Below are 72089 nucleotides of genomic sequence, written 5' to 3'. Positions count from 1 at the left end.
GTGTTAGACTAGAATATTTTGGGGGCTTTCTTTGTGGCCAGGTAAGGGGATAAACTAAACTAATCCTTTTTGAGGAAATGTATGTATATATATAGCATTTGATTTCTGGAAAGTAAACATGTTTATATATATGATTTATATTTAGGAAAACACTTTTAAAATGATGATACGTTGAATATGTGAAAAACCTATTAGTGTGGCATAAGTATAAATGCTATGAAATACTGTTTTCTAAAAATGTGTTTATGATACGGATTTTTATAATGGAAAATTGGCGTACGGGCCGAGATTTTTATATATTTGTCGGCGTACGGGCCGTGCTATGTGTATAATCTGCTAGCGTTCGGGTTGTGCTATGATTTGCCGGCGTACGGGCCGAGCTATGTGTATGTTTTGCCAGCGTATGGGCTAAGCTATGGATAGGTTTACCGGCATACAGGCCGTGCTATGATGTGATTTGCTAGCGTACGGGTTGTGCTATGATTTGTCGGCGTACAGGCCGATGATTTTCATGATATACATATATATGCAAAATGATATGATTAATGTGAAAATTAATGATATGTAATATCCATGTTTCACAGTTTCCATATATGTTATATGATATCAGAACCTAGTTGGCTTGGTCTAGGCTAGCACTTGCACGGTACCGTTGCTATGTGTCCATGGTCTTCGTGATCATGATATTTGTGTTAACGCCATTGTATGGAGTGGTGTGATACTGGATGGTCGATGTGGTTTTTAAGAAGTGTGTGATCGTCCCTGGTGTACTGACCAGGTCAGGCAGACCCATCGGACTTACAAACTATACTTTTGACTTGGTAGTGATCTGCCAACCATTGTCAGGTCTCGCCTTCGGGCCACACAACCCAGTCATGTGGGGGTAATACATGACAACAGTCAGCTAACCTACCAGGGATGTTTTTATGTTATTATTATTATATGAGATGAGATATATTTATGAAAATGCAGTATGCTCTGCCATGATTTGATATATATATGTTTTCCCAGATTTAACAAACAGTTACAACATATGTTATGTATAATATATTTAGAACACGAAGAACTCATGTTGCCACACACTGGTATTAGTTTATTTCCCTTACTGAAAGGTGTCTCATCCCAAAATTTTATAAACTTTTCAGGAGCCCCAGATAGGAGAGCAGGAAAAGCTCCGCTGAATTAGAGCTGTTGTTTGCCCCTTTTGAAGGGTAAGCTTTGGTAGGGACAATTGGATTTTTAGGGAAAATGTCCTTAGTTTTTGTTTGAGATGTGTATGTACTGAAATACAGTGGTATAGTGACTCTGGTATTTGTAGTAATGTAATGAATGTTTTGCATTTACAATATTGTGATTATATGTTTTATGCTGCTTAGGCTTCCGTGTTGTGTTCTGATTTATCCCTAGTACCCACGGGTCCAGGTGGATTATGATCTGCTGAACTGGGATTTTTGATATTGATTTTATAAAAAAAAATATAGAAATTAAGCAGGTCGTCACAAAAAGAACTACCCTACCCATGATCTTGAATTGGCTGCAGTGGTACACGCATTGAAAATTTGGAAGCATTACTTGTATGGCGAGCAGTGCGAGATTTTCTCTGACCACAAGAGCTTAAAGTATTTCTTCACCCAGAAGAAATTGAATATAAGACAGAGAAGGTGGTTAGAGTTGATTAAATATTTTAACTGTACTATTAGTTACCACCCAGGGAAAGCAAACGTGGTAGCTGATGCACTAAGTAGGAAGTCTGGAGTATCAGCGTTGACAGTTATGGAGATCCAGCGTCTGATCATGATAGACTTAGAGAGACTTGGCATTGAATTGATAGAGAGTAATACTCCAGTATGTATCGCCAGCCTAGTGGTACAGCCTACTCTGCAGGAAAGAATTAAAGCCGCCCAGAAAGAAGATCCAGAATTAGTAGAGGTGATGGACAGAGTACAAGTGGTCAAGGAGAGGAATTCTACATTTCAGATGATCGAGCTTTGCGGTTCCGTTCCAGACTGTGTGTTCTTACTAATGCTGACATTAGGAGGACTATTTTAGATCAGGCTCATAGATACTTGTATACAGTTCATCCTGGCAGTACGAAAATGTACAGGGATCTGCGAGAGTTTTACTGGTGGAGTGGAATGAAGAGAAAGATTGCTGAGTATGTAGCCCAGTGCTTCACATGCCAGTAGGTAAAAGCTGAGCGTACTTATGGGGTGCCTGTATCTATTGTGTCAGATCGAGACCCACGATTCATGTCACGATTTTGAAAGAGTTTGTAGGAGGCTCTGGGGCCTCAGTTATCGTTTAGTACGACATTCCATCATCAGTCAGATAGACAGACTGAGAGGACGATACAGATACTAGAAGATATGATTTGAGCGTGTGTATTAGATTTTGGAGGTAGCTGGGCTCAGTTCACGCCGTTGGTAGAGTTCGCGTATAATAACAGTTACCAGTCCAATATTGGCATGGCACCGTTTGAGGCAATATACGGTAGAAGATGTCGATCTCCTTTGTATTGGGATGAGATAGGTGAGCGGCGAGTTGTGGGTCCAGAGCTGGTACAACAAGCGTACGATAAGGTTCGGCTTATTAGGGAAAGAATCAGTGCAGCTCAGAGTCGACAAAAGAGTTATGTCGACCATCGCCGCAGGAATTTAGAGTTTGACGTGTGTGATCACGTATTTTTGAAGATAGCTTCGTTAAAAGGAGTTATGAGGTTTTGTAGGAAGTATAAACTTAGCCCTAAGTTTAATAATCCATTTGAGATTTTAGAGAAAGTGGGGCCGGTGACCTATGGGTTAGCTTTACCACCTTCATTATCCAGAATACACGACATATTCCATGTATCTATGTTGAGGAAATACGTCCTAGATCCTTCTCATATTATCAGCTATGGTGAGTTAGGGCTTAGTGACTCGCTAGTCTATGAGGAGATACCAGTGCAGATTCTGGACAGAAAGGAACATAAACTACGTAGTTAGAAAATTCCTTTGGTAAAAGTTCTATGGAGGAATCATGCGATAGAATAAGCTTCTTGGGAGCTCGAGGAACATATCAGACAGAAATATCCGCAATTATTTCAGGAAGTTTAAATGTAATTAGAAAATGTGAGTAAATAGGTAGTTTTATTTTACAGGTACATGTAATGATTTAGTAGTAAGAGATATTTAGTTTTGGAAGAATTTCTTTTGGTATATGTAATCTCCCAGAAGTTGAGTTGTAATCACGGTATTCCTCCGCCATAAGTGAGGGTAAGTAATAGAGTAAGTAGACCATTTTGCCTAAGGGATGATAAATTATGTGAATAGTAAATTCGAGGACAAAATTTTATAAGGAGGGGAGAATGTGACAACCCGAATAAAAAAGAAATTAAATAATAAAGAGGACTCGTCGACGAAGGCAGGATTCGTCAACGAGGTCATAAGAGAATTCATCGATGAAGACTGAATTTCGTCGACGAAGAAATACCGAGAGAGTTTTGAGCCGACTGAATTTTGTTGACGAAATTATTGAAGAATTCGTCGACGAATGATGTGGCTCGTTGACGAATCCAGTTCTATAAATATAAAAATCCAGATTTTTGTTACTTCACAACTAAGCAAGCTTATTCTCTCTCTCTTCCCTTCGGTCCTCTCTCTCTCTCTCTCTCTCTTTCTCTCTCTCTCTCTCTCTCTCACACATTGATTTTGGGCCAGATTTACGCCGGATCGACAATCCGTAGTCACCACGATGCTCCTAGGGAAGTTCTCTCCAAATCTGTCGAAGCAGATCGTTGGTGAAAGCAAGTTGGAAATCATCCATAAGTTGAGGTAATGTTTTTTAAGTCAAATTTAATCTTATGGTAGTTATAGGAAATGATGTACACGTAGAAATACTGAAGTTTAATATTGGAAGTTTTCAGTTTCAGGGTATTGATTAGGAAATCCTACGGGTGTGAGACCAGAGTTTATAGGGGCTTTCTCAGTAGTTAGGTAAGGGAATAAACTAAAGCAATTACTTTTCACGCAAATTATTATTATTTATGAGTAACTTGATTTTCTGAAAGTATTTACAATATTTGAATATTATGGAATAAATGTACGTTTGAGAAAAATACTGCTAATGTGATGAAACGTATATATATATATATATATATATATATATATATATATATATATATATGTATGAGATACCAGAAATTATGATTTTTAGAATATAATGTATGGTTTTATGCAGCAAATGTGTGGCATGAATGTTATTTTCCATGGAAGAATATCATGATACGATGATGATATGAATGAAATATGTTTTGTGAAGTTATGAAAGAGTACAATATATTATAATGATTTTAAATGCATGGTAATTGATTTAATTTCAGAATGATATGTAAAATTATGATATGTTCGGCGCAAGGCCGTAATTATGATATGTTCGACACGAGGCCGTAATTATGATATGTTCGGCATGAGGTCATAATTATGATATGCTTGGCACGAGGCCGTAATTATGAAAGATGCTATATAATCATGTACTATATGTTATCAGAACCCGGATGTTAGTTTATTTCAGTTCAGGAGCTCGGTACCGTAGCTATATAGATCAGATATCTATTTTAACGACCCAGAAAATATCTATATTCAAATATTAAAAAGAGAGGAAAATAGATACAGAAACAGAAGGAGGCCGTAGACTTCGTCGACGCCATTGCATTTTGGAAATAATATTAACTAAAAATAATTTTAGAAAGCTGCCAAGCTTCGTCGACGAACACAGGGTTTCGTCGACGAAGGATTCAAGGATTTCGTTGACGAACACAGGACTTCGTCGACGAGAAAATACCGAGAGGGGTTCTTAGGTAGCCTGAATTTCGTCGACAAATACAGGGTCTCGTCGACGAAATTTGTGAAGGACTCGTCGACAAACACAGGGTCTCGTCAACGAAATCCCCTGGTTTATAAATAGTAGAAATCCGGGGTGTTTTTCACTTTTCACCGAGCTCTCTCTCTCTTCTCTCTCTCTCTACGACTCTCTCTCTCCCTTCTCTCTTCATTTTCGAGCCCACCGGTCGCCGGATCGACGATCCGAAGCTACCATGACGCTCCTGGCGGAGTTCTCCACAAACTTGCTGGAGCAGATCGTCGAGAAAACGAAGTTGGATTTCATCCCAAATTCTGGGTAGGGTCTTTTATTGAGTTTTTGACTTCCTGACAATTATAGAAAATGATGTAAACTAGGAAATACTGATGTTTTGTTCTGGGGGATTACGTTTTCAGGATGTCGGGTTAGGAATCCTGCGAGTATACAGCTAGATTTTTATAGGGGCTTTTCAAAGTTGAGGTAAGGGAAATATGCTATGCTAGGAATTTTTATAAAGTATTCAGAGATTTTATAGACATAGATTCATACCAGATTATTATTTAGTTTATACAGAATATGAATTTAATGCTTGTGTGGCCTGAGTAGATTTTCATGAGATAAAGAATTTATATAGTTTTGTGATGTATCATACTATACTGAGTACATAGTTAATAATAGTATATGCAATTTATAAAGCTTTTTCAGTATGTGGACTTACACAGAATATACAGATATAGATTTATGTTTACAAAGAAATATACATACATATACATGTATACAGTGTTATTCAAAACAGTATTTGTATCACAGCTTATACAGAACAATAAATACAGAGTTTAACATGCCATGTTTTTCCTATTACCATAACATACATAACACAGACAGAGTATATATACAGTATACACAGATAGATATATGGAGGTAGCATCAAGATGCTATAGATATAGTGTTTACAGTACAGAAAGACAGAGTTATGGTAATTGTGGAAACACGATGAAAACAGTAAAAGAGTATATATATATATATATATATATATATATATATATATATATATATATGTATATATGTATATAGTATCAGATCCCTGAGAAAAGTTACACAGACAGATACAGATTACAGAGCATGGTACCGTTGCTAGATACAGATAGAGTGCAACCACATATCTCAGATAGTATGTGGGTACCGTCATGCCGTGCTCGGAGAGTATGCAGCTCCCTAGTACACTGGGTTGAGGGGGCCAGTATTAACGAGGTAGTAGCCAGTCCCGAGCTTAGGAGAGGATGCAGTTTGGCCGGGCTGAGGCAGTGTAGAGTATGATGACCTATCTGGAGGGCCGACCAGATAGAGTCCCACCTACGGGGCGCACAACCCTGTCATGAGGGTTCAAATCATGACGTACAGAGTTCCAAGGATACAGAATAGTTATATATATGAAAACAGTTTTCAAGCATATGATGAAAATAATATGATATTACCAATATGAAAAGTAGAAAACAGATGATAAAATATGTTTTAAATAAAGAAAAAAAGATATGCTTGAAAGATATGATTTATAGATGATTTATTGCATTACAATTCAGTCTTTATTTTAAAAGTATCTTTAACTTAGTTGCCACACACTAGTAATAGCATATTTCCACTTACTGAGCGTCGACTCACCCCATTATCTTAACATTTTTCGGGTGAGCCAGATAGGCGAGCAGATCAGGCTCGCGGATAGAGAGAGTGATTGGTCACCTTGATTATAGGGTGAGTTTTTGGTAGAGATGTGTATGTTTTTGGGATAGATAATATTGGAATGACATTTTTGTGTATGGTCTGTATATTCAAGAATCTGGTATTGTACAGTTTATGTATAAATGGTTTCATGATATATGTTTCTGCTGTGTAGGAATGTTTGCTGTATATATATATATAAATTATAAGAAATTTGAGGTCGTTACATCTATGTTCAAACATGTGCTAACCACCTCACGAGGGGGTGAGAGATGGATAGTCGATGTGGCTTTCAATGTAAAGTTGTAGACGTCCACCTGGCAGTCCAGACCTAGGTGTGGCAGACCCATCGTACTTACAGACATATTTGACTCGTCAGTGGTCGGCTAGCCATTGTCGGGTCCCGCCTTCGGGCTGCACAACCCGTCATGAGTGGTAATACATGACATTAGCTAGCTATTCATCCTGGGTATATTTTCACTATTATCAGTATAACAGATGTTTTACGTACGATATGATTTACTAGCAAGTATGAAAGTATATGATTATTCAGTATGTTATGATAAATGCTTACAGATATATGAACTCTACTGTATATGTATAATTGCATTAAATGTAAATGTTGTCACACAGCTGTATTTAGTTTATTTTCCCTAACCGAGAAGTGTCTCACCCCCGAACTAAATATATTTTTCAGGAGACACTGAGTGATCGGTGGGTCATAGCCGCCATGGAGTCAGTGGTATTACCCCGCTAGGAGGGTGAGATTTTGTATTAGGGTCAGAATTATTTTGTGTTTGATCCTAGAGTTATTTTGATGTTTATGACAATGTATATAAATCCAGTATTATAATGTTGCAGTAAACTCTGGTATTATGCTTTATGGATGGATGATTTAGATTTTATACTTGCTGCTGCTTAGGTTTCTGCTGTGATTGACAGGTGTTCCCGTTACCCACAGGTTCGGGTTGACTTTTCTATTTATTATGTTACATTTTATGTTAAGAAATTCGAGGATGTTACAATAGGTCTGTAATAATTTCATTTCAAATGAGTATGTAATATTCTGCATATCATGCATATAGGACTATAAGCTCAAGACCTTAGAAAGACCTTAGGGATCACCTTTCGGTCGACCGATGCCGGATTTTTTTCTGTAAGCAAAACGACCTTCAAAAGACCCTAGGTCCCAGCACTTACACGTAAAATAGTCCCCAAGATCATATATAATATTAGGGGATCAATTGGCTTAAAACATGACTTAAAAGGCTAATTCGGGTGACTGAACCTTCATGTTCAAAAACATGTCGGGCGAGCAAACTGTTGAAAGGTCAAAGTATTTACCAGACTTCAGGCGACCGAACCGAAAAGGGTACCACCGTCCTCAGTTAACCGAACGTCCATTCCCACCTTTTTCACCAACTCGGTAGCCCCAACCCTCACGTTCAATTCTGTTGCAGGCTATCGAATATTCAAGTTCGGTAAACTGAACTTGTCACTGGGTGACCGAACCGCGGTATTTGGAAATCGTATTCGACCTAGCAAACCGAACCAAAATTCAAGCACCTGGATGTTCAAAAATAACTTTTTCTATTGTTTATATTCGGGCGACCGAACTTCAAGTTAGACACCCGAAACTCTCGGGTTAATAAATTTTTCACCGCGGTTAAGAAGGGTTAAATGAGGTTAATTTTCTTAAATAGTTTTAAAACAAATTTAATATTCCCCATTGTGTCCTAACAATTATATTTTTGCTAATGCCTATATATACTAGTTCATTTGCACAATTAAAACAAGATTAGCACCTAGATTATCTTGAAAAACCCTCTAAAATTTGAGTGTTCATATTTCATATGCCAAGCCAAATACACTATTTCTTTGTGATGACCTTGACAAACCTAGTTTCCAAAAGAGTATTAGTGTGTGATCTAGATTAGCTACTCTTGCTCAAAACTCTCTTTGATATATATTGATTGTTTGATTTTATTGCAAGACTCACTTGACTTGTGTTTTTTTAATTGTGCGAATATTTTCACAAGTATTCTTTTCAAATATCTCTTGAGCTACATTTTGAGAAAATCATTTAAGAGATTTTTGTACACCCTTATTGCAACTCTTTGAAACACTTGCTGTGATTGATTAACATTAACTGTTAGTTTCAAAGATAGATTGTTTGCACACTCTTTGAGGTTATTGCACATTGACATTTGTAAAAGTGTAGTTGAACATATTGCACAGAGCTTATAGTTTCTATATTATTGATGTGCATTGATTGATTGTAATGGGTACATATCTGTTTGATTGAGAAACACAATCACTGTACCCCGTTTAGTTTGTACTATATTGGTTGTATTCCAGGCGTGGGCTTGAAGAAGGAGACTAACCCTGTTGAATAGTCCCGGATTGGCTTAAACTCGATTAGGAAAGGTAGGTGCACCATCTTAGTAAGATGCGGTTGTAGGTTGAGGTTTGCCCCATGAATTGACTTGGTTGTATTAGGTGTTGCTCCACCCGTAAAGTGAGTTTTATAGTGGAATCCTTATGCTGGTAAGCCAAGGCGGAGATGTAGGCAGTATTGGCCGAACCTCGATAACATATCGTGTGTGCACTTTACATTTTCGTAATTTATTTATTACACATGTATGTTATATTATGAATGTTGCGCATAATTTAATTTCCGCATCTTACATTTATCTACACATTTGGGTTTACGAGTATAGACAGACCCTATGATGTGTATTACTGCTGCTAATTCTGACATACTTAGGAATAAATTTTAAATATCCAATTCATCTCCCCTCTTAGGAATACACCAAAGCTAACAAATTTTATACTATAAATTATAAGTTCTAATTTTGAAGTGGGTAGGGAAGAATATAAGATAAAAAATTCAAGTTGTGCTATCAAGCTAAGTAGCATCTAGTGGACTATTAAGGAAAAAAGGAAAAATCTTAAAATATAAGGGCTAAGGTGCAAAAAACTAAAATCTTAAGATATTTTATTTTGAAGAAAATAATTTCATTTTTTATTTTTCAACTTTAAAAAATTATTATAAAACGCCACCTTGTTATTTTATGTTTTAAAATTTTAAAAATGAAATAAATTTTTTTCCCAAATGTATCTCAAGTTTTTCTTAATACTTACTGTCGTATATATTAGACAAATTAGTTTGTATTTAGGGTAAATGATATAGATACGTGTAAGTAACATTTATTAATACATTAGGGGTTGTTTTGTAATTGATATTATTATAAAAATTTATGAAAATGAAACCGAATAAAAAAATTAAGGCCTAAAAATAAATATTATAAATTAGAAATTAGCAACCCAATTAATATTTTTAAAAGTAAAAACCATTAAAAACCCTATGTTCATTGTTATTCCTAAATGAAGTAAAAATTTTAAAATTACAACTAAAATAATAAAATGCAAATGGATATAAATTTGAAAACATAATAATTAAAGAATATAATTATTATATTTTAAATTTACTTTTGAGTGCTTCGAGAACAACAGTGCGTGATAATTGAGAATTAGTAAAGTAATTTTCAAGTGATACATAATTTAAAATATTTGCAAATTTAATGACATTTTTTTATTTTGATTATATTTCAAAATTATATGATCATTTTCTTTCAATTTTAATTAATAAAACTACCATTTAAATACCCATTTAATGGTAGAAACTATTAATTGTATGCTGACTTTTGATTCTTTAATTAATAACTTTAAAAATCTAAAAAAATTTATAAAATATTCTAATAAAAAATAATATCAATATTTATTTTTAGGAGTATAGGATTAAAATTCTAAAATTTTATCTAAATTCCAATAAATATATAATTACAAAATAACGTTAATTTTTTTAATTATTTTAAAAATAAAAATAATAATAAAGTTAATTTCATAAACAAGTAATACCAAAAAATTATTATTAATTTGTTTTATAAAAATATTATAAAAATTAAAATAATAATAATTTTTTTTAAAAAATAAAATAAAAAAATTGTTTCCGCAATGAAAGTAGCCTAAAATTTTTTGCAATAATGAGAATTTGATTATAATTTTGGAAAAAATGCGAGAAAGTCAACGTGAGTTTTTTCCCGTTTTATTATTAAATTAAAATAAAATATTAAATAATACTTTATTTGGGAAAATATATTTTGTTTCTTTAATTGGGTTTGATGCATTTTACCTTCTAAAAAAAAGACAAGTATTTTTAGAAATAAACTCTATTTAATAAAAAATAAACTCTATTTAATAAAAAAATGTAAACAAAAATATTATTACCTTCTAACAGAAAGATAAGTATTTTTATAAATAATAATTTTAATAAAATTAGATAAATAAACTTTTAAAAAATTTATTAGAATTCAGCAAGACTAGACCTAAAAAAATCCATTTTATTCAAAAAAATAAGTGCAAAAAATTTATAAATGTTAAATAAAATTCAAGCTACCCAATGAATGCTTAGTTTAGAATCTCATATATATATATATATATATATATATATATATATATATATATATATCTAGTTAAGATTTAATTTGTACCTTTTTTCACTTTTTTTTTTTAAATTTTAGTCATATTTTTTAATAGCTATTTGATTAAAAAAAACATCAATTTAATTAGATTTTTAATTTATTTTAGAAGATATTGATAGATATTTAATTAAATAATATATATAAGAACGAATATTGTGCACAACTATCTACGCAACTACGCGTATAGTAAAAAAAATATTTTTTATTATTTTTAAAATTTTTAAAAATTTTGTAAATATGTTTATTTGAATTATATTTTAAATTCACATGGTCATTTTATTTTAATTTCCATTAAAATTTCTATATAAAAAATTATATTGTTTGTATTTGTGCCTTTTAATATTTGTAATTTTTTTTGTATTTTTGGTTTGATTTGAGAGGATTTGACATTTCTTTTTAGATGTATACTTTCACATCATACAAACCTTTTACATGTTTATTTGATATTGTAGATGGTCATGATGAAGCATTCTCTCTTCTGTAGAGGATTGGAGGAAACTTTATACTACATTTATTTTATGATTTTTTAAAAATATTTTGAGCATAAAATCTCCTTTTTTTTTTTGTTAAGTTTTAAATGATAACTAATTATGGAGAGCACATGGTAGCCTTGTGCTTGACTTTTGACTTTAATCCTTTACCCTAGATGTGTTCAATTTTATTTTGTTTTCCTTTTTTGTTTGTTTGCAATAATTAATTCAAATTTATCAATCATAATCACATAGCTCATCTTCCATGAAATTTTTTAAGAAAGGATGATTAAATGCCAACAATATGCGAGGCTAATTTTTAGTAGTTAGAATGACGGTTCTTGTTATAAAATAATTCAAAAAAAAACAACTTAGCATTCAAAAAAACAATTTGAAGGAGACTCAAATGTCAAATTTTAAAAAAATTAGGTTTAACATTATCAATTTGTATCCATGATTCAATGAAGACAATCATAACTCCAAGTGTTTTGAGAAAACATAACACAATTTATGAGGTAATTTAGAATTGAATTAGAAGTTAAAATAATTCGAGTAACATTTATTATAACTTTTAGTCCTCTACAATTGGATTTTTTTTCGTAATGAAATTCAAACTGGAAATCAATGACAATGAAATTAACATATTAATAATTGAAATGTACAAATCCTAAATAGAAAATCAAAAATAGTTAAGACAAAAAATTGATTATTAAATGAAAGTAAGTTCTTTTATTAGAAGGTAATAATATTTATGTTTATATTTTTTTTTATTAAATAGAGTTTATTTCTAAAAATATTTATTTTTATTTTAGAAGGTAAAAAATATTTTATTTTTTTAATTGAGTTTAATGTATTTTTAATTATTTATATCCTGCAAGATTTAATTGGATAAGAAAGTGAATGAGTAAACATTGAAGTCCGGAGCATTAATTTTGGATGTTTTTTCCCAAATAAAATATTTTTTAATATTTTATTTTAATTTAATAATAAAACCGGAAAAAACTCAGGTCAACGTATGAAAATTTAAATTTGTAAAAACTCTTTGACCGGTTCTCAGGTTTCAACTGCAGCTGTACTTTTCTTACCCAAGAAAGAAAATAGCTTCAGCTACTCTTACAAATTTCAAACAGCTACTCCTCTCCTTCTCAATTCCAGTTTCTCACGGCGTCGCCACTTCCGTTTCCCTTTCACTTTCACACACCAACCCAATCTGTACACAGACGCATAACCCAGAATCAGAACTCAGAAGAGAGAGAGAGAGAGAGAGTGAGGGGTCATCCTCTTTACAGAACCAGAAAACCGGGAAGGAGAAAGAACTTCTGAAGCATAGGGAGAGGGAGAGGGAGAGGGAGAGGGAGAGAGGGGTCATCTTCTGCACAGAACTAGAAAACCCAGACGGAGAGAGAACTTCTGAAGTCCAGAGAGAGAGAGAGAGAGAGAGAGAGAGAGAGGTGAAATGGAAGTGAAGCGCCGGACGGCGAAGACGCTGGTGTCGAAGCTAAGCTCCGTGTCGGAGCAGACCAGAACGGAAGCCCTCTGCGAGGTCCGCCTCATCTCCAAACACGACCCCGATAGCAGACCCTTAATTGCCGATGCCGGAGCCATTCCTTACCTCTCCGAAATCCTTTACTCTCCGTCCCCAATTCTCCGCGAAAACGCCGCCGCCACCCTCCTCAATCTCTCCATCTCCAACCGCGAAACCCTTATGTCTACGCGCGGCCTCCTCGACGCCCTTTCCCACGCGCTTCGCGACCCCTCCTCTCCACATCTTGCCGTCCAATCCGCCGCCGCCGCCATCCACAGCCTCCTCGTCGTCGATGAGTACCGACCCATTATCGGGTCCAAGCGCGACATCTTGTATGCCCTAATTGACGTAATAAAAAGCCCTAAATCGCCCGCGAGATCGATTAAGGACGTCCTTAAGGCCCTCTTTGGGATTGCGCTGTACCCTCTAAATCGTGCCACGGTGATCGAGTTAGGGGCGGTGCCGGCATTGTTTTCGTTGGTGGTGAAGGATGGGCGGTTAGGGTTGGTGGAGGACGCGACGGCCGTGATTGCCCAAATTGCCGGGTGCGAGGAGAGCGAAGGTGCGTTTCGTAGGGTTTCAGGCATTGGGGTTTTGGTGGATTTGTTGGACCCTGCCACTGGATCGAGTGGTCGGACGAAGGAGAATGCCGTCTCAGCCTTGCTCAATTTGATACGGTGCGGAGGGGAGAGAGTCGCTACCGATGTGAAGGAGACGGGTTTTGAGATGTTTGATGGGATTGCAGATGTTGCAGAGAATGGGAGCTCAAAGGGGAAGACCAAAGCTATTTCTTTGTTGAAGATACTTGATGGAGTGGGTAATGGCTTGAGCGATTTCCGGTTTGATGATTATCTAAGTCATTCTTCATGAATACCTTGATTGTCATTGTAATGAGTGCTCAGTAGCTCTTTATTCCTTTAATTTTATTACACTGTTTGATCTATGAACTTTGAGGGGTGTGTTGTACAAATCTGGATGTTGAAATTTATTGATCTTAGGAGAGTGACACTATGAAATTGTTGGCATTTGAAAGTTCCGTTGTAATGTAAATTATGTACACTTGACGCAACTCATGTCTGATACATCAATGAATATATTTCAAAGATGTTTTTTGTCTTCATCTTGAATTTCCTTCTTGATGTCAGTTTCAATGAACATTTCATATTCTCTTGTTTATTCAAATTTCTAGATTGAGGAATTAATATTTGGGCACCTGATTAGTCCTCTGAATTTTTATTTTGCCATATATGACATGGAACATCTCTAAAGTGATACTTACATATAAGTATCTGCATGTGTGTTGGTTTTGTTTGTCTTTTGATTGATGACGTGTCTTCTTTCACCTAAAGCTTCAGAAACAGTACCTGAGTACCTGAGCAGCACATGCTTCAATTTGTTGCATCAAAAGTGTAAAACTCCCTTAGTCTCTGTGAGTCTTATAAGTTTGATATTCATAATGGAGGAAAGGAATTTTTAGGAGTTGACATATTTTCTGTAAGAGAGAGAAGTTGTGAAATACTAAAAAGTGTTGCCAAGGTCCAAAGGAATGGAAGGGGGAATAATATTATTAAGCTGTTGCTAGGAGAAGGCAATTAATGTTGTTTCTGACTATGCTCCCCAAGTAGGATTCAACGAAGTAATGAACAATATACACAAAATAAAATTTTTGGGGAGAGATTTTGATGCAGGAGCATTATCAGGTGCGGGCCCCTCCAATCAGCCAAAGAGGGAGATCCGGAACTGAGGAAAGCAACACATTTTTAGGATTTTGTTTAGACTATGATATGAGATCTTATTTAGTTTCCCATCCTTAGTAAGCAATAGTTGCTTATTTTGGGTAGGACTTGCCTCGTAATCTTTATTTGAACTTTCTAGAATACTCTTTCAAGTTTTTAGTTGCGGTGGTATTTATTTTTTAGCATTAATGCATGAATACAAAGTTGCTTTTAAACCTCTTCTTTCCTTTGAGATCATGGTTTGATTGTTCACCTAGGACTGAGAGCTATCTGAATTGTTCTCATGGTTTGTCTTTCATCCTGTAGGCTAGCTGCTTGCGGAATCAGCTTATGAGATAGAGTCAAGATACTTTGTGATTTCTTAGATTATTGTAATGTTAACCATACTTGTCATACATCTAATTCGAATTAGTTGAATAAATAGAATTAATCATAGAAATTCTAATATTCTACAAATTCGATTGATTACAATAACACTACAGGACATAGGACACTATTGGTAATAGATCGAACTAAAAAAACATTTTTTTTTTATCTTATACACGAACAATCTTCACATAGAATTGGAGGGAATAGATGTGATAATACAACCTTCACATAGATGCCAACAAAGATGGGGAATTTTTTGGAGTTAGGGTTGGATGGAAAGGTTAAAGATTTTCTTTTGTTCTTGGTGTGGTGATGTAGGGCAAGAAGCAGGTATTTGGATGGATCATTTTGACCCAGTTTGGAGGCCTATGTCGAAGAATAGGGTCAATGAATTATTGGGTTCTAAATCCATGTGCTTAGTAGTTGTTTAACTATGTGCGTTTAGTTTGCTTGTATTAGGACTATACTTTGGGGGCTTGTTAATATTTGTGTATTTGAGGGGTATGTTTGTAGTTTCATTTAGATTTAGGGATAAATGTATAATTTCACGCATTAGAGGCTTTCTTATAAATAGTGTATTAAAGCCATGTAGAAGTTAGTTGTTGAATTTGAATTGAGAAAGTGAACATGTGTTTCCCATTTTATCTCCTGATGGGGATCAACATGCACCTTGAGTATCTTTCACGGATATTGTGACATGTAGATGACCACCCAAGTCCACCATTAGATGTGAACTTTAGTTGTAGCAATTGCGTACTTTATGCAATTGAAGACTTTAGCTACAACAATTGCAAAATTTATACAATTAAAGACTTTAGTTGTAGCAATTATAGACTTTGTGCAATTGAAGACTTTAGTTGCAACAACTGTAGACTTTATGCAATTGAAGACTTTAGTTGCAGCAATTGAAGCTTCTTTGGGAAGCTAATAGGATGACAACTTGCAAGTCAAAGTGTCTTGCCATCTTTATTTTACTTTTGAAAATCTCTAAGAAGCCACGTGCATGCTCATATAAGGCTTGAAATATGCCTTCACTTATATTGTAAAGATCATTGAATTATCAATTAAAAAGAAGCCTTTGCTTAGACTTGTGAACCTTGTTCCTCTCCTTTTGAGTGAGTAGTGTGCGACTACATTCCGTCTCCCGGGAGATTGAGTGGTGAGAGACCACAACAACATTAACGTCATCATCAACACGACATGCCCACTTCTCTTTCATAGCCTACAGCCACAACTTTCCTCAAGATTTATTCTTGTCTCAAGATTTCGAAGGATCAACAAGCTTGTTCGTGGTGTGAATCGAGTACTCGTGTGTCTTGGTGTTTGTCATTCCGAATCTTTGGTAAGCTTGTTTCAATTCCTTATTTGTGACCATCTAAGACAACCCCCAAAGGTACCTTGTAAGCCTTGAAACTCTACCCAAATACTTGATTGAAAAACCTTATTCATTCTCTTTGAATCTTCCTAGATTTTCAGCATGAACATGCTTGCTAGTACTGTGCTTAGGGATATTTGATTTGTATGTTAGGGCTTGTGATCTAAGACTTTTAATATAACATCTTTTAAGTGAACTTGATTACTTGAATGAAATGATCAACTAAGGGTTTCTAACAAGAGGGTCAACCTTAGGACTAGGGCTACTTAGAACCGTCCTACATCATCTCCCCTCCCTTCTCTCGCCTCTTCCTTCTTTCCCTTTCCTCTTTTCTGTCCCTTGTGGCTGCAGATCATTAATGGTGCCTCCGCATCATCGAGCTAAAGAAAATGGATGGTGAGGGTTTGTGCAGGAATTTCGTGTAATGGGTAAGGAAACTTGTATGATGGCTAATGATTCCGTTATAGAGCCTGCTAGGGTTTCCGAGAAAGGCTATGAGAAGAAGATGGAGTGGAAGGGGCTGAGCCTTATGAAAAGTGGGTTTGCTGAGTTAAGTGAAAATGGTGTCGGCTTAGAATGGTTTTAGCTGACATTATAATTGTTGTAATATGTGGCTCATATGTTGAGTGGAATACATGTACAAAGAGAAAACATGGTAGAAAATAATAGATGCTGGTTTGTAGGAGCAAACCAAAACATGGTAGAAAATAATAGATGCTGGTTTGTAGGAGCAAACCGTTGACGGTTTGCATGAAATCATCGATGGTTTTATTAGGATAAGAAAGAAACAGTCGACTGTTATGCAGTGTTTTATCGACTATTTGGTCTCGGTTTTAAGCCGTTGATGGTTTGACTTGGTTACTCAGTGCTGGTTTTCAAATTTTGAATTGGGAAGTTGTATATGTTGAGTTTCGTGGGAAAAAACCTCTGGGAGGGTTATATATACATTTTGTATGATATAACTTATTATCTTTGGACACAAGATAGTAAAAATTTACTGCCGTTTGCTCCCGTGGATGTGGGCGTTGCCGAACCACGTAATTATTCGTGTCATTGTTTTATTGCTTTCATTAAAATATGTGTGATTGTATTTTCTGTATATTTCACTGTTAAGTGCTGCATTGTGAGATTGTTTGTTTCCACTGCGTATTAATTTGCACAACATATTGGTATCAGAACATAATGGCTTCTGGAATCTCTTCCGCAAAGTTTGATGTTGTTAAGTTTGATGGAATAAGAAACTTTGGACTATGGCAGAGAAGGGTTACAGATTTGTTAGTGCAGTAAGGTATGGTGAAGACATTATACGAAGGTCAATTGGAAGGCATGAACAAAACAAGTTGGAAGGAGTTGGAAGCAAAGGCTGACTATTAGGTTTTGTTTGGCCGATGACGTGTTGTATGACGTCATGGATGAGGAATCTTCTGGGGTTGTTTGGCAGAAACTTGAAAGTCGGTATGTGTCTAGTCTTTAATGAACAAATTGTATCTTAAGCAGAAGTTGTATTGGCTTAAGATGGTGGAGGGTTCGGGTTTGAACCAACACATCAATGTATTCAATTAGATTGTAAGTGATCTGATGCGGGTTGATGTGAAGTTTGAGGAGGAAGACGAGGCGTTGATGCTATTGAATTCCTTACCTGCGTCTCACATGTATGAAAATCTAGTTACTAGCATAGTAGTTAAAAGCGCGCCTAAGCGCAAGGCGCAGTGACGCGACAAGTGCAGTGGGCCACCCCTTGTAAATTTTTAGTCTTTTAAATGAGAGAAATAGCCACAGCTAGAGCCATAGCCCTCATTCGACTCGAACGAATAGGAGCCTTAGCCCATTTCGGCCCTTTGAAGCCCCATGACCCTTTGCGACTTCGCTTCGAACTAGCAAGAGCCTTCGCGATCCTTCGAACCAGCAGCATGAGTTCGTATGTGAGCCTTCGAACCAGCCAGAAGCCTTAGCGACCTCGTTTTCGAGCTTTGAACCAGGACCGTGAGTTCGTCATGACATTTTGAAGCCCTATGACCCTTCGCGACTTCATTTCTAACTAACAGGAGCCCTCGCGTGTTCGTATGCCAGCCTTCGAACTAGCCGTGAGTTTGTCACATCATCTTTGACATTTCGAACTATTAGCGAGCTCGTCTTTGAGCCTTCAAACCTTCGCAAGTCTTCTTCTTCTTCTTTTTCTTTTTCTTCATTTTGTTACCTGTGTGCTACGTCCTATTGCCTGCTGCTTTTCTTCTTTCTCTTTTTCAGTTCTTCTTCTTCTTCTTCTTTCCCCTGCCCACTTGTTATAATATTATATGTAATTACTAATTAAATATTTAGTTTAATGTAAGTTTATAACTAATACATAATATTTGTCCTGACAATTTTATTAAATTTCCAATTTTGTTATTGAATGTTTTGGCATTTTAAATTCTAATATTACTAGGTATTCATATGTTCATATATCAATTACCCCAAATAGACATTTTACACCATTTTAATAATTATGCGCCTCACCTTTGTGAGGCGCACGCCTTAGCCTTGCTCCTTGGCTTCAAAGACCCTTTGCGTCTCGGCTCGCCTCGCGCCTCTGACTACTATGGTTACTATTCGAACATGGGGAAAATAAACCCTGAATTTGGAAGAGATAACAAGCACTCTGCTGGGTTTTCATCAAAGAAAGAAGGCCACCAATGAGATTTCACAAGGTGAAGGGCATGGTTTTAAATAAAGGCCGCGAACGTTACGTAATGGTTTTTTGGATTATCGATACCGTTACACACCGCGAAATCGGTGGGAATAAAAATCATGGCCGTAGCGGCCGTTATGGACCACGACTGTTATAAAAAGGCCGCTACAACCGTTACGTAACCGCTACAGGACTGTTACACCAAAAAAAAAAATTTATTTTTTACTTGTTCTTCTCACTTTTTCTCTCTTTTTCTCTCTTTCATATATCATTCTCAATATACCAAGTGGCAAGAGGGGGAAAAGATTATAATGAGGATGGCAATGATACAAAATTTACTATTTCTTTAAATACTCACAATAAATGCATTAATTAACAATTTCAAGATACTAACTTGTTAGGCAAATATATATATTTTTTGATAATCTTAGTAATGTGATATTTATGTTCTTTATTTTTCAACTTCTTCTTTCTTTTCTAGCTATTTCATGTTCATATTATTCGTATGTCTTATGTGTCTAATAGATTAATGGAGTGTATAATGAATTTTGTTTTATTAATTAATTTAGCACACATAATAATTTATCACAGATAAGAACAATGAGAAGTATAAATATGCATACACATGTAATTTTCTATCAATGGCAGTTTAAAACAAATGTAAACTTGTTGCCCTTACTAAATAACTTAGTTACTTGAACTAAAGGATTCAAAATACACGAAAACTCTTTCTAAGGATGGCTAAAAGTTTAGAACATGTAAGTACGCTAATATGCACAAGGTTGTGCGTGCTTCAAGAAAATTCATGGCTATTATTCCCTCTTCCCGTTATGTAACATCCGCTACTCGCTTCCCGTTACACCCGTTACCGTTACGTTACGCTAATTGCTACCGTGATTTAAAATCATGGTGAAGGGTAACCAAGAACGTGGGAGAAGCAAGTTTCGGAGTAGATTAAGTAGTAATAAGTCTCGGTCGCAGTCTAAGAAGAAGAAGGACATAAAGTGTTTTAAGTGTAGGAAAAAGGGGCACATAGAATCGGAGTGTTCGAAAAGGAAGGCAGGGAATGCAGAAAATCAATAGGGTTTTTCAAAATCGGCGATTGTAGTTAAAGAAGGAGACTCAGAGAGCGGTGATGGTGACATGCTTTCTGTTTTATCGGGGTCAGATCGCCTCACGGATTCTTGGATCCTAGATTCGGCGTGCTCTTATCACATGACACCAAACAAAGAATGGTTCAGCACCTACAGGTCAGTTAATTCTGGTTCTGTTCTGATGGGAAATGATGCTTCATGCAAAATTGTTGGAATAGGAAACATAAAAATTAAAATGTTTGATGGTGTTGTGAGAACATTATGTGAGGTAAGGCACATACCGGATCTACGGAAGAATTTAATTTTATTGGGTACTTTGGATTGTAACGGGTTTAGTTGCGAGCCTGAAAGTAGGGTAATGAAGGTGTGTAAATGCATTCTAACGGTGATGAAGGGGCAGAAGTTAGCAAGAAATATCTATGCATTGCTGGGTATTGCAGTTGTAGGTGAAACTATAGCTGCAGATTCTGAGTTAAATAATACTATTTTGTGGCATATGCCATTAGGGCATATGAGTGGCCATGGGATGAAGGAACTTTATAAGAGGAATCTTTTGAAGGGTGTCAAAACATGTAGGCTGAATTTTTGAAAATATTGTGTTCTTGGGAAACAGAACAAGTTGCAGCTCAAAATAGCCACTCACAAGACGAAGGTTTTCTTGGCTGAATTCATTCGGATGTTTGGGGGCCGGTGAGAGTAGCATCACGGGGTGGACATATGTACTTAGTGAGTTTTATCAATGATTACTCACGAAAGGTCTGGGTGTACTTCATGCGGCACAAGTTAGTGATGTTTGCTAGGTTTAAATTGTGGAAAGCTGAGGTGGAAAAACAAACTGAGAGGAAAATTAATTGCCTCATGTCAGACAATGGAAATGAGTACGCTGATTCAAGATTCATGGAGTTTTGCAAGCAGCATGACATAAGGAGACATTTCACAATTCGCTGGACACCATAATAGAATGGTGTGGCAGAAAGGATAAATCGAACTCTAGCTGAAAGAGTTCGGTGTTTCAGGTTGAATGTAGGGCTTGCAAAGAATTTCTGGGCCGAGGCAGTGAGTATGACATGTTTATTGGTTAACCGTTTGCCAGTGGCATCACTAGATGAGAAAGTTGCAGAGGAGTTATGGACAGGTAATGCGGTAGACTACTCCAGTTTGAGAGTGTTTGGTTGTCCAGCCTATGTGCACATTTCTAGTGAGGAGAGATCTAAGTTTGATGTGAAGTCTAGACGTTGCATTTTTCTGGGATATCAGAAATGTGTGAAAGAGTTCAAGTTGTGGGATCCATTGGCAAACAAGGTGGTGATCAGTAGAGACGTGGTTTTCGATGAGAAAGCCATGGTGAAGCATACTTAGGAGGAAGATGAAGAGAGTCAGGTGCCTGAAAACTGGAACAGAGATGAGCATGTGGTGCAGGTGGAGCTAGAGACTTAGAGCAATGATGACAGTGTTCATAATGCAGGGAGTTCGAGCTCGCAAAACCAGCAGGATGACAATATCGCTATACTAAGACCCAGATGCACTATCAGGCTACCAAGTATGAAATTGATGATCTGGTGTCTTATGCTTTCATTACCAGTTTCAAGGATCTAAATACTTTTCAAAGAGGCGGTGCACAGTCAGGAGAAAAGTAGATGGATGGGTGTTATGGTGGAGGAAATTGAGTCATTGCAGAAGAACCAGACGTGGGATTTAGTGGAGCTTTCAGAAGGGAAGAGGGCGATAGGTTGCAAGCGGGTGTATAGGAAGAAGGAAATAGTATTAGAATAGGAAGGAGAGAAGTTCAAGGCACTGTTAGTAGTAAAGGGATACTTACAAAAGAAAGGGGTTGATTATGATGAAATCTTCTTCCCTGTGGTCAGGTACATTTCGATCAGGGTAATGTTGGGATTGGTGGCATATTATGATATGCAATTGGAGCAAATGGACGTAAAAATAACGTTTCTCTATGGTGATTTGGAGGAACAGATTTACATGATACAACCAGAAGGGTTTAGTCAACCTAGACAGGAGTATTTGGTTTGTAAACTGAAAAAGTCACTTAATGGGTTGAAGCAGTCTTTGAGGCAGTAGTACAAACGTTTTGACTCCTACATGATTCAGATAGGGTACATGAGGTGTGAGTATGATTGCTGCATGAATGTTAAGAATCTTGATGATGGTTCTCTCGTTTTTATGTTGCTCTATGTTGATGACATGTTGATTGCTGCGAAGGATATGATTGAGGTAAATCAGTTGAAGACTTTGTTGAGTAAAGAGTTTGATATGAAAGATTTGGGTGCAGCCAAGAAGATTCTTGGAATGGAGATTTGCAGGGACACAGCTGCAGGTAGATTGTGTTTATCTCAGGGCAGCTATGTGGAGAAGGTGTTGGAGAGGTTTAGCATGGTTAATGCAAAACCGGTAAGTACACCGTTGGCGAATCATTTTAAATTGTTTACCGCTTAGTGCCCAAAGACGGACGATGATATCCATGACATGTCAAAGGTCTTCTATGCTAGTGCAGTGGGGTGTTTAATGTGTGCTATAGTATGTACAAGACCGGACCTGACATAAGCTGTTAGTGTGGTAAGTTTATTTCAAATCCGGGTAAACAACATTGGAATGCCATCAAGTGGATTTTCAGATACTTACGGCTTGATACTATGGCATCATGTTCTGCAGACAATAGAGTGGTTCGTCAGTTATGGGATATGTTGATGCAGATTATGCAGGGGATCTAGATGATAGGAGGTCTATAACAGGGTATGTGTTCACCCTTGTGGGAGGCCTATTTGTTAAAGGTCCATGATACAATCTTTGGTGCCTTTAACAACTGAGTTGGAGTATATGACAGTCGTCGAAGGTGCCAAGGAAGCATTGTTACTTACAGATTTAGTCAAGGAGTTGGGTATACAGTAAGAAGGAGTTTAGTTGCGTTGTGATAGTCAGAGTGCCATCTATTTGGTAAAGAACCAAGTGTATCATGTAAGAATCAAACATATGGATGTGAGGTTCCACAGGATCCAGGGGTTGGTTTCTTCAAGTGAACTTGTGCTTGAGAAAGTTTTTCACTTCTGAGAATGCAGCAGATGTATTGACAAAGCATGTTATCACGGATAAGTTCAAGCATTGCTTGGACTTACTGAATGTCTCCAGCTGCTAGACGGGAGACGGTCCCAACCTATTGTCTCAAGGTGGAGCAGCGGGTTATGTTTTCGGTTTTTTCATAAGGGACGTATATTCGCCAAGGTGGAGATTGTTGTAATATGTGGCTCATATGTTGAGTGTAATGCATGTACAAAGAGAAAACATGGTAAAAAACAACATATGTTGGTTTGCATGAGACCGTCGACGGTTTTGTCAAGATGAGAAGGAAACAGTCGACTGTTATGTAGTGTTTTATCGACTGTTTGATCTCGGCTTTATACCGTCAACGGTATGATTGAAACCATCCATGGTTTTGCTTGGTTACTCAGCGCTGGTTTTCAAATTTTGAATTAGGAAGTTGTATAGGTTGGGTTTTGGGGGGAAAACCTCCGGTAGGGTTATATACACATGTTGTATGATGTAACTCATTATCTTTGGACACAAGATAGTAAAAATTTACTGCCGTTTGCTCTTGTAGATGTAGGCATTGCCGAACCACATAATTCTTCGTGTCATTGTTTTATTGCTTTCATTATAATCTGTGTGATTGTGTTTTTTGTATATTTGACTGTGGAGTGTTGCATTGTGAGATTGTTTGTTTCCGCTGCGTATTAATTTGCACAACAGTTATATATTTTGCACTTGTGCCACATTTTGGGCATTCAAAAAGGGCATTCTTCAGCTAGCGTAGAACATGAAGGCTCAAAATATGCACTAAGAAGAAGAGGCACAAGTTGATGCTTTCTCACGATCTTTCACTAAAAAAGCTGAAAAGCTCCTCTGATTCTTTCCTTATGAAGTGAGATAACTACTTTCATGGTGATGGAGTCTTTGGTGCTTTCCCCATCTTGAAGGAGTTCTTTTTAGAAGAAGGGAATTAATGTAGGGTGGGAAGCCAACCATTGGATGGATTGCTTGACCTCATTTGGAGGCCTTAGGCTCAAGGGATTGTTGTGTTGAGCCCAAATTTGTTAGTTATAATTAATTAGCAGGCTTATGTTTACAGGGGCTTATTCATAAATAGGTGTGTCTTAGAGTTAAGAGGGGCACATCTTTAATTCCTCTGTTTTAGTGTTGCCTACAAATTAGAACATGGTTGTACTGTAACATTAAAAAAAAATGCTGGAGCATTTGAATTGAAGTGTAATCGTGTTTCCACCGTCTCTACATTCTTTTTCCTTTCTTCCTTGTCTTATCCCTCCCTCCCTCCTTGATGCTATATCACATTAGTTGGAAAGTTGGGATGCCGGTTTTGTTGTAAGCTCAACAATTTCTGGAAATTGTCACAATAAAGAGTACAAGACTTAAAAGCTCTTGCATAAAACTTATTAGACACAGCGCGTTTAAACATTTGATGAAAGGATATAAACAGTGCACAACTAATTCCACTATATATGGAATCATAAAATTCAAATATTTGCTGTCAGACATTATATATGAGCAGAATCAGTCTCATGTGTCACCTTAGACAAAGGATTAGACCTGCTCTTAATGCATTCTCACATCTCACCTTAAACAATTATACCTGCTCTTATTTCTTTTGACTCATTTCTGTAATTCTGAAGGTCTTCAATGAAATTTGACTGGTATGCATATGAAAATTGAATTTTGAGGTGTAGATCTAGTATCTTACATTTTCTAAATATCTTATCTTCCTTGGTGTCTTAACTTTTTTCATCAAAAAACATTCATCTGCAAGGCTGTCGGTTCTGAAATTGCAGTCTCTTCTTGCATCTTGTTACTGGAGCATTTTTGTCTAAATTAGAAATGTTGATCCTGATTTATGTGTTCTTGTCTATTTAACATCAAGTTTTGATAAATTTCACTTTTTTTAAACTGTTAAATTTAATTAGAAATCAATCATGAAATTAATTTTCTGTATTTAACTTGAATGATGAGAAAGCAATACTCCGAATCTAGATGATCCGTAAGGTTCTGTTATAAACAAGATTATCTGGGCATTTTATACAGTCATTTTTTTTCTTAGCATTACGCGAGTTGCTCTGCTTGTTCCTTGCTTCGCTTATGCTTAATGTTATGGAGCATTTAAGTCCCATGATTAAATTTATGTAGAAGTCACTGACGGATTTTGTTATGTTCTCTATGAGAAAGTTATCTTTCCCGTTCTAAAGATGATCCATAAGGTTCTGCAATAACAATATGATGTGTTATTTGTTTTCTCACTGTCACCAGAGTATTTTGCCTATTTCTTCCTTTGCTTATGCTTAATTTTAATGAGTATTTTAGTCCATGGCTAAATATGTGCCAAAATGTTGCATGGTTGAATATGTGCAATGCCCAAGTACTGCATACTGGCAACATAGGATTCCAAGTTTCATAGATCCAGGTTGAGATTAGTGCTGCTGACATGTCAACTCTTCATGGTTAAAGAGTTTTCTGGAATTAAATTTCTACTCATGCTGTGGAATTTTTGTAGCATAAGTTGATTGTCCCAAATGTGCATTGTGCAATGGAATTTGCTTTGCTTTAACAGAAGCACTATTCTTTGTTTAATGATTTAATATGCACTTCTAATTATTTCAAAGAAAGTAGTTTCCTAGTCTTGTGTCCTCTGTAAGCCATGAACTAGAATCTCCTGCACAGATCTTGAGCTCGAGCACATCTTTTATTGACTTGAACACATGAAGAGGTAGCTTGACATTGCAACTTGTCGACTTAGATAAGTTCCACAAGTTGGTTTTTTATTGTGGCCATCTTTTCTGTGTTGAAAATTGAAATGGCTTGAGGAAATTATTGAAAATTTGAAATTTATGTTTTAACTGTAGGAATTTTAGGTATCGAACAGCCTCTTGCAAAAATTCTAGGTAAGGCTGCATACTATAGATCTATCATGGTCTGCCCCTTCTCTAGATCCTGCATACGCGGAAACTTTTTGCACCAGGATCCCCCCCCCCACGAACCCCTTCTCTTTTAATGTTAGGCATTGAGCTGTAATATGAACTTGGTTGAATTGAGTTCCATATAGTTTATGAGGCTGTTCCTATTTTGTCAAAATGTTACATCAGGAAATTTCTGTTGGATAAATACTGTGGCTTATAATGATACAGGTTGTGTGTTGTAATTGAAAGTAGAATCGCCAGATTCCTTAAGGCACGATGTGGAGCATACACAATGAGCCCTTGCAGTTTGTTTTTCAATCCTTTAAAGACAGCCGTGTTTACCTTCCTGAGTATTCCATGCTGCTTACGTGGTGAATTGAGTAATATGCTTTATTTTCTTCCATTTTCAGGCATTTGTATATGCCACAATTGTGTGATTGCTCATTGCTTCAAGTCTGTCCTTTTGACAAATATAGTGAATAGAAAGAGTGTTTAACATGGTAGAGGCTGCAACAAGAGAAGGGGCTTGTTTTCTTCATTATTAGATATTTTCCTGCAAGAATCTATATATATAAATATATACTGAATGTGTTGGCATTGTTGGTACATGCTTTAGGCTAAATGCGTGCCTTTATACTAGCACATACTAGTAAATAGATTCAACTTTGGCTACAAAGAAAAAGGTCATTCGTCAATTGATGTGTATTCTACTTTTTTCTTGATTATCTTGCTGAATTTAAACATGGGTTTGTGGAATATCCAGTCTTTTTTTTTGGTCTAGAATTTGAAGCGGCATCAAGGTTTTCCATTCCCTGCCATTCAACTTGATCTTAGTACATTGTCCAAATTCAAAGCAGGCTGACGAGCTCAAGCTTTCTTAAGCTCCTGCTAAAGGCAAGGTTGGACATAGTCTGTAAGTTAAATCTGCAATGATTTCATGTTGGTCCTTTGCAAACTAGGATTTCTTGTTACTTGATTTCATTGTCTATAAGGTTTTTAAACAAGCGTACCTTTCATTTCTGTTTTTGGTGGGTGCTGGATAATTTATTTAGACAACAGTTTACATGAAAAACTTGGGAATAGTTAGAAAAGCGGCAAATTTTTTCTTTTGGATATTGGCTCTCCCCGCATCAAGCTTTTGAGAACATGGAATTGGTGCTACGGATTTACAGACGTGCTAATGGAATTGTGGAAGTCCAATCAACTCTAAATCCAAGGCTCTTATTCCATGTTTTGAGTAGCAATGATTAATATTTTTCAAAATGCATTATATATATATATATAGTTAAATTATTATTAGTATTATTATTAAGGACAAAGGCATCATTAAGTAATTGCTTGATTTGTAGAATAATAAAAGTCCTCGTAGAATAGCCTTCTTGGGGATCTCTTTTCTTGGAATTCCTGTCTTATGAGAATATTTTTATTTGGTCCGTCTTTCTGATAATGTATAAAGGATGTCCATGTAAGTGTTTGATTTAGCACAGAAATCTGTTGTGTAGTTGGAGCCAGGAGACGCAAGCTAGAGACTCGGTAGCTGGAGCTAGGAGATGCAAGCTTTAGACACGTCCGTAGCTGTAATTTGCGGTCATTAATTGTAGATGAATGTAATTCTTCAATTTTTATTTATTGTGCTATCTATAAATAGAGGAGCTGTTGAGAGGTAGATATAGAGAGGAAGAAGAGAGTGTAGAGGAGTGAGGAAGAGAGAAGAGAGGCCTGAGAGATTGTTTTCTTTCCCGATGGTTTAGTGGATTGTGGTGTGTTTTGTGGACGTAGGTCGATTTAGACCTAACCATGTAAATTTTTGGTGTCTCTCAATTTTATGACGGTTGTTTATTGCTCACAGGGTCCTAACAAGTGGTATCAGAGCTTGGTTTGGAGCAGAAACGCCAAATTGAAGATTTACACCGAAAATAGGGCTCTGTCCAGTGGCTCGAAATTGAATTTTGAGGCCACCATCACATTCATCTTGTCGAGATGAAGCCAAGAGTGCAAATTGGAGCTCGAAAGGAGTCCAGATGGCACCACACGCGCCAATATGCGCTGCGTTGGAGTTGTCCATGTCCTCACGTGCCAGTGATTGGCTGGCCACGCTCCTGCATGCGCTCCACGCGTCTTCCTCACTCGGCCACCTCGACCCGGCCTGGTAACCCGCTCCAGACAACCCAACCTGGATCTGTATCCGGTTCTGATCTGACTCGACTAGCCATCCATGTCAACGGCGTCTTGTTAGCCGCCACGTCACCCTGCCATGTCAGTAGTGGGACCCACAAAATTTTCCAGCAGGTGGGCCCCACAATGGCATGTCAGCGCCACGTCAGTAGTGGACTCCACACCTTGCCACGTCAACAGATAGCGTCAGTAACGGCAAGTATATTCCGTTGACCAGATTTGACCATACTTTGACCGGGCTTTTCAAAGTCATTTTGGGTCCGTTTTTCGAACGAATTGAACCATTTCTAAGGTTTTCGACCGTTCCGGATCCAATCGTGCTATCCATTTGAGCTAATTTCATCTTTAGATCAGCGAATCGAGATGTCGAACGAAAAGAGCTTAAAGATCGAGATGTTCAATGGCAACAATTTCAGTTTCTGGAAGATGCAGATTGAAGATTACTTATTTGGGAAGGAGTTGCATTTACCATTGAAGGGTAAGCCAGCATCTATGAACGAGGACGAGTAGGAGTTGCTTGACTGTAAAGCTCTCGGAGCTATCAGAATGACGTTGTCAAAGTCTGTGGCATTTAATATCAAGCATATATCATTCACCAAGTCTCTGATGGATGCGCTTTCTAATATGTATGAGCAACCGTCAGCCGCTAATAAGGTACATCTTAGGAAAAGGTTATTTACTATGTCCATGTCTACGGATGAAAGTTTTAGCAGACATTTGAATAGTTTCAATGAGTTGTCGGATCAACTCGCTTAAGTCGGGATTACATTTGATAGTGAGATTCGTGCCCTACTGATTCTCAGTCAGTTGCGCGAAAGTTGGAATGGTGTTGTTACTGCAATCAATAGCTCCGCAGGGAAATCAAAACTAGTATACGATGAGGTCGTTAGCATGATTTTGACGGAAGAAATCAGAATGTAGTCAAACCATGGTTCCACTTCGAGTTCAACCTTGAACATGGAAAGTTGAGGCAGAGGAAACAGGCATGGACGATCAAACAACCGCGGTGGATCTAGGCTCAAGCGGTCTAAATCCAGAAATCCCAGAGGTTCTTAGGACATAGGTTCCTAGGGCACAAAAATTATTGAGTGCTGGAACTATGGAAAAATTGGTCATTACAAGAACCAGTGCAAAAGTCTGAAGAAAGAATATGAGACGAAGGCGAAGACAGAAGCAAATGTTGCTTCAGAAAATGATGATATGTTGATTTGCTCTTTGGAGAGCAAAAAGGAGTCTTGGGTGTTAGACTCTAGAGTTTCATTCCATGCCACTTGTAGTAGAAATTGCCTAGAGGAGTATACACCAGGTTATTTCAGTAAAGTATACCTTGGCAATGATCAATCTTACGACATTGCCGACAAGGGGTGAACATCAAGATGAATGAGTCAGTATAAAAGTTGAGAGATGTTAGATATATTCCAGACCTAAGGGAGAACTTGATCTCAGTTGGTCAACTGGCAGATGAAGGATATAACACAAATTTCATTGGTGATGAATGGAAGATTTCGAAGGGTGCATTGACGATTGCACGAGGTAAGAAAAGTGATACTCTTTATGTAACTCCTAATGTATGCATGTCTATTACAGTTGCTATAAGAAATGATGATAGCAATATTTGGCATCAACGACTTGGACACCTGAGTGAGAAGAGACTCAGGGTGATGCACTCAAAGGGAAAGTTGAGTGATTTACAGTCGGTGAAGATTGACACATGTGAGGATTGCATATTTGGGAAACAGAAGAGGGTCAGTTTTCAGACGAACACTAGTACCCCAAAGAAGGAGAGACTTGAGCTAATCCATTTAGATGTGTGGGGACTAACGACCATTTGATCCACAAGTGGGAAGCATTACTTCGTAACATTTATTGACGATCATTCTTGGAAGGTATGAGTTTAAATCTGATGTTTTTGATACTTTTAAGATTTGGAAAGCAATGGTAGAAAATGAAATTGGTTGAAAATCAAGAAGCTGAAAACTGATAACGGTGGTGAGTATGATGACATCGAGTTCTAGAAATTCTGCTATGAGCATGGTATCAGAATGGAAAGAACTGTGCCAGGTATGCCTCAGTACAATGGCGTAGCTGAGCGGATGAATAGAACGTTGACAGAAAAAGCCAGAAGCATGCGTATGCAGTCAGGCTTACCAAAGATGTTTTGGGCAAAAGCAGTCAACACAGCAGCTTACTTAATTAACAGAAGTCCATTAGTACCATTTGACTATAGTCTACCAGAAGAAGTATGGAGTGGTAAAGAGTAGGCCTGACAAAACGGGTCATAACCCGTTAGGTCACCCGGACGTGTCCATTTTAAACGGGTTCGGGTTTAAGAAAGTTAACCCATTTAATAATTTTTGGGGGGGGGGGGGGGTCACGGGTCAACCCGTTTATAAACGAGTTAAGTGGGTTTGAGCGGGTCACCCGCCGGGTGACCCGTTAATTTCAGTTCAGTGCTTCTTCCTTCTTCCCACACGCCTCACTAGTCACCCTCACGGTTCACACTTCACAATCACACACTTAAAAAAAAAAAAAAAAAAAAACTATAAGGCTATGTAAAGTTCCTCTTCCTGACTCCCTAACCCAGTAACCCCAAGTCCCTAACCTGCGTGAGCACTACTGTGAGCAAAAGCCTACACACGTTTGTACAATGCTGATGCCAGCACTGCTGTGAGCAAAAGCCATCAACAAAAATGACTTGAAGGTCTGGACACAGCATAAGCTCGAACCACTCCTACACACATCTGTACAATGTTGATGCCAGCACTACTGTGAGCAAATCATATGCAGCAGCAATAACAGCAGCAGAAGGGGGATTTAGCTGAAAATTTTTTGTTTAATCTCTACCATTTATTCACAAAATTGGCATTCTTTACAGTACAATAATAGCTATTAAAAGTATGAGTAATAGCATTAAATTGGAGAAAACTCCCAATCTTGGTAAGGTTTTACAGCATTCTCATATAGCTAAGTGGGTAAGGACCTTGAAAGGGCTTTACACTCATAGTTGATTTGTTATCGTCATCTCTTGCGAACGATCCACTTGGACCACTCCACACCTTGAGCAGATCGAGTCGTCGTCTCCTCCAGGCGCCACGGACCACTGCCACAAGCATCAATCCCCCCCTCCCCCAGCCTTGTAGAGGACCAGCTGGCAGCCGACATGAGGTGGAGCTGTGGAGTTTTTTTTAAAATAAAATGCAGTTTTTTTTTATAAAAAAATATGTCATTTTATATGAAATTTTAAAATAAAAAAATTATATATTTTTAAACAGGTGACCCGTTACCCGCCCATTTATTAAACGGGCGGGTTAGGGTTGGCATGTGTGTGATCCGTTTAACATTGACCCGTTTATGACTCGGCCCGTTTATGACCCGACCCATTAGTGACCGTCCAAACTCGGCCCGCCCGCCTGTTTTGCCAGGCCTAGTAAAGAGATAAGACTTTCACATTTGAGAGTTTTTGGTTGTGTTGCATATGTACATATCAATGATCATGTCAGGAATCAGCTTGATCCAAAATCCCAGAAATGTACCTTCGTCGGTTATGGTGGAAATGAATATGAGTATTGCATTTGGGATGATGAAAACAAAAAGGTAATCAGAAGCAGAGATGTGATTTTTGATGAAAAGGTAATGAACAAAGATAGACACACAACAAAAACTATAGAGTTTGAAACAACCTTTGTAGATGTGGATGATGTCTTAAAAGGTGTAAGGACACGTCAGCGAAACATCGAGAATCCTCAGGCAGAGGAACCTGTGGAGCAAATTGTTGCACACCACATCCTACTTCAACTCCAGAGCTTAGGAGATCTTCTCAGTAGCATGTACCAAATAGGAGGTATGTGAATCATTTACTTCTTACAGATGGAGGAGAACCTGAATGCTATGTTGAAGCATGTCAGGCAAGAGATTCGAGCAAGTGAGAGCTTGCAATGAAAGACGAGATGAAGTCTCTTACCTCCAACAAAACATGGGAACTAGTTAAGTTGCCCAAAGGTAAGAAGACTCTTCACAACAAATGGGTGTACAGAATCAAAGAAGAGCATGATGGACCCAAAAGATATAAAATCCAGTTAGTAGTCAAAGGTTTCGAATAGAAGGAAGGAATTGACTACACTGATATTTTTGCACCAGTTGTGAAGTTGATAACTATCAGATCTGTCTTGAGTATTGTTGCCTCTGAGGGTTTACATCTTGAGCAGTTGGACGTGAAGACGACATTTCTTCACGGTGATCTTGATGAGGAAATTTATATGCAACAACCAGAAGGTTTCTCAGTTATGGTAAAAATAATCTTGTATGCAAATTGAAGAAGAGCTTGTATGGTCTCAAACAAGCTCCTAGGCAGTGGTACGAGAAATTTGACAGTTGTATGCAGAGAAACAATTTTCAGAAGTGTAATGCCGATCACTGTTGCTACTTCAAAAGGTATCGTACTAGCTATATTATCCTATTGTTATATGTTGATAATATGCTAGTTGCAGGATCTTATATATAGAAGAGATCAGAAAATTGAAGCAGCAATTGTCAGAGGAGTTTGATGTGAAAGACTTGGGTCGTGCAAAGTAGATTCTTGGGATGCGGATCTCTAGAGATAAGCAATAAGGAACGTTGCGGTTATCTCAGTCAGAATACATCAGCCGTGTTTTATAGAGGTTTAACATGAGTAGTGCCAAGACAGTAAATACACCATTGGCAGGTCACTTCCGTCTCTCTAAGGATTAGTCTCCCTAGAGAGATGAAGAAAAAGATTTTATGGCTAAGGTACCATACGCCCTAGTCGTTGGAAGTCTCATGTATGTTATGGTTGGTACCAGACCAGATATTGGCCAAGCAGTGGGAGCTGTCAGCAAGTATATGTCAAATTTAGGGAAGACACACTAGCAAGCAGTGAAGTGGATTTTGAGATATCTATGTGGCACTATTTGATAAGTGCCTATGTTTCGGCAAAAGCGATTTGAAAATCCAAGGGTTTGTAGATGCTGATTTTGCAAGTGAAATTGATCATTGCAGAAGCACCACCGGATATATATTCACTGTTGGCACAACAACTATTAGTTGGATGTCACAGATACAGAAGATTGTTGTTCTATCGACTACAGAAGCTGAGTATGTAGCAGTGACAGAAGCTAGTAAAGAGATTATTTGGCTTTAGGGTTTGTTAATAGAGTTTGGATTAAAGCAGGAGAGAAATGTTTTGTACAATGACGGTCAGAGTGCGATACATCTGGCAAAGAACTTTGCATTTCATTCCAAAACTAAACATATTGGACTAGTTTATCACTTCGTCAGATCTTTGATAGAGGACGGCGTGTTGACACTTGAAAAAATCCAAGGTAGCAGAAATCCGATAGATATGTTAACAAAGGTGGTGACTGCAGAGAAACTAAAGTTGTGTTCAACTTCAGTTGGTCTTCATGCCTAAAGACATATTTGAGCACATCATTTATTCATATACTGATATTGGTTGAGGAGGCATCTCTGTCTCCAAGTGGGAGATTGTTGTGTAGCTAGAGCCAGGAGACTCAAGCTGGAGACGCGGTAGCTGGAGCCAGGAGATGCAAGCTGTAGACGCGTCCGCAGCTGTAATCCGTGGCCATTAATTATAGATGAATGTAATTCCTCAATTTTTATTTATTGTGATTTACTCTAACTATCTATAAATAGAGGAGTTGTTGAGAGGTCGATACAGAGAGGAAGAAGATAGTGTAGAGGAGTAAGGAAGAGAGAAGAGAGGCTTGAGAGATTGTATTCTTTCCCGGTGGTTTAGTGGATTGTGGTGTCCTTCGTGGACGTAGGTCGATCTAGACCGAACCACATAAATTTTTGGTGTCTCTCAATTTTTTGGTACTTGTTTATTGCTTACAGGGTCCTAACAAGATCTTGCAGCCAATTCAATAAATGATCATTATACTTTGACATATTTATAAATAATATATGAAGAATAAGTATATTTTTAATACAAAAGGCTACTAAGAATATCTACCTAAATAAATTTATGTCCTTAAACTTTCAAAACTTGTAAATTTTAAAAAATATAACACTTACTCATCCAATTTATTGAATTAATTAGGGCCAATATGATTTCCAAATTTTAACAATTATATTATATCATTATAATATAATAACATTAGTTTCAATTTTATTCATAATTTATCATTTTTAATTTAATTATAGCATGTAACAATGCTATATTATGGGGACATTAATGTGCCACTAGTCGAAATAGTTAGGGCTTTAGTCTTAAAAGTAGGATTCTTATGAGAATGAGATTCTCATGAAACTTACTCATAGATAAGGGAAGGGTGGAAATGAAAGACTTGTATTTTGTGTGAATTCTTTGTTTCAATAGTGTTAAGATTCTCAGCATGTAAAATCCATTGCTCTTACAAGTGTAAAAATGAGATGCCGAGCATCACATTTCAAAAGGAAATGTTAAAAGCTGCCCTAAACCAAATGTTCCCTAAAAGGCACCAAAGGGGTGCTAACTTCAAAGTGAAGTAAGAAACTCCACCTAGAGTGAAAATTTGGACAAAAAGACCCAAATTTCCTAGCAAAATGGGTAGTCGAGAAAACCCTCTTTTAACATTCTTCACAAAACACCTCTCTCTCTCTCTCTCTCTCTCTCGGGCCATCGTGGCTAATGTAAAGGGTGTAGCGCTTCGACTCGCCACATAGGCCCGGAGTGCTTGTAGAACATACATACATACATATATATATCAATATATATATATATATATCTGATACCACCTGTAGCATATATAAATGCAACCTATCCTAACCAGGGAATCCCAGGTGCACCTACCAATACTAAAATTAAAACCTTACAACGGAAAATACTAAAAACATCCAAACCACTTTACCAAAGTTCTAGCTATTTCCCAAATATATACACATCACTATCTGTCTACATATTACAATCCCAAAATAACAAAATAAGATATCTGGTATCTCACCAGTTCTGACAACCACTCCCAGAAGTCTAATCCTATCCCCAAGGTAAGTTAGGTACAGTTCCCTGGAGGGCCTAAAAAATAATTTGTATAATGGGGTGAGACACTTTTCAGTAAGACAGACTATATTATTATCAATGTGTGGCTAACATGAGTTCCCGTGTGAATATAAAATTCTATTATTTAACTGTATATGAAAATGATATTTAAACTATACTAATCAGTATATCTGAAAATGCATAATTTCTGAATAATAAATTGTCGGCTCAATATAGCCCATTTATAGTAAATTTGCTCATATATGCATAAAAGACACAACCTGGACTGTTGAAGTAGCATCGTCACGCTATCACATACTCATACGACATGCTTCCCCCTATGACGGGTTGTGCGGCTTGAAGGCTGGACTCAATTCGCAGCCGGCGGTTCCGTAGCTGAGTCAAACTAACATCACAAGTACGATTGTGCCTACTTATGGTTACCCGGTATACCACGGATGGGGCCCGTTAGCAAAAACCTTGAAGTAGTACTGCGGCCCAGGTCTCCAATCGACTTATCACACTTCCATGCTCGTGTGATTGCACTCACTACCCACATATAGCTATGGTACCGTGCTCACAATATCACAATATCACATATTGCAAATCCACAGGGTTCTAGAATCATATATGGCAATTTATACAATGAAAACTATATTATAATTCATTTAATATAAAATTTAATATTCAGTAAACCTGACCCCCAGCCGTCATATCAAAACTCGGCCCCCGACCGTTATATCAAAACTCGGCCCCCAACCGTCATATCAAATATTGTATAAAAATCAGTTTAAACATTCTGTTCACATATGCCATTTAAAAGTTGTTCCCATGCCACACAATTTCATTTGTTAACCTTAAATAAAATAACCTGACTGGGAAAAACGTAAATTGCTGAAAGCGGGATCTGAACATCTCCAGGGTTTTATTTAACTTAAACTACCTATTTTATAGAAAATAGGAGATGATCAAATCATCCACATTAATTTTCCCAAAGACATATACTGCATTTTAATCAGTCCATATTTCACAAAATAACTGACATTATAGAAGTCCCTTACTTGTTTAGTGAGAAAGTTCCTAGAACGCTCCTAAAATCCACCTTATGGCGATATGGACCTCAAAATCCTGAAACCACATTTCCCCTAGTTTAAACAACTCAAAACCCAGATCAGCAACCATTAAACATCCCTAGACCCATATACCCCATTTAACCAATTACATGCTAAACAGATAGCCTATTTCTACCCTTACCTCAATTTTGGAGTGATGCCTGGAAAGATTTTTATCAAAAATCTGTTCCACTAGACTTGTAGACAATTTCTCTTAGATCCTCGTAGCGGCTTCTGATCGTCAAATCAGGCGACGATCGGCGAGAAAATTGAAGAGAGAGAGAGTGAGGGGCGTACGTTTAGAGAGAGAGAGAGAGAGAGAAAATTAAGTTTCTTAATGAAGAAGTAATCTCAAAATTCTATTTATACTCCTTTGACCTGGCACAATTCGTCAACGAAATGTAGACTTCGTCGGCGAATTGCAGAAGGACATTCGTCGACGAAGGAGGGATTTATCGAAAAACCTTAGCTCTGATATTTTCCTGTCGTTCGAGATCTCTTCGTCGACGACGCCTGAATTTCGTCGACGAAGCACAGAAGATCACTCGTCAACGAAAACAGGTGCTGTTTGCCCTTTTTAAATTATCTTTTCTTCTTTTCTTACTTAATTCCTTTTATATTTCAGGTTTGGATTTCTACACAGGAGGCTCAAAAAAGCTTCCAGCTGACCAGAAAAGAAGAGATGGACAGTGGCATCACCCAATGAACTCAATACCAGTGCCACAAAAGGCTCCAGATTTCTCTGACAAATCTGCAATGCTGCGGGATGTGCCAAGTATTCTCTATTGTCTTTTTATAAATAGGATCCTTCAACGAACACAGCTCCTTTTTTTACTTTGTCACCTGTCAGGGCAGCTTCCCAAGCCAGAAAGGGAAAAAAGCCACTTTCCATTGGAACTTTAGGTCTCCTCAATGCATTGCATGGAAATTCTGTCATTCTACCTCAAATGTGCTTGTACAAATATTTAACCGAGAATACTCAGCTTTTGATTAAAGCAATCCTTCCCCACTAAGTAGTTTTTTTCTTCAGCTGGTCTTCTCTCAAACCTTTCAATTAGATTGCCCCACACAAGTTTTGCTTTAATGGTTGCTCCCAAAGGAAAGTCCCATTGACATCATTGGGAAGCCAGGCTACCCACCTTGCACCCCAAATTGGCTTCCAAAATGTTACCATTTCTAAATTCTAACATACCTCATTGGTTAATTTCACCTTTTTTTTTTTTTTTTGTTTCAATGTTCAACCCAAATTCCAAGACAGCCTCAAGTAAGCATCTGAACATATCATCAGCTTGGAGGAGGCTTTTCAACTCCTCAAGAAGTACAAGATTCAAAGCCAAACCGAATATAGTGCATTTGGAGTTTTGTTGGGAAAGTTTCTAGGCTTCATGATAATTAGGAGAAGGATTTAAGGCCTCCAGAATCTTGAATCAACGCATTCATTTGTTACCAAGGTAGCATCCAAATTTGCATTCCTGGAAATTGGAATGAAGGCATTTTGAACTTCTAAGGCAAATTTCCCTATGGCCTCATTTATCATATCCCGGAAGGCAGAAAGGCATTTGTATATTCTGTGTTGATGATTGATTAATCAATCTCACTGCCCACTGTTATTATCACCTTTTCATAGTTTTTATTCCCCTCTCTGGATGGATCTTTAGTTGGGTATTGCACATACCTCATCTGGACTACCTTTCTTTTAAAGTAATTGATCCATCTTTATATGTCTATTCTAAATTTGATTTCTCTCAGTGGGGAAAGCATAACATCCAGAAGGAATACCTTTCAGAATAGTCGTCTAGGTAGGCTCTCTCTCTTTGGAGTTTTTTAGAGCATGGGCAATGGCAACAGAGATGGGTGTATCAATTGTTATTATTTTATTAAAAAAAACAAGTTTCCTCGATGTGCATGAATTTTACTTTGATCCAACACTGATAATAAAACGTTATGAGCTTCCTGAATTTTACGTGTAGATTTTGTAGTCTCGTGTTGCATTTGAGAGTTACTTCAAGCCTTAAATTTGAATTTGTATGAGTTTAGACAAAACCCAACCCAAAATTATATTGAATTTTGTCGAATTGCACACAAATGCAAATGTGAAGGTAGAACTCCAACCTCCTCAACTGTAAATACTTCTAATCGCTGTAATAGATACAATTTTTTGGCATTTTTTCTTATTGATCAACCTTTGGTTTTCTGCAGAGAAGCCACTTGCTGTAAAGGTTAATAAGAAGTCGGGGGAAGGAGCAGTGTCTTGGACAGCTAAAGATGCAATAGAATGAAATGCTGTCTCCACTAAATCCCTTCAAATCTGGGCAGTTAACCCCACCAAAATCTTTCAAGTCTTCCTCCCCAAAAGCATGAACAGTTTTTTTATCCAGTTAAAAGCATGAACAGTTCTGTGCACTTTATTTTCCTTCCTACCAGTTAAACTTAAACCCACCCCCACGTCTTGTTTACTACTTGGGGCACAAGAGATGCACGTTTTTGTGGTTTTTGGTGGTTATGGACATGGATGTGTTTTTGATAGTTTTTAGGAGTAGCGTGGGAAAAGATCAAGAACAATGTGTATTTGTTGATGCGTACATTTATGTTTATACTTGTCAATGAAAACAAGTTTTCATTGTGAAATATGATTCTTTTAAAAGAAAATAGTGAAAAATGGTAAATTAAAAACTGTCTCACCTTCCTTTTATTCACAGTAGAGATGAATCAAGCATGATTCAATGATCGACTCTGGTTAGATGATTTACACATGACTATCTGAAGCCTTCAAATGCAACCGGTCAGCCGCTGAGGTCAATGGTTTGTTTTGGTCACTGACATGGAAATTAGGGTTCAATGGAGATTTTATTTTGGTGGGGGTGTGGAATAGAAGTTGGTTTTCACTTCAAAACCCTCAGTATAGAAAACAACAGTGGATTAAGGTAAAAGGGTGTTGAACAGAAGACAATGTGAGGCTATGATTCATGAAGATCATAAAGGTGAAAGAGAACATATTCATGCTTTGCTATTTTATTCCTGTATGGTGCAATCAGGTCTCTAGAGTGATGTAACTTTACTATTTGTTTATTGCCTTCCAAGGTTGTCCTCCTCTTTGTAAGAATTCTTTTAAGGACAGTTTGGACCACCACCTTCAAGCTCCTCCACCAGTTAAAAGCAGACCACTTCTCTTTTTCAACTACCTGTCAACCACTTTTCAAATGCTTTTCACAAGCACCATTGGCTTTTCTTTTTCTCAATGATTTGCTTTCTGAATATTTTTTCCCTTGTTTTCTCATCTCATGTTTATTTGCTTTATGAATTTTTTTGCTTCTCTGTTTACCTAATGAGTGATAACCTAAGTTGTCAAATTTATGATTGCATTTTAGAGGGTGTTTGGAAGATGTGAATACCTCTTGAAGTTCTTTGGAATTTGGGAGTATTGCTAATAAATCTTGAAAATGAAATACCTTCTAAGAAAACCATCCTCTCTAAACAAACAAAGATTTTGAAAACGAGTATAATAAATACTAGTTGAAAATTAAATACCTTTTAAGACAATCGCATTTGAATGCACATTTTATTTGGAAAGTATTATTTATTTTATATGAACATTATCTTATTTTATATGAACATTACAAAAACAATTCGGGTCCTAAAAAATTATTTATTTTAATTATTTAAGAAATAATAATGACATTATCTTTAAAATCTTTAACTTTGCAATTTTATTTGGATTAAAACTCTATCAATTTTTTTTTAGATTAAAATTCAGCAATTTGCACTTTATCTTTTCCCTTTTTTTTGTGGGGAGGGTCTCCCAGGCACCCGTTAAATTTTAAATCATTGTGAAAAAAAAAAAAAATGCATCCTAAGATCAAAACCATGATCAGAAAATAACTTGTGGAAAGTATATATGAACAAAAAATCATTATTAAATTGATATGCATAAAATAAATAAAAAAATAAGAGGGAAAAAATAAAACATAAAAAACTTGCGTTTGCCGGGAGTCGAACCCGGGTCTATTGCTTGGAAGGCAATTATCCTAACCGTTGGACTACAAACGCCTTGTTGTGAGACACGCTAAATGATAAAAATACAGATAGTAAAATGATGGATATTTCAGAATGCTCATGGGAGTAACCAACCCCAAACAAATATAATTCAATTGATTGTGTTAGGGAATATGGGCACTTTAATCAATAATAATGAAAAAGTTCACGTGATTTTGCCTTTAGTTACAAATTGGAATCAGAAAGTTCAATTTTAATTCTTATTATTTGGTGGTTGAGTATCTATTCATATTTTCATACTTTATAAAACTTTGATCATGTTTTATTTACGAAACATTTATTCTTTGAAATACAATGATTTCAATAGAAAATTTTGATAGTTTACACAATACAATGAGTTGCACGATATTAAATCACCTTGTTGCATAATTTTTTTTTTAAAATAGAAAATTGGGTGACAATAACATCACGCTACAACAATGATTTTTTTATTATTATTTAAAAACTATGAATAAAAGGTGCCACATGTCACCACTTTGGGTGGACATGTGGCCCACTGAACTAAATCGGTTGACGCGGTTCAAGCCGGTTAAATCAGTCTGTTTTCTTGAACCATTTCTTTTTCATTTTATTTATTTAAATATATATATATTAATTTTAATTAGACAAAAATAATAAAAAATCATAAAAAAAATAGAAAAAAAATCAGAAAAAATTATGAAAAATATTTCAAATATTTTTGTTGACTTTTTGAGTCCAATCCCTATTTTGATGTTGACAAAACACAAGTTACTTATGTGTATATTTAGTGATTGAACATGTTTTAATTCAACACACACATAAAGAGACTGGCAATGAATGCCTTGAAGGACGTAAAGACTAGACACTCAGGCACACTCCATGATGTTAGAAGAGCGAAAAAGAAAACATATTTGATTTAATTTGTATATGCATTTAGGTTTTTATATTTTTATCTGTAATAAATGCATACATCCTGCATGATATGACTTAATGCTCAGATAAGCCATAGATAGACCTTACGACAACTTAGGCCATAAAATGACAATAGGAACCATGACCCTTACACTTAAATGCTATATGTTTTTTTCACTAGGATTGAAATTGCACAAGAGACCAAACAGGACATAAAAGCCATTTTTGTGATGTTTCGGACGACCGAACCTTAGCAATATAAAATGTCTCTGTAATGCACCAGAAAATGATATGCTTGGAAATGGTAAAAAAAATAAATAATAAAAATAAATAAATAATAAATAAATTAAAATTAAATAATTAAATAATTATTATAATTAATTAAATAATATAATATAATATAATAATATATTAATATAATATAATATAATAATATAATATAATATAATATATGAAAACAAAGGTGTAATCCTAAGAGGGGGGGTGAATTAGGTTTTAAAAATTTCCTTTTATTTCCTTAAATGAATTCTTAACCTCTTTTAATTTTTTTAAAACTTCTATCCACAACCACACAATTTAAGTAAATAATCAAACAAAACTCAATCAAACAAAATATATTCAATCAATCAAAATGCAGCACTTTTGATAGATTTAGCTTTGTTGTATGTAGCCCTGTGTATATGATTTATATTCAAGCCCTGTAGTGAATGTGAATTTGAACCAAGTCCTGTATATATGAAATCGTTTCTTCAATGCAAACCACAACTCAATTCCCAAACAACTCAGAATTTAAATAAATTCTTTAGTTAATTTGTCTTTGGGTGTTAACCAACCAATGTACTTCCTTTTGAGGTTTCTGCAAAGTATTGATCAACTAATGTACTTCCTTTCGGTTTTCGTAATCCCAAATCAAAATTAAACTTTAAGTTTATTTAACTTTCAAATTACGTAGTTTGTATAATTAAAAAAATTAAATCATCCACATAGTTTATATATGCTGAATGTAAAGAGAGTAAGGGAAAGAGAGAGTCATATTGAGTTTTTACGAGGTTCGGCTTATCCCCAGCCTACGTCCTCGCCTTTAGCAAACCACCAAAGGGTTCACTAAACCAGTTCCTTTGCCGGGCGGAACAATACTGTTACACATTCTTTCAATTGGTTAGAGCCTGCCTTTCCAAGTGATATCCCCTCACTCCGTCGCTCCTTCAATAGGTTAGAGCTACACCTCTCTAAGTAATACCCCATGCTTAGCCAACGATCCAAACAACAAGAAAATCAAAAAGAATTTCTGTGTACAAGAAACACTCTCTAAAAGGAGCAGGTTAGTGCAAGTTCAGCACTATATACATCAATGTAAAAATATCAATATGAAATAGAATGAAACTCAAGTGTAGAATTCACCAAATTCTTTCTTAGATGAAGATTGGTAGTAGAAATAGATTAAGAAGATCAGCTCTTTCAGAAATTCAATAATATCAGCTTGCAAGAGATGTGAGCAAGAGAGAATAGCCGGTTTTCAAAATAGCTTATAGCAGATTTTTCAATTCCTTAGCTCTTGGTTATGATTTGATTTGCAAAATCATGTATTTATAAGCTTTCAAAAGTGTTTTCGTATTGCCCAAGTTTACTTGGAGTATTTCCCAAATTTTTAGAAATTTTGGGGCACAAGCAACTGATATTTAAATTTTAAAACATTTAAAATTTTCAACTGTTAACAGTATTCAGAAGTCTGAGGTATCGATTTCAGACGACTGAAGTTCCTTAATGCTTTGAAAATATTGAACTGGACACAAGGTCAGATGTCTAATCTTGAGGTTCAAACTTCTGAAGACCTGGGTTCAGACAACTGAAGTCAGGGTTCAGTCTTCTGATGTGCTTCTGCCTGTTTTTGTGTTTCACCAATAAATCGGTCTTTTGAAGTAATTCTTCAGACAACTGAGCTTAAACTTCAGTCTTCTGGGCAGTGACTTCGGTCTTCTGAACAGTTCATTTTCTGGTTTTTTATTTTTAGTTCCAAAATATGTTTTGCTCTCTTTCTTTACTTTTTTTTATAAAACATTTTTCAGAGTTTTAAAATAGGTCTCTAAGTTCATGTATTACCCCTAAAAGTGTTTCAAAATATTTCAAATGATATTTAAATATTAAAGTACTTACACAAAGACTTTTAAGATTTTTCACATTCTAGGTACTTGAGTTTTCATGGTTTGTCTTTCTTTGAGCTTTCTTACTTTGCTTTTCTTTGGCTCTTTTGACTTTTAACTTTTCTTTGGCTTTCAACAAATCATCCATGTCCTTATTTTCTTTAAGCTTTAAAATATCATCTTTAAAACCATGCTTTTGATTCTTTAAGCTTCATTTGATCCTTATGAGCACTTTGACCTTATTTTCACATATGTGAGCCCTGAAATAACATCACTTAACCAAATATGTTAAATTCCACTTGTTCGTTAGCATCAAAACAAGATTTTAAACCTTATAAGGCCAATAATATATACATATATATATATATATATATGTATATATAACCAATCCTTCCTAATTCAGGAAGGATTCAAATTGAATCCTAAGAGGAGACCCCCTTGGTGAAATTCTTGCACCCACTCGCTTCTCTCTCTCTCTCTCTCTCTCTCTCTCTCTCTCTCTCTCTCTCACACACACACACACACACACACACACACACACACACACACACACACACACATCTCTCTCACTCTTCGTTCCCTCTCCCTCTCTCTTTGATTTTATTGGCCTAACGAGCACTGATTGAAAATCGAAATATACCACTAGGCTCCATTCTCTGCCACCGACATTTCTACCGGAGTGGATTTGTTGTAGGAGTGACGTAGACATATCTTTTAGGATAAGGTATACTCCTTCTCTTTTATCAATTTCTCCTTAAATCTTTGGCTAAATCGACGATCAGGCCCCACCATAGGGTCCTAGTCTCGATCGTCGTCATTTTGATAAGAACAAATTTTCAATTTGGGGGTCCTAAGCACTACTCCAAAGCAAGAGTGAGATTCAGGGAATTAAGAAAATTAGTTATTTTTGAGAGTTTAATTATTTATTTGGATTTTATGGACCTAGGAAATTTTAAAATAATATTTTATTTGAGGTTAAATTGATTGAACTAGGGTTATTGAATTCAAGGTTCGGGTGAGTATCGCGGGTATAATTTCGGAATCCATGCAGATGCTGAGATTAAAAGAATCATCTTGGAGGAGGCACATCGTTCCATGTATATAGTAATCACCTACGAGAATATTTTTGGTGGAGTAATATGAAAGGAGAGATTGCTAGATATGTGGAGCAATGCTTGACATGTCAGTAGGTAAAAGCTGAGCATCAGAGACTAGCGGGACAGTTACAACCACTTCATATTCCCGAATGGAAGTGTGAGCATATCTGTAGAGACTTGGGGAAATAAAATAATAAAAGAAAATAGGGAAAAGTGATTTTTGGCTGGAAAAGGAGAAAATTGGTGACAATTTTCTGGAAGGAATAGAAAATCGGCAACGGTTTTGGTTTTACCGCGGAACGGTAAAGGGTTAATGGTAAAAATCGGGCCTGTTAAATAGAAAGACGGCGATGGTTTTCTAAGGGTCAGATAAAACCGGTGAAGGTTTTCTCTGTAGTGGACGCTATAAGGGAAACTGAGAAAGCATCATTTTATTTAACAAAAAAAAATTTCTCTCTCTCTTTCTCTTTCATGCAAACCCACGAAGCTCCCTCCTCTCTTCGATTCCAGCTTTGTTAAAGCCTAGATTAACAATCATGAACCACCATAGGGTTCTTGGGAAGATTCTCTACGACGTATGCAGAACAGATTTTCAGTTTGGGGTTCCGGGACACCATCCCAAAACCAGGGTAAGTGATGTATTTTAGAGTTTTAAAGTTAATTTAGAGTATACAAAACCTAGGAAATGTTAAATGGAAGTTATTCTAGGAGTTGAGTTGAATAATTTGGGGAAAATGTGAATTGCAAGTTTTTGGATTGTGAACGCCGAGGGGCATAGAAATTGGGTGTTTTAGCGAAATCTCAGTAAGCCAAGTAAGGAGAATAAACTATAACAGTCAATTTTGAGAAATACCTATTGAGTTAGCATGTGAAAATGGTAATATGTTATTTTACCTGAAATTTATTATGAAATGAAATATTAGATGAAATTTGTGTGGCATATGATTTACACTGAAATGTTTTGGAAATTGGATTAACTGATCCATATTGAGAATATGAAATTATGAAAATGTGAATTGAGTTATGAGATTTGAAATGGGGAAAAATGATGAAAGTGAAATGTACTGAAAAATGTATATCTTTTGAGAAATGATGATTATGAGATATGAAAATGTTTTATTGAGAAATGTGAATTACGTGAAATGAGATGTGTATATGTATTTATGAGATGAAATGAGTATTGAACTGATGAAATACCATTGAAATGATGAAATGATGTATGAATACTGAAAATGTGAACATTGCAAGGATAATGTTGTAATGAGAATAGATTGATATGAGAATATGAAATTAAGAATATGAGTATTGTAATGTGAATACTACAATACAGATAATGAAATGTGAATATGAGAAATGTGAAAATGAGAAATGTGAATATTGCAACGTTAATTCTGCAATATGAATATTGAATTGTGAGAATTGAAATGTGAAATTCCAAAATAGGAATATAGAAATGTGATTGATGAAATGCCAATACCGCATAATGATTGTTGGTATGTGGTAGTGATAACCTTGATGGATGGATATGGAAACCCTAAGAGTGCAGAGGAGTTTGCCCCTCCTAACAAATTTATATATATATATATATATATATATTATTGAATTTAATTGAATTGATTTGAGATTCTTAAAAATTTTAAAGCTAACAAAAAAAAATAGCATCCTTAAAGCCGACGATGACGTGTCTTGTCGACGAATCCGAGGCTATAAATAGCTAAAACCTGGATTTTTGACAAAAATTCAACACAAGAAACCTCCTTTCTCTCTCTAAACGTTTCCCTCCTTCTCCTTTCGATCCCGGCTCCGTTTCCCACCAGATCGACAATCTGAGACCACCATGACGCTACTGGGGAAGTTCTCTACAAGTTTGTCGGAGTAGATCGTTGGTGGGGATGGTTTGAAATTCATCCCAACTTCAAGGTAAGGCATTTTATTCAGAATATGCTTTCCCTACAGTTATAATGTAATGACTTGAAGAATAATGGTAATTAATAATAATAAAATAGGGAGAAAAGGAAATAAAAAGGGGGCATAGCAAGTCTTCGTCGACGACGCGACATATTGGGCTCGTTGATGAGGGTGCTCTTCTTCGACGAGAAAATATTGAGAGGGGGTTTTGGGTGATTATGAAGAGAGAGTTCGTTGACGAGTTGTCTTCATGACCTCGTCGAAGAGGTGACATTGTAACGACCTGGTTAATTTCCACATATTTTTTTTCTTTAAATAATAAAATACAATATCAACATATTAAATCCAGTAGGTCATAATCAACCTGAACCCGTGGGTACCAGGGACATACCAGAAACACAATACGGAAGCCTAAGCAGCAGGAAACATAAAATCATATAATATCATAAACCCAACATCACTCATCACAATACCAAAGTTACTACATCTATTATATTTATGTATACATAAAACACAACCCAAAAGAAACCTAGGGTCACTCTTCACAAAGTCCATCTGACCCTACCAAAACACTTACCCTTCAGAAAGGGCAAACCAACCGTAGCTACCTCAGCGGAGCTTTATCCGCTCTCCTATCAGGGGCTCTCCTAAAATGATCATATAATTTGGGGTGAGACACCTCTTAGTAAGGGAAATAAACTAAAACTAGTGTGTGGCAACATGAGTATTTATGTGTTGTACATATAATCATATATATAAACATATCTAGTAAAACTGTATGTATCATATTTGAGAAAAACATGTATACTCATTTCAAAGCAAAACATAATGAATTTCTACAAGCATAATTTATCTCATATCATAACAATAATACGAAAACAACCTTGGTAGGTTAGCTGGCTATTGTTATGTATTACCCCCACATAACTGAGTTGTGTGGCCCAAAGGCAGGACCTGACAATGGTTGGCTAATCACTGCAAAGTCAAAAGTACAGTCTGTAAGTCCGATGGGTCTGCTAGACCTGGTCCATACACTAGGGGCGCTCACACTTCTTAAAATCACATTGACTATCCATCCTCATGCTACTCTATACAGTAGCGTTAATACAAAATCGTGATGATCACGAACACATAGCATCGGTACCGTGCAAGTGCTAGCTTAAACCAAGCCAACCAGGTTTTGATAACACATAGCATATAATCAAATTGTGATACATGGATATTTTATACTATTAATTGCCAAATCAATATCATCACATCATTTTGCATATATACGTATATCATGAAAATCATCAGTCCGTACGCTGGTATTTCACATTTTACCATAACTCGGCCCATATGTCGGCAAATCATATTCACAGCACAGCCCGTATGCCGGAAAAACATATCCATAGCTCAGCCTATACGATGGCAAAACATATCCATAGCACAACCCGTACGCCAGCAAAACATATCCATGGCACGGCCTGTACGCAGGCAATACATGTAAAAATTCTTGGCCCGTATGCCGGTTTTTCATTATAAAAATCTATATTTTAACATATTCCCAAAAAACATTATTTCATTATAAATTATGCTCATGCCACACAAAATAGGTTTTATACATATTTAAACATATCATCTTTTACAACAGTATTTCCTAACATAAAGCACATATAAATATATTTATTTCCCTAAAATCAAATGGTGTAATAACATACATACAATTTGATAAAATAATTAGTTTAGTTTATCCCCATACCTGATTCCTAAAAAGCCTCCAAGATAAATTATCTTGCAGCCGTAAGGTTCTCCATTCAACACCCTGAAAATGATATTTCTCAGAACTAAACTTCAATATTTCTATGCGTACTATGCTTTCTAAAACTGCCAAGAAGTCAAATATTGAGTAGGAAGCCTTACCCTGGATTTGTGATGGATTCTGAATTAGCCCCACCGACGATCCACTCTAGTAGATATGCAGAAAACTTCCCCTGGAGTGTCGTGGTGACTTCATATCATCAATCCGGCAGCAAACAGACCCGAAAATTGAGAGAAAAGGAAGGAGAACCGAAGGGAGGGAGGGAGAGAGAGAAATTCTGCGGCAAAAATCAGCCAAGAAATGGTGTTTAGGGCTACTTATACTATGACCTTTGTCGACAAGCCACGTCACCTCATCGACGAGGCCCAGAAGACAGCTCGTCAACGAACTCTCGCCTCATCAACGAAATTCAGAATTATCCAAAACCCCCTCTCAGTATTTTCTCATCGACGAAGACCTGCTGTGCCCCTTTTTATTTCCTTTTCTCCCTCTTTTATTATTATTTAATTACCATTATTCTTCGGGTCATTACAGACGAGGCTTGTCGATGAGGGCCAGTGTATAAATGGGTCAAATGTTCATTTTTGGCTGAAAACTCGCGTGCATAATCTTCCTTCTCTCTCCTCTTCAACTCCCACCCCTTCTTTCTTAATTTCTAGGTCTGTTCTTCGTCAGATCAACGATCTGAAGCCACCACGACACTCTTGGGAAAGTTCTCTGCATATCTGCTAGAGTGGATTTTCGGTGGGGTTAGTTCAGAATCCATCCCAAATTCAAGGTAAGACTTTTATTCAGTATTTGGCTTTCCTTGTAGTTGTGGAAAGCGTAATACGCGTAGAAATGTTGAAGGTTAGTTATGGGAAATATCATTTTCAAGGTGATGAACGAGGAATCCTGCGGGTGCAGGATTGTTTGTCTTAGGGGCTTTTCAGGAATCAGGTAAGGGGATAAATTAAGCTAGATATTTTTTGAAAATAAGTATAATTTTTATAGCATTTGAGTACAGGGAAATATATATAATTATGCATTATGTTGGAAAATACTACTGAAACCAATACGATATTCTGAATTTATGAAAAACCCATCTTGTGTGGCATGAGTAGAATTTATGATAAAATATTGTTTTTTGGAAATGTGATAATGATATGGATATGTTTTGCTGGTGTATGGGTCGAGCTATGGATATGTTTTACCGGCGTACGAGCTGAGCTATGGATATGTTTTGCCAGCGTACGGGCCAAGCTATGGTAAAATATGAAATGTCGGCGTACAGGCTGATGATTTTTCATGATGTATATATATATATATGCAAAATGACATGATGATATTTGGCAATTAATAGTATAAAATATCCATGTATCACAATTTCATTATATGCTATATATTATTAGAACTTGGTTGGCTTGGTTTAGGCTAGCACTTGCACGGTACCGATGCTAAGTGTTCATGTTTATCATGATATTATGTTAACGCTGCTGTACGGAATAGCATGAGGACGGATAGTCGATATGGTTTTTAAGAAGTGTGAATGCCCCTGATGTACGGACTAGGTCTGGCAAACCCATCGGACTTATAGACTGTACTTTTGACTTGGTAGTGGTCGACCAACCATTGTAAGGTCCCGCCTTCGACCTACACAACCCAGTCATGTGGAAGTAATACGTGACAACAGCTAGCTAACCTACCAAGGTTGTTTTCGTATTATTATTATTATATGAGATGAACTATGCATTTAGAAATCCATTATGTTCTGCTTTGAAATGAGTATATATGTTTTCCTAGATATGATACATACAGTTTTACTGGATATGTTTATGTATATGATTATATGTATAACACATAAATACTCATGTTACTACACACTAGTATTAGTTTATTTCCCTTACTGAGAGGTGTCTCACCCCGAATTACATGAAATTTTCAGGAGCCCCTAATAGGAGAGCAGATAAAGCTCCGCTGGGATAGATTCAGCTGACCTGCCTTTTTTTTAAAGGTAAGTATTTTTGTTAGGGCCAGATGGTTTTGGTGAGAAGTGACTCAAGATTTTTTTTTTTGGGATGTATATTTAAACACAATGGATATAGTAACTCTGGTATTGAGACGAATGATGTTATGTTTATTGTGATGACCTCAAAATTACATAATTATATATATATATATATATAAACTGTTTTGATACCCCCTGCTATGGAACTCGAGCCTCGGAAGGCACCAGAGTAAATCTGAATATAAAATCATACCTATGCAGCGGAAACGTAATCCATACACCCATGCACATCATACAATATCTGGAATCTGTATTTATAAACCATAACTATATAATACATCTCTCACCAAAATATATGTCCCAAAATACAAAACCCTACACAAACTTACCCTCTAAACCAGGGTAATCAATATATACTCTATCCGCGAGCCTGATCTGCTCGCTCAGCAGTCTCACTTGAAAAATGTTAAAGTCATGGGGTGAGTCGACGCTCAGTAAGTGGAAATATGCTATTACTAGTGTGTGGCAACTAAGTTAAAAATACTGTTTAAATAACAACTGAACTATAATACAATAGTAAATCTATAAAGCATATCTTTCTTTTCACAATTTAAAGTATAACTGTATCATCTGTATTTTCTACTTTTCATACTGCTAATATCATACTATACTCATTATATATTGTAAAACTATATACATATACATAACTAAGCTTTATCCCTAGAACTCTGTATATCATGATTTGACCCCTCATGACAGGTTTGTGCGGCTTGTAGGCGGGACTTAATCTGGTCGGCCCTCCAGATAAGTTAATATACTCTACACTACCTCAGCCCGACCAAACAAGATACTCCCCTAGGCATGGGACTGGCTGCTACCTTGTCAAACCGGCCCCCTCCACATAGCGAACTAGGGAGCTGTATACTCTCCGAGCACGGTAGACGGTACCCACACACTATTTGAGATATGTGGTTGCACTCTATCTGCATCTAGCAAAGGTATCGTGCTCTATATTCTTTATCTGTATCTATCTGTAATTATTCCTCAGGGATCTGATACTATATATATATATATATATATATATATATATACATATATACTCTTTTACTATTTTCATCATGTTTCCAAAATTACCATAACACTATCTTTCTGTACTGTAAACTCTGTAATCTCTATATTCTGTATCAGTAGCATTTTCATGCTATCTCTGTATATCTATCTGTATACTCTATCTATATATTTTGTTTGTATACTCCGTATGTTATGGTAGTAGGAAACATTGTAAACTATAATTACTGTATATACTGTTCTGAATAAAGCTGTAATATACTGATCTAAGTAAAATTGCAATATACTGTTCTAGGTGAAAATCTGTAATATACTGATCTGTATAAAACTATAACATACTAATCTAAATAAAACTATAATATACTGTCTATATCTGTGAATTCTATATAGTACGATATACTGTAGAAACTATATAAGTTCTTCATCAAATAATTATCTACTCAGGCCACACAAGCATTTAAAACTCACATTCTATAAAACTGGGTAAAAAGATGGTATATACATATGTGTAAAATCTCTGTTAATATTATAACAATTCCTAACATAGCATATTTCCCTTACCTTATCTCTGAAAAGCCTCTACTAAATTCTGGCCCTATAGCCGTAGGGTTCCTAGCTCAACATCCTGAAATCAATATCCCCTAGAACAAAACATCAGTATTTTCTTACCTACAACATTTCTTATAACTACAAGGAATGCATAATTTGAATAAAATACCTTACCCTAGAATTGGGATGAATTACAAACCAACTTTTCCCACAATCAGTTCTGGTAGACTTGCAGAGAACTTTGTCAGGAGCGTCGTGGTGGCCTCAGATCTTCAATCCGGAGAGGAATGGCCTCGGAATCGAAAAGAGAAGGAGGAAGGAGCGTAGAGAGAAAAAGAAGAAAGGATTTGCACCAAATAATGCTAAAAAATTCAGGTTTTTACTATTTATAGGGCCGGATTCGTTGAAGAGACACGTCACCTCGTCGACGAGTCCTTTAATAATTTCGTCGACGAACTTCCTCCCTCGTCGATGAATTTCAGATTGTCCCAAAAAGCTCTCTCGGTATTTTCTCATCGACGAAACCTGTCCTCGTCTACGAGCTTCTCCTATATCCTCATTGATGAATCCCCTGTGTTCGTCGACGAGATGCTAAAAATTCTTCGGGCTATTACATTTATGATATTAAGATTTTATATTTCTTGCTGCTTAGGCTTCCGTATTGTGTTTCTGGTATGTCCCTGATACCCACGGGTTCAGGTTGATTATGACCTACTGGATTAGATATGTTGATATTGTATTTTATTATTTAAAAGGAAAAAAATGTGGAAATTAAGTAGGTCATTATAGTTTAGTATTTGAGCCTAGGTTGCTGGGTTCTGTAGACTTTGGAATGTAGTGGAAACGATACCATAGTATAGGAAATGATTTAAGGATTTGTTCTATAGTCTAGAGGCCGGACTTCCACGGTGGTTTCTGAGTTTTTCTTGGGGTGACGATCTCAGGAAAATCATAGTAAATTATTGTCAGGTTATGTTCCTAGAATGTAGGACTGAGGTTAAAAATAAGCTGAGAGTGTTGTGATAGGAAGCTAAGTTTAGCGGGTAAATTATAATGATAGGATTACTGAGTAGTGTTTGTTGTTTTTCAGGATGGATCCAGGAGGAGGTAGTGCCCATGTGAGCGGCAGTGATGGGGCAGGGCTATCAAGTGCAAGTGGGACCGAGTCTGACGCAGTATTACGTAGCATGGCTCAGCAGGTTATGACTATGATCACTAGGAGCTCTAGGGAGCAGAGTGGTGCATCTACAAACCATGGGTACACTATAGAGAAGTTTACGAAGATGAATCCTCCGGCATTCTCAAAAGGAGTCCATCTTGCAGCCGCAGAGAACTGGATGCAGAAGACTGAGAAAGTTTTGGCTGTGTTACAGTACGGAAGAACAGAGGGCCTTCTTCGCCACCTATAAACTGACAGGAGAGGTTGAGAGGTCTGTGACGCCCCGATTTTCGTACAATTTTTTTTCTTAATAATAAGTAAATTAATTAAATATTCACACGTCATCCATAACATTCACAAATCGGCTACGTCAAAAACCCTACTACCATTCGTACGACTTGACCTGCATTGGGTACCAGGCAAAAGCCATTTTATTTATAAAACCTAACAACGGAAGACAATGTATTTATATCATTCAGAATACAATACCCAAAATATTTACATGCACACATATACATCATTATCACAAACTCAAAAACTACTCAACACTAGGGGAATTACACCTCCCTTAGTCCAGAAACTCACCCTGTGTATCAGGGTCTCAGCTCCCAATGGTCATGGAGCTCTATTGCCTGGTCTATCTCTGTCCCTTGAAAAATTTAGATAATTTGGGTGAGACACAATTCAGTAAGAAGGAATAAATTATTTACAGTATGTGGCCATCTGAGTTCAGTTATAACATGCTTTATTTTTCAAAACAACATTTCATCTAAAAAAATACACTAATATTCACATTCTCATAATCATATAGATATACAACATAAGCTTTTATAAGCTTTAAAACCATTTCTCAAATTCAATGATTTCCAACACATAATTATCTGCGAAGTTCCTGAGAATAGGGAAGATTACCCGCCCATACAGGTAGTTTCCCTCTGCCCTAACACGTTATGTAGCCAGATATGGCCACATCTGATACCTATCAGGGCACTCACCTTACTCAGTAAGCCCTCAGGTGGAGAGTTTCATTTCGCATCAATTATTTATGTCATTAACTCACACGGTTCATTTTTCATATTTAACATTCTTTATTTCTCAATTTCCATTCTTTCTTACATTTCTCATTTAAGCCATTTTATCATTCTTTGACTTTCCATTTCCATTCTATTTTCTAGATCATGAGTATCCTTGGTATCAAATACCAACATCGCGTCTATAACTTATGGCCACCCTGAGGATTTTTCTATCCACGAAATGCTTCCCCCCATGGTTAAGGTTGTGCGGCCCAAAAGCTGGATCTAACTACGATTGGCTGACCCGATTAGATTAAATATCATATCACATATCGTGTCTGTAGTATGACTGACCGGCCTATAACCCTGATTCGGACTCAGGGGGCCCAATAACCCTACAAAATGGCTCAGTCGACTGTCATGCCACACCACTCGCAATGGTACCATGCTCAATATCATAACCATCCAACAATGTTTACTACCACATACCCGCATTCATTATGCGGTATTGACATTTCATTAATCATATTCCAGTATATCACAATTCAGTTCAATATAAATATTCTCATCATTTTATGTGCACATTTCATCATCTCGTAATAATATATATCATATTTCACATATTTTTCACATTTTCCCAAAATACTCATATCAATAATATGTTCAAACTCATTTCTCATGCAAATAATTTCCACTCACATATAAATACCACATTTCATTATTTTCCAATATAAAAAATTCACAAAATCTCATCTTTCAGACAAAACATTTCTACTCACATATAAATATCATATTTCATTATTTTTCACTAATCACACCAATAATTCTCATTTCAATATTTTCTCAGAAATTACTCATCGTTATATTTCACACTCCAAAATATCACAATTTAAAATTACTTAAATACCACACAATTTATCTTATATTTATATCATAATAATTTTCAGACAAAATACCATAAGCACATTTTCACATATTAATTTAAATAGTAATTCTAAAAATACTGCTATAATTTATTCCCTTTACTTGACTTACTGAGAGTCTCGTTAATACCCAGATTCTACGCCCCTAGCGCCTAAAATTTAACTCTTGCAATTTGTATTTTTCCCAGATTTATTAATCTATTTCTCCAAAATAATACTCATCTAACCTTTCCTATACTCTATATACCTCAAATTAATATTTAAACTAACATTTAACAGCCCCACTTAATTTTATGAATTTTACCGGCGGGTCCCAAAATTACACCTACAGTGCTCACCCGGGCATTGAATTTCAGAAATCCTACTTCAATCCTAGATGTTCAATATTTTAGCATTTCTAAATTAATACTAATTAATTAAAAATAAGCCCCTTAATAACCCTCGTACCCTAAATTTGGGGTTTTGCCCATGACAACCCCACGAGAATTCCGTCCCACTAGACTTGTAGAGAATCATCCCTAAATTCTCGTGTTGGTGTTTGTTCGTCGATTGGGCTTATAATTTGCAAGAAATTAAATAAAAAGGGAAAATTAGCTTACCCCAAGAGATACGTCTACGCCGCTCCTACCACCGATCAGCTCCGGTAGAAATGACGGCAACGGAGAATGGAGTCCAACGTTATCTTCCAATTTTCGATCGGGCAAAAATCCATCACGAAATTAAGGAGAGAGGGAGACAGAATGAGAGGAGAGAGAGAGAGAGAGAGAGAGAGAGAGAGAGAGAGAGAGAGAGAGAGAGAGAGAGAGAGAGTGTCTGCGTGTAGGCAGAAAAGAAAAAGAAAAGAAGAAGAAGAAGAAGAAGAAGAAGAAGAAAAGCAAAGGGGGGGCGTGAAAGGAAGACACCTGAAGCTTCAAAGAAGCTTCAGGTGAGTTAATATATATATATATATATATATATATATATTAATATAATAATAATAATAATATATTTAATTAATATTAATAATAATATATTTTATTAATAAAAATAAAAATAAATTTTAATAATTATTATTTTTCTTTTTTATTTTTTAAATTCGATTAATTAATTAATTAATTTTAATTTTTTAATTTTTTACTTTTGGGAATCACTCCACTAATCTTCTATATCCCTTTTTGGAGTTATTACATGATGGGCTACTGTGAGACTTTTGGAGCAGTAGAGGACTACGCCAATAACCATGACTTGGGATTGATTTAAGGAATTGTTTTTCGATAGATATTTTCCAGCTATTGCTCGGGAGGCTAAAGTAGAGGAGTTCTTGAGTCTGAAGCAAGGACAATTAATAGTCTAACAGTACGCGGTGCGTTTTATCGAGCTCTTTCGCTTCGCTTCGTATGTTGTTTCTAATGAGGTGAAAAAGGCGAGAAAGTTTGAGAGAGGTTTGAGGCGAAGCATATTCAAGCAAGTGGTGGTGCTACAGATTCAGGACTTTACTGAGTTAGTCAATAGGGCAGCCTTGGCGGAGATTGGTGAGCGTCTGGATGCAAAGGAGCAGGGACAGAAGAAGAGATCTGCATCTTCGGGCTATCAATAGGGTCTTAGACAGAATCAGTGGAGGAGAGGAAACCATGGTAGAGGACAGAGGTAGGAGATGGGAGGTCATGAGGTCCAAGCAATGCAGGGTCCTCTAGTCTGCCAGACTTGTGGGAGGAGGCACTTGGGAGAGTGTCGAGTAGGTGGAGTTGTCTGTTACCGTTGCGATAGGCAGGGTCATATGGTGCGAGATTGCCCTACACCACCAGATGAAGCTCCTAGTCCCAGACCATACATGAGAGGTTATTAGGCACCATGAGGGTGCCAGCAAAGGAATACGGCTCCAACTAGAGTGTTCGCTCTGACGCCGGGTGATGCTGAGACAGCTGACGATGTGGTGACAAGTATGGTTAGTATGCTTTCTTTTAAAGTTATTGCATTATTTGATTCAGGAGCTACACACTAGTTTGTGTCTTTAGAGTGCACTAGACTTTGTGGGTCAATAACACAGTTGTTAGATACTGAATTGTTGGTATCTACACTAACTGGGTCAATAGTGAGATGTAGAGTGCTTTGGGGTTGTTTAGTTGATATTTAGGGGAAAATCTTGTCTGTCAATTTAATAGTGCTGGATATGCACGAGTTTGATGTGATCTTCGGCATGGATTGGCTAGCAACTAATTTTGCCAGCATAGAGTGCCATTCATGAGAAGTGACATTCAGACCTCCGAGATGAGCAGAAATCAAGTTTGTAGGGTTGCGAGTGCAATCCCCGCCTCAACTAGTTTCAGCTATCTAGGCCAAGAGACTACTATTGAGTGGTTGTCAGGGGTTTGTGACAGTTGTGAAGGAGATGTCAGAGAATGAATTGAAACTTGTTAGTACGCCTGTAGTAAAAAAATTTATAGATGTTTTCCCAGATGAGTTACCAGGCTTGCCACCTGATCGTGAGGTAGATTTCCCTATTGATCTACTTCTAGGTACAACGTCGATTTCTAAAGTACCTTACTGAATGGCGCCAGCAGAATTGGCAGAATTGAAGGATCAGTTGAAAGATCTGCTTAATAAGGGCTTCATACGACCCAGTGTATCTCCGTGGAGAGCTCCAGTTTTGTTTGTAAAGAAGAAAGACGGGTCTCTGAGGATGTGCATAGATTATAGGGAAATTAATAAAGTGACGATCAAGAACAAATATCCTCTACCCCGTATAGATGATTTGTTTGACCAGCTCCAGGGTACACGGGTGTATTCTAAGATTGACCTCAGATCTGAATATCATCAAGTAAAAGTGAAATTAGAAGACGTCTTGAAGACGACCTTTAGGACCAGGTATGGGCATTACGAGTTCCTTGTTATGCCATTCGGTTTGACGAATGCTCCTGCTATATTTATGGATTTGATGAATAGGATTTTTCATCCATATTTAGATCAGTTTGTTGTTGTTTTTATTGATGATGTACTGATCTATTCGAGGAGCTATGAGGAGCATGAGATGCACTTGAGGCAGGTTTTGTAGATGCTTCGGGAAAGTAAGTTGTACGCAAAGTTCAGTAAGTGTGACTTCTGGCTTGAAAGGGTTGTGTTTTTGGGGCATGTTATTTCTGGAGATGGTATTTCTATGGAACCTAGTAAGATTGAGGCGGTTGTGAATTGGGTCAGACCGAGGGATGTCTAGGAGATCAGAAGTTTCTTGGGACTAGTTAGGTATTACCATCGTTTCGTTGAGGGGTTCTCAGCACTATCAGGACCTCTTACACGACTGACGAGGAAGAATGTTAGATTTGAGTGGGACAACAACTATGATAAGAGTTTTTAGGAATTAAACAGAGGCTAGTCACAACATCAATATTGATCATCTCGTTAGGGGGTGAAGGTTATGTCATGTACAGCGATGCGTCCTTGAAAGGACTTGACTGTGTGTTGATGCAACATAGTAGGGTGGTGGCATATGCTTCCCGACAATTGAAAGAATATGAAAAGAACTACCCTACTCATGATCTTGAAGTGGCTGCAGTAGTACACGCACTGAAGATTTGGAGGCATTACCTGTATAGCGAGCGGTGTAAGATCTTTTTCGATCACAAGAGTTTGAAGTACTTTTTCACGCAGAAGGAATTAAATATGAGGCAGAGAAGGTGGTTGGACGTAATTAAGGATTTTGTTTGTACCATCAACTATCACCCAGGGAAAGAAAATGTGGTAGCTGATGCATTGAGCAGGAAATCTAGGGAATCAGTGATGGCGGCTATGGAGATCCAGTATCCAATCATGATGGGCCTAGAGAGATTCGGTATAGAGTTGGTCGAGAGTGGTTCTCCGTCTTGTATTGCTAGTTTAGTGGTGCATCCTTGTAATGACTTGCTTAATTAACATGATTTTTTTTCCACTGTAATAATTATCATACTCTGATACCATAACATTATCCTAGGCAGCGAGAAGCATAATACAAATAAACATTTCCATACATAATGATATACCATACTGTACAATACCAGAGTGCTATCATGTTTCCTAAAAGAATATATACATGTGATACTAAATCCCCAAAATTGCCCTCAACTAGCTAGGGCAAATACAAAAACCCTCCACTATACTCACTTTGCTGTCAGGGCACTACAGATGCCCCTTTACCTGCGAGCCTGATCTGCTCGCCTACCTGTATCACCTTTAAAAGGTTTCAACACTGGGATGAGCCAATGCTCAGTAAGACGATATATGCTATTACTAGTGTGTGGCAAATGAGTCATCAAATCATAAAAATCCGCTTCCATGTAATCATGTATATCTAGATCTATAAATACAGTACAAATCATAATATTTATTACCATTTTCATGTCATTTAACACATCTGTATTTAAGTTACTATTCAAAATACTTCTAACATACGTAAGTAATTCCCTTGTCTCTGTAAATCAGAATATACATAATAATAACTGTAAACTTTCCCCTGTGGATATCTGTATGTCATGATTTAACCCCTCATGACAGGGTTGTGCGGCTCGTAGACGGGATCTACACTAGTTGGCCGACCAGGTAAATCACCATACTCCCTCGGTTGATTTGCCCACCTCTACTCATATCTGATGGGGAGCCTATCCACGTCAAAGGCACTATACGATCGACCTACAGCCTATTATCTGAATAGGTGGTTGCACTCTGTAAACGGTATACTGCATGTAGCTATGGTATCGTGCTCTGTAAACTGTATGGTCCAATAGGGTCTGATACTATATACATATTCATATATATACTGTTTCACTGTTTTCATCATATTTTCAAAATTACTGTAACGTAATCTTTCTGTTCTATACATACTATAACTGTAGCATCTCAATACTATCTCTGTATAACTGTCTATATATTCTATAAATGCTTTGTTTGTATACTTTGAATGTTATGGTAATAGAAAACATGACATGCTTTAAACTCTGTAAATCATAATACTGGAACTACGTAATCATTATACTGTATCCGTAATTCGTATAATCATGGTGTTAAAATTCGTAAAATTATGGTACTGTAATTCACATAATCATAGCACTAAAATACATAAAATCATGAAACTACAACTCATAAAACATACTCCCATACTACATACATATTCTCAAGCCGCACCATACTTGAGTACATAATTTTCATAAATAAATACACTACATAATATTTAGAAATTTCCTAGCATAGCATATATCCCTTACCTTCACTCTGAAAAGCCCCTACTGTACTCTAGCCTGATACCCGCAGGGCCTCCTACAAAACACCCTGAAACCAATATTTGCCAGAACTAAACATCAGTATTTTTCTGCCTGTATCATTTCCTATAACTACCACAAGGCCAAAAGGAGACTAAAAGGCCTTACCCTGAATTTGGGATGATTTCCAACTCCGATTTCCCAACGATCCGCTCCGGTAGATACGTAGAGAACTCTGCCAGGAGCGTCGTGGTAGCTTCGGATCGTTGATCCTGCGACTGGTGGGGCCGAAAATGAAGAGAGAAGGGAGAGAGAGTCCAAGGAGAGAGAGAGAGAGAGGAGAGAGAGAGCGGCGAGAGAACTGATAAAAATCCCGGTTTTCCTCCTTTTATATTGTCAAATTAGTATACAAGACACGTCACCTCGTCAACGAGTCTTTCACAAAATTTATCGACGAAGCCCTGTATTCGTCAACGAAATTCAGACCGAACTAGACCCTCTCTCGGTATTTTCTCGTCGATGAAGCCCTGTGTTCGTCGACGAAATCGTTAAGGCCTTCATCGACGAAACCCTGTATTCGTCGAAGAAGCCTGGCAATTTCTGAAATTTCTATTATTCCCAAAATGCAATTTCGTTGACGAAGTCTACGGCCTCCTTCTGTTTTTGTTGCTATTTTCTCTCGCTCTTATTATTAAAATGCTATTATTCTTCGGGTCACTACAAGTCTACTCTGCAGGAGAGGATTACAGCCACCTAGAAAGAAGACCCAGAGTTAGCAAAGGTGATGGATAGAGTATAGAGTGGTCCAAGGGAGGAATTCAGTATTATAGATGACGGAACTTTGCGGTTTCGTTCTAGATTATGCGTTCCTGCTGATACTGAGATCAGGAAGACTATTTTAGAGGAGGCTTACAGATCTTTATACACAGTTCATCCTGGTAGTACGAAAATGTGTAGGGATTTGCGAGAATTATACTAGTGGAGTGGTATGAAGAAAGAGATTACTGAATATGTAGCCCACTGTCTGATATGTCAACAAATAAAAGCTGAACATTAGAGGCCGACAGGGCAGTTGCAGCCATTATTTATCCCACAGTGGAAGTGAGATCATATATATCTATGGATTTTGTGTTAGGACTGCCGACGACGTTGCATGGCCAGAATGCCATCTGGATGATTGTTGATTGTTTGACTAAAACCGCCCACTTTTTGCCTATCAAGATCAGCTACTCTCTCAATCGTTTAGCAGAGATTTACATTTAGGAAATAATTCGTTCTCATTGGATGCTGGTATCTATGGTGTCGGATCGAGACCCACACTTTATGTCACGATTTTGGAGGTGTTTGTAGAAAGCAGTAGGGTCTCAGTTGTCTTTTAGAACGACATTTCATCCTCAGTCGGACAGACAGACTGAGAGGATGATACATAAATTAGAAGATATGCTCTGAGCATGCGTATTAAATTTTGGGGGTAGTTGGACTCAGTTTATGCCGCTGGTGGAATTTGTGTATTATAATAGTTATCAGACCAACATTGACATGACACTGTTTGAGGCTCTATATGGTAGGAGATGTCATTCTCCTTTATTTTGGGATGAAGTGGGTGAGCGGTGAGGAGTGGGACCAGAGCTTGTTCAGTAAGCGCGTGATAAGGTTCAACTCATCAGAGAGAGAATCAGTGCTGCTCAGAGTCGAAAGAAGAGTTAGGCTGATAATTGCCTCAGGAATTTGGAATTTGATGTTAGTGATCATGTATTTTTGAAGATAGCTCCGTTGAAAGGGGTTATGCGGTTTGGAAAGAAGGGTAAACTTAGCCCTAGGTTTATCATTCCATTTGAGATTCTAAATAAAGTGGGGCCGGTTGCCTACAGGCTAACTTTGTCACCTACATTATCCAGGAGGCACGATGTATTCCACGTTTCCATGTTGAGGAAGTACGTCTCAGACCCTTCTCATGTAATTAGCTATGGAGAGTTGGAGCTTAATGATTCACTAGTATATGAGGAAGTGCAAATCGGGATAATTCAATGACTTTTGCTACATATTGTTGTATGTTCATATTTCCCTATTTTAACTCCAAAAACTCCCTGGCCTTAGCATCTCTGGTGGTTTTGGGGAAAAATCATTCAAAGAAGACTTCCTTAAAATGCTCCCAAGTAAGGATTGTTGGATTTGGTCCTTCCTCTAGGAGTAACTTTTTCGAGTTCCACTAGCGTTTGGCCTCACCAGTCATTTTATAGGCAGCATATAACACCTTTTGTATGTCCGTACAATGAAGGACTCGTAATATTTCTTCCATTGATTGCATCCAATTTTTTGCAGCAATTGGATTAGCTTTTCCCTCAAAAGTTGGAGGGTGCATTCGATTGAACTATTCCACCGTACAACCTTCATGGGTTGGTGGACCATTCCATTCCTTTGAGTTCCGCCATGACTTGTGCCATATCACGCAACACCGTAGTAGCATTGATGTCTTCTCCATTGCAAGTCCCCACATTATTCTCGTTTCCTTCAACACTCACATTGTTGTTCTTCGGGTCCATTTTGACGAAAAGAACTAGAGTTATCATAACCTTATCTTTAAAATTTAATCTAAGTTATAAGCAAAAAAAAAGCATCTTAATTTACCTGATCTTATCCACATCATGGTTATGGCTATGCTCTGGTAAAATTATTTCTTAAAGTTTACAGAACCTATAACTTATTGCTCTGATACCAAATGTAATACCCCAACTCCGAAGGATTTGGGATATTTATGTTTTACCATTGATTTACAGCGGAAGTAAATAAACTCAATTATTATTAATTCAGAACACTAATTAACTGTATTACAATAATTTATTTTCAAAAGAAGAAAAATTACACAATAGATAATCATCTGGCATCATACTAATATTTCTAATAAATCTTTATTTTTCTATTCCCACCCGCATGCTTGCTATGTCTGATTTTTGATACGTCATTCAGAGTCATCTGAAATGTAAAATATGATTGGGGTGAGACGACGATCAGTAAGTAAATAAGATTATTATTAGTGTGTGGCCAAAATGAGCTTTTAAAAATTTCATAAAATAATATTTAATACTATAATTTCAAAACTGCTTTTAAAATAAATGTAAATTTAAAAATTTCTACATAAAACTTTTACCATCAATTATAACAGTAAAATTTAATAATCATATACTGTAACTGTTAAATTAAACTTTTAACTTTAAAATTGTAAAAATATTTAATTATATATATACTTTTCCTTATACGTTTCCTTTAGATCGTCATTTAGACACAAGAATGACCCTTTTCATATAAATATATACTTTTCCTTTAAAACATCAATAACTCTGTACACGTAATTAAATATGTATAAACATATATTGTAAAAACCACCCTTAGGCCTGTTAGTCGTAAGTCATGTTTACCCCCATGACTGGATTGTGCGGTCCGAAGACTGGATTTAACTGGCTGACCGACCAAACTAAATCAATGTACGTAAACATTAAGTGAAATTTTTCTTATTAAGTCTTCGTCCGAAATTAGGTGTGCACTCAGAAGAAATCCACTAACATAAATAACCATTCTATAAACAATGTGGGTGCACTTTGATCCATTTAAACTTTAAGCTGCGGTACCGAACATCTGTAACTTTGAACTTCCTTTGCCATAAGGGGTTTTAAAACCATCTTATTATAATTTATGCAATTTAAAATAATTTCATGAAAATCTCATTTTTACTCATATTTTCATGAAACATGCAACGTAAAAATAAACTCATGCCACACAATTTTTGTGTTAAAACTATATATATATATATATATATATATATATATATTGAATAGAAAGAAATGTTGAAAATTACGCGAGTGGATTAGAATATTTCTTAACTCAAAAATAAATTAAAGAATATTAAAAATTAAAATTGGTATAATTAAATATGCGTAAAAATAAATTCAGGGGAATTTTATGAAACTAAGTAACATAATCGAAATTTACTTACAAATAAACTCGGGTATAAATTTTAAATGAAAATCTAACATAATCAAATTTACTTACCTCTTCTTTTATCTTGTGCTACGAACACAATGACTATCTCTAAGAAATGAGATCGAAAAGAGCGGGTGAGTGAGAATTTAATTATAACCAAAATTTTTCCTCCACCACTAATTCTTTCACTCACTAATCCTTCTCTTTCTTGAAAATTTTTTATGAAAAATGAAGGTTGAGAGCTTCTATTTATAGGAAAATTTTGAAGAAAAAATGAAATTTGTAAAAGTGTGGGGAGAGGGGTGGAATTATAATTTTTTTTTAAATTAAAGAATGAACATAGAATGAGCTAGGTATGGGTGAAGTATGGGATATGGATGGAGGTCATGTGGGAGTGATTGCCACAACTCACATTTAATTACTTTTTAATTAATTATTTATTTATTTTAAAAAATCATCATTATTATCATTGTTATTATTTTTAAGTTATGTTTTAGTATTTTTTTTTTTGAAAAATAATTAAATTCGAATTTCGAATACTCATGTGAGCACCACACAACTTTGAGACCCAAGTGGGTCTAACATAATTTCAATAGTTCTCACACGGTTTTATAAACCCTATGTAGTTTCGAGACTCATGTGGGCCCCACACGGTCTTGTGGGCCCTGCATAGGATACCTATATTATTATTATTTTATCATATATTTCTATAATTTATGTTAGTCAAAGCATCATTTTATGTACTTAATTATGTATACAAACAGTATTTACCCTGTTTATCCTATGAAATTTCATTTTGACCAGGCCCACCTCCAGGGAGCAACTGAGCCGCAATGGTCTCTGAGCACTCGCTTAGACAAGGTCTTTCTTAGGCATCAAACATGAAATTGAGGATCCTAATAGAAAAACACTTTTGTTTTGATACTAACTAAATTACCATTATTATTATTCTACATATATATATATATATATATATATATATATATTGGGTTGTTACATGGCAGACTCATCGGACTTACAAACTATACTTTTAACTTGGCAGTGGTAGGCCAATCATCGTCAGGTCCCGCCTTCGGCCACACAACCCAGTCATGTGATGGTAATACATGACAACAGCCAACTAACCTACCGGGGTTGTTTTCGTATTATTATTATTATATGAGTATGCATTCAGAAATCCATTATGTTCTGCTTTGAAATGAGTATATATGTTTTCTCAAATATGATACATACAGTTTTACTGAATATGTTTATGTATATGATTATATGTATAACACATAAATACTCATGTTATCACACACTAGTATTAGTTTATTTTTCTTACTGAGAGGTGTTTCACCCCGAATTACATGAAATTTTCAGGAGCCCCTAATAAGAGAGTGGATAAAGCTCCGCTGGGATAGATTCAGCTGACCTGCCTTTTTTTGAAGGGTAAGTATTTTTGTTAGGGCCAAATGGTTTTGGTGAGAAGTGGCTTTAGAATTATTTTTGGGATGTACACAATGGATGTAGTAACTTTGATATTGAGACGAATGATGTTATATTTATGATATTAAGATTTTATGTTTCTTGCTGCTTAGGCTTCCGTATTGTATTTCTGGTATATCCATAGTACCCACAGGTTCAAGTTGATTATGACCTACTGGATTTGATATGTTGATAATGTATTTTATTATTTAAAAGGAAAAAAAATGTGAAAATTAAGCAGGTCGTTACATATAAAAAATGTAGTATGGAAAGAAATACTGATGTTTGGTTCTAGGGGATGTTGTTTTCAAAGACTTGAGCGGGGGACCCTGCGGGTATAGGGCCAGAGTACAGTAGGGATTTTTTAGAAATAAGGTAAGGGAAATATGCTATGCTAGAGATTTTTAATTTGTATAATAGAATATTATGAATGTATATTTACGAGCATGTGGATTAGATATCATGATTATTATTTTTACAGCGAAATTACAGAAATAGATCATGAGATTTCACTTACACGGTTGTGTGGCCTGAGTTTATTATAGTTTACCATGATTGATTATGCAACTTTACAGATATTCAATTATACATACTATTAGCAGAAAATGAGACTTATAGTATTTCTCGGAATAACATTATTTCTAAACCATAACACTCAGATAGACATTACAAATATTACAGACAGATATTACAAACCGAAATTATAGATATTACAGATAGACATTACAGATATTATAGACAGAAATTATAGTTATTACAGATAGACATTACAGATATTACAGACATAAATTACAGATATTACAGACAGACATTATAGATATTTTAGATTTATAGTGTTATGGTTGTTTTTGAAATCATGTTAAAAGCAGCAAGATAAATATATATTTATATATGTATACAGTATTACACGGTATTAGATCCCTATGAAAATAACAGACAAAGAATATATAGTAGAGCACGGTACTGTTGCTATTTATAGAATAGAGTACAACCACATTACTCAGATAATATGTGGATTCCGTCTAACCGTGCCAGGAGAGATTATAGTTTCCCCAGCGAGCTGGGTTGAGGTGGTCGGTCAAATGATGTTAGATATGGAGATTGCTCGAAGAAATTGCGGTGGGCCAGATTGGCGGATGTTAGAGACAGATTGACTTAACTGGTAGGCCAACTAGAGTAAGTACAGCCTACGGGCCGCACAACCCTATCATGAGGGGTTATATCATGATATACAGAATCCCAGGGTACAACAGACGTTCCTATGTACAGATATATCACATAAGAGCAGTTTATATTATAATATTAGCAATATGTACAGATAGCAAACTCAGATACACAGTTATATTTTAAACTACATTATATACATTTTGTACAGTTTATCAGCTTACTCAGATTACAGTATTAGTATTATTTCAGTATTTTAAATGTGTAACTCAGCCGCCACCCACTAGTAATAGTATATTTCCTCTTACTGAACGTTGTCTCATCCCAATGACTTACTATTTTTCAGGAGATCTGGTTAGGCGAGCAGATCAAGCTCGCGGGTAGAGGTTGACTTGTGTTGCCTTGCTGGAAGGGTAGGTGTATTTTTTGTGCCAGTGATTTGGGATAGATTCTGAGGTGTTGATATTGTCATTGGGTATTTTGTGCTATAAATATACTTTCAGAATATTATTGTAGTGACCCGAAGAATAATGGTATTTAAATAATAAAGAAGGAGAGAAATGGAAACAAGAACAGAAGGAGGCAACCGACTTCATCAACGACGTTGCATTTTGAAGGCGAGAGTCCCAAGAAATTTTCCAAGTCTCATCGATGAACATAGAAATTTCGTTGATGAGGGTTTTTCAGGATCTCGTCGACGAGGTTCCGTTTCGTCAACAAGAAGATGCCGAGAGAGGATTTTTGGAAGTCTGAAATTTGTCGACGAGGGTGTAGGTTCATCGACGAACTTTCTACAGGACTCGTCGACGAGGTGACGTGGTTCGTTGACGAATCCCGCAGTATAAATAGTGTTTAACTCGATTTCTCGCAGAAAAATCCACCGAATTCACTCACTCACTCACTCACTCACTCTCTCTCTCTCTCTCTCTCTCTCTCTCTCTCTCTCTCTCTCTCTCCCATGACTCCACCTCCATCTCTCTTTGATTTCGGCCCCATCGTTCGCCAAATCAACGATCTGAGGCCACCAGGACGCTCTTGGGGAAGTTCTCTCCAAGTCTGCTGGAGCAGATCGTCGGTGGGATGAAGTTGGATTTTATCCCAAATTCAGGGTAAGGTCTTTTAAGTAAAATTTGGTTTAGTAGCAGTTTTAGGAAATGTAGTAGACATAGAAATCATGATATTTTGTTCTGGGATTTATGATTTTCAGGGTGTTGAGTGGAGAACCCTGTGGGTGTAGGACCCGCTATAGTACAAGGATTTTAGCAGGAATTAGGTAAGGAAAATATGCTATGCTAGGTGATTCTAGTATGTTTCAATATAAATTATACATTTTTACCAGATTATTGTTCACAGCAGAAATTTACACAATTTATCAAGTATGTTAAATATGTTTTAAAATTACTATGTGGCTTGAGAATATAGATATAGTATAGAAATATGCTTTACAGTATTTTCCTGAGTTATGTTTTACAGAATATACAGATAGTGGATATGTTTTATAGTAGTTATAGAATACCATGATTATATTATAACGACCCGAAAAATAATGATATTTAAATATTAAAGAGCGAGGAAAATGGAAACAGAAACAGAAGGAAACAGAATAACTCAGAAATTTTATAGAGGGCCTCATCGACGAACATAGGGAGTTCGTCGACGAGCTTAAAAGTAGGCCTCGTTGATGAAGCCACGCCTCATCGACGAGAAAATATCGAGAAGAGTTTTTGGGACAGTCTGAAATTCGTCGACGATGGAGGAAGTTCATTGACGAAATTATTAAAGGACTCGTTGACGAGGTGACGTGTCTTGTTGATGAATCCAGTTCTATAAATAGTGAAAACCCAGATTTTAGACGAAATTCAGCGCATTAAATCCTCTTCTCTCTCTCTCTCTCTCTCTCTCTCTCTCTCTCTCTCTCTCTCTCTCTCTCTCTCTCTCTCTACGTCCCTCTCTCATTCTCTCTTTGACTTCGGGTCTTTTTCTCGTCGGATCGAAGATCTAAAGCCACCACGACGCTCATGGCGAAGTTCTCTGCAAGTTTGCTGGAGCTGATTGTTGGTGGATTTGGCTTGGATTTCGTCCCAATCTCAGGGTAAGGCATTTTATTCAGTATTTGCCTTCCCACAGTTATAAGAAATACAATACACGAAGAATACTGATATTTTGTTCTGAGGGAATTGATTTTCAGGGTGTTGAGTGGAGAACTTTGTGGGTATAGGACTAGAATTTAGTAGGGGCTTTTCAGAGTTAACGAAAGAGAAATATGCTATGCTAGGATATTTATTTATGTTATGAGAAATTATATATATAAGCATGAATACTAGATATTATATAGAATGTGAATTTTCAAAGTATGTGTCGCTTGAGTGCATGATATTGAAATGCAGTTTTTCAGTATTTCAAGTTATACAGCTATAAATAGATAATTGCATATTTTATACAGACAAAATATGTACACATATATAGTTTTATTCAGATGATTACACTGACAGATATATATATATATATATATATATATATATATATCAGTATACATATATTTATTCAGAATAGTATATTCAGTGTATATAGAAAGTTATGTTTTCCTAAATGCCATAACACTCAGATTATACAGAAAGAAAGTACAGACAGATTACTCAGTTATAGCATCAAGATGCTACATATATTATAGTATTTACAGTACAGATTAATAGTGTTATGGTTATTTTGGAAACATGATGAAAACAGTATAAAGAGTATAGTATATATATATATATATATATATAGTATCAGATCCCTGTGGAAAGATTACATACATGTACAGTTTATAGAGCACGGTATTGTTGCTAGATATAAATAGAGTGCAATCACATATCTTAGATAGTGTGTGGGTATCGTCAGTCGTGCTCAGAGAGAATGCAGCTCCCCAGTTCGCTGGGTTGAGGGGGCCGATTTGACGAGGTAGTAGCCAGTCCCGCGCCTAGGAGAGTATGCAGTTTGGCCGGACTGAGGTAGTGTAGAGTATAGTGACTTACTTGAGGTAGGGCTCAAATCATGACATACAGAGTCCTAGGGAAAGAACATAGTTATGTATATGTATACTGTTTTACAGCTTTTATTGTATATAGTATGATGTAGTACTATGAATGATAGAAAGTTCAAATGATACAAATGTTTTAAGTTATTATACATGTATTGTACAGAATTTCCAGACTATATAGTTTTTAAATATTATTATTATAATTTTATGACTCGATCGCCACACACTAGTAATAGCATATTTCCACTTACTGAGTGTCAACTCACCCCATTACTTTACCATTTTTCAGGTGAGACAGTTAGGCGAGTAGATTAGGCTTGCAGATTAGCAGTTTACTTGATTACCCCGGTTGTAGGGTGAGTTATGACAGAGTTTTGTATTTTTGAGGTAGATGATGCTGGAGGGGTTTATTTTGTATGGTTATGGCTTGTATATACTGGATTCTGGTATTGCATAGTATATATATATATATATAAATGGTTATACGATTTGTGTTTCCGCTGCTTAGGTATGGATTTAGATATACATATAAAAACAAATGGTAAGAATTTTGAGGATGTTATAAGTTGATACAAATATAGATTACAGTACCATGACATACAATTTTATAGTTTATTTCAGAAAATGTAGTTGATACAGATACATTTTATCACAACGTCATGGTTTATACAGTTATTACAGAATCATGATAAAACAGATAGTTGTATATAGAAATGTATTATATAGTATCAAACCCTATTGGACGTTATAGATACAGTTTACAGAGCACGGTACTGTAGCTATATACAATATAGAGTGCAACCACTTATTCAGATAATATGTGGTATAAAGGTCGATCGTATAGAGCCCACAAGTGGACAGGCTCTCCATTGGATATGGGTTGAGGAGGGCTGATCAGACCGATGGAGTATAGTGGTTTATCTTGGTCGGCCAGCTAGGGTAGATCCCGCCTACAGGCCCCACAACCCTATCATAAGGGGTTAAATCATGACACACAGTTATCCATAGGGAAGTTTTCAGTTATTATTATGTTTATATAGATTTACAGAGACAGAAAATATATATAAATATATTAGAAGTATTTTGAGTAGAAACTTAAAGTACAGATATGTTAAGCAACAGGGAAAAGGTGATGGTTTATATTACTGATATTGTATTTACAGATTCAATAATACATGATTATATAGTAATAGATTCTCATAGTATTGTAACTCATTTGCCACACACTAGTAATAGCATATTTCGTTTTTCTGAGCGTTGACTCATTCTATTACTTTAACATTTTTCAGGTGATCTAGATAGGCGAGCAAATCAGGCTCGCATATAGAGAGATTTCTTGATAGCCCTGGTTTTAGGGTGAGTTTTGTATTTTTGGCATTGGTGTTACTGGAGAGAGTTGTTTATATAACTATGGTCTAAATGTATTGAAATCTGGTATTGTATAGTATGTATGAATGTATGATTTATGTTTCCACTGCGTAGGTATGAATAGTGTATATATGCCTGAGTTTCATAGCAGAGGGTATCAGAATAGTTAATATATATATGATATGAAGGAAAAAAATGATATAAATTTTTAGGTCGTTACAATTATAGTTTCCTAGTATTGTATATATGACAATTTACAGTTTCTTGTTACCGCTGCTTAGGCATGTATTGTGACGACCTACTTAATTTTCACATTATTTTTTTTCATAATATAATAAAATCAATATCACAAAAATCAGCAGATCATAATCCACCTAAACTCGTGGGTACCAGGGATACATCAGAAACACATCACGGAAGCCTATGCAGCAAGAAACATAAATCATAAACATCTCATTATACCATACATCATCATACCAGAGTTACTACAATCATTGTATATATATTTACTCAATACACAACCCACAAGATGTTTTAGGGCCATTTCCACAAAATACATCCGTCCCTATCAAAACCCTTACCCTTCTGGAAGGGCAAATCAACCGTACAAGATTAGTGGAGCTTTACCCGCTCTCCTATTAGGGGCTCCTGAAATGTTTATAAAATTCGGGGTGAGACACCTCTCAATAAGGGAAATAAACTAACACTAGTGTGTGGCAACATGGGCATTT

General features: G+C 36.4%; 1 protein-coding gene and 1 non-coding gene across 2 annotated transcripts; one reads left to right on the top strand and one right to left on the bottom strand.

Annotated features, from left to right (window-relative positions):
- Positions 1-12695: 12695 nt before the first annotated feature.
- Positions 12696-39094, top strand: LOC131164777 (U-box domain-containing protein 11). The gene is made up of 2 exons (XM_058122216.1): positions 12696-13908; positions 38786-39094. The coding sequence occupies exons 1-2, from the start codon at positions 13023-13025 to the stop codon at positions 38863-38865; spliced, it is 966 nt and encodes a 321-aa protein (XP_057978199.1). The 5' UTR covers positions 12696-13022; the 3' UTR covers positions 38866-39094.
- Positions 39095-40561: 1467 nt separating this feature from the next.
- On the bottom strand, positions 40562-40633 carry TRNAG-UCC (transfer RNA glycine (anticodon UCC)). Its single transcript has one exon. It is a non-coding gene; the product is annotated as a tRNA-Gly (tRNA).
- Between the last annotated feature and the right edge of the window lie 31456 nt (positions 40634-72089).

The sequence above is a fragment of the Malania oleifera genome, chromosome 9 (genome assembly GCF_029873635.1).
Source record: "Malania oleifera isolate guangnan ecotype guangnan chromosome 9, ASM2987363v1, whole genome shotgun sequence".
Taxonomy (NCBI): domain Eukaryota; kingdom Viridiplantae; phylum Streptophyta; class Magnoliopsida; order Santalales; family Ximeniaceae; genus Malania; species Malania oleifera.
Note: the sequence above shows the minus strand (reverse complement) of the source record. Positions and strands in the feature narration are given on the sequence as shown.

Coding starts and splice junctions, on each gene's coding strand:
- LOC131164777 (XM_058122216.1), top strand. CDS start 13,023: ATGGAAGTGAAGCGCCGGACGGCGAAGACGCTGGTGTCGAAGCTAAGC. Junction 13,909..38,785: donor GAAGATACTTGATGGAGTGG/GTAATGGCTTGA, acceptor GGTTTTCTGCAG/AGAAGCCACTTGCTGTAAAG.